The 71,336-nt window shown below is 40.4% G+C and overlaps 3 protein-coding genes across 3 annotated transcripts; 1 reads left to right on the forward strand and 2 right to left on the reverse strand.

Moving 5' to 3' along the window:
- Nucleotides 1-5,440: 5,440 nt before the first annotated feature.
- On the reverse strand, nt 5,441-21,425 carry drap1 (DR1-associated protein 1 (negative cofactor 2 alpha)). The gene is made up of 7 exons (XM_061961149.2): nt 21,192-21,425; nt 20,831-20,903; nt 18,227-18,320; nt 18,033-18,158; nt 17,876-17,966; nt 17,719-17,807; nt 5,441-6,163 (listed from the first exon to the last, which is right to left on the reverse strand). The coding sequence occupies exons 1-7, from the start codon at nt 21,231-21,233 to the stop codon at nt 5,998-6,000; spliced, it is 681 nt and encodes a 226-aa protein (XP_061817133.1). The 5' UTR covers nt 21,234-21,425; the 3' UTR covers nt 5,441-5,997.
- Nucleotides 21,426-30,094: 8,669 nt separating this feature from the next.
- Nucleotides 30,095-31,725, forward strand: lg05h11orf68 (linkage group 05 C11orf68 homolog). Its single transcript, XM_061961146.2, has 2 exons — nt 30,095-30,262; nt 30,722-31,725. Exon 2 carries the CDS (start codon nt 30,740-30,742, stop codon nt 31,487-31,489), a length of 750 nt encoding a protein of 249 aa, XP_061817130.1. The 5' UTR covers nt 30,095-30,262; nt 30,722-30,739; the 3' UTR covers nt 31,490-31,725.
- A 361-nt stretch (nt 31,726-32,086) lies between these two features.
- Nucleotides 32,087-60,565, reverse strand: rela (v-rel avian reticuloendotheliosis viral oncogene homolog A). Its single transcript, XM_061961139.2, is given in 12 exon segments — nt 32,087-33,230; nt 33,232-33,974; nt 37,469-37,549; nt 37,628-37,708; nt 37,801-38,016; nt 40,064-40,168; nt 40,264-40,398; nt 40,478-40,569; nt 46,080-46,225; nt 53,320-53,465; nt 57,377-57,424; nt 60,392-60,565. Coding segments are annotated over 12 exon segments (1,878 nt in total). The 5' UTR covers nt 60,399-60,565; the 3' UTR covers nt 32,087-33,152.
- Nucleotides 60,566-71,336: the final 10,771 nt, after the last annotated feature.

A 71,336-nucleotide genomic window follows, 5' to 3' on the forward strand; every position in this document is an offset into this window, starting at 1 on the left:
CACTTTTCGGGGCTACCGCGCATGCTCGTCACTCCCGTTGCATGCTGGGTAGTGTAGTTGTTATATTCCCTAGCCTAGCTCATAACATCACATCTTTCCCCCTATAAAGAAATAATGTTAACTCAATAAAGTGTATTTCTTTTTTTGGCTTTAACTTTTCATTTATTAGCATAATAACCACATTTGCAAACAACTTTTCTCTTCATAGAATTTTCTTTCAATAAAGAAATAAAGTGCAAAAATGTCAAAGCATCATAACAAACAGTTATGTCAAATAGCAGCAGAAGTGCACTTTTTTGAGAGCTGTATTATTTTCAGTTTTGTGCCCAAGGGACTGATTTTATTTAACACTATATTATTATTTATACACCTATAGTGATCACAGAGACAGGTTGTTTTTGTGTTACTGTATATATTTGTTTTTCTGAAAAATCCCACTTAATATACTTTGGGTAACAACAGTCAATATTTATTTATTTTAATTTTATTTTTTTAGGGGGGTAACAGTCAATATTTATTCATTTATTAGATTTTATTTTTTTCTTATATAATAAAAGTGAGTTTTTGTTAAACCAAATATTGTGTGTTTTTTTCCATATACAACAACCTATCTGGACTCGATAAGAGAATCGATAAGGAATCGGTTCGATAAGAGGATTCGATAATCGGCTCGAACTCAATAATTTCTTATCAAACATCATCCCTAGTCACCGGGGTATTGTTTTTAACTTTGTAAATCACTTTGTGTTGCATTTCTTTTATGTATGAAAATCGCTTTATAAATAAAGTTTGATTGATTGATTGAAAACAGATTTTTGTTTAATTTTGTTCTAATATTTGACGGGCCGGATTAAAATGACCAGTGGGCTAGATGTGGCCCCCGGGGCGTAGTTTGCACACCCCTGCTTATATGACTTGATAATCATATAATGATTGGCATGGACCATGTAGGAAAATCAGCAACAAATATAATTCGCGTGTGCGGCCGTAAACCTGAATATGAGTTCTGCAAATGGGGGTCCTAAATGGAAAATGTCACAAATTCAAGTAGTAGTGACATGTTTTGTTTGTAAAGAGGTGCTCCAAAAAGTAGGCAGCTTGGCACTTGGCAGGAAAGGAAAATAAGAGGAGCTCCTTTGGCTGCTTAGTGGAAACAGTGTGCTTCCTCCTGTTTGATGCCTCCCTTTCCCCTCGCTACATGGACGCCGTTTGTTTGGACGCTAAAGTCGCCCCCCCGCCAACCCTAACGTACGTACGCCAAACCCCTGCCCCGCACGCAGCAAGGTCCGCTGAGTCAACACTTGTGCAGGAAGGATACAGTTGTTTTTTCGGCCCCCGGCTCGGGGTGCTGGAGCTGGGCGGGTGTGCCGGAGCTCTAGAAAGGAGGGGGCCATCTAGCCGAGAGAATGGAATGTTTAGGAAAATGTTGAAAAAGAGCAAGAGGAAAGGGGCTGGACACAAAAGAGTGCTGGGCGGAGCGTGTCCATGGTAACAATCACCTTTTCGACCTGAGCCTTATCTTGGAATACCATGGAGGCTGCTGGCGGGGCCAGGATCAGGGAGAAGAAACTCGAAATGAGGTGCTTGTACTCCACAAGCACACAAATAAATACTGCAACTCAGTCACCTGTGATCTTCCTGGCTGATGAGGCACTGACCTCTTTTTTTCTTTTTTCTTTTTTAAACATGTACACTAATCAACTCAACTACAGGTTGGTAATTAAAGTGAATGTTTGCAACTTTTGGAGGGGGTTAATTTTCAAAATATGCATTATAGCTAGAGCTGTCCGATAATATTGGCACACCGATATTATCGGACATCTCTAGCTAAATGCTTTAAAATGTAATATCGGAAATTTTCGGTATCGGTTTCAAAAAGTAAAATTAATTACTTTTTAAAACGCCGCTGTACGGAGCGGTACATATCCAGTAAAACACGGACGTAGGCTAGTATACTCTGGACTAGAGATGTCCGATAATATCGGCCTGCCGGAACAGACGGGCTTCACAGTGTCTGTTGAATGATGAGCAAGTATCGGACACCTCAGTCTCCTTAGACCATGGGTGTCAAACTCTGGTCCGCGGGCGAGGCAATATCAAATTGAGGCAATATCAAATTAACATTAGACCCATATTATCGGCCGATAAATGCGTTAAAATGTAATATCGGAAATGATCGGTATCGGTTTTTTTATTATCGGTATTGGGTTTTTTGGGGGGGGTTTTATTAAATCAACATAAAAAACACAAGATACACTTACAATTAGTGCACCAACCCAAAAAACCTCCCTCCCCCAATTACACTAATTCACACAAAAGGGTTGTTTCTTTCTGTTATTAATATTTCTGGTTCCTACATTAATATATATCAATACAGTCTGCAAGGGATACAGTCCGTAAGCACACATGATTGTGCGTGCTGCTGGTCCACTAATAGTACTAACCTTTAACAGTTAATTTTACTCATTTTCATTAATTACTAGTTTCTATGTAACTGTTTTTATATTGTTTTACTTTCTTATTTATTCAAGAAAATGTTTTTAATGTAATTATCTTATTTTATTACTTTTTTTAAAAAGTACCTTATCTTCACCAGACCTGGTTGTCCAAATTAGGCATAATAATGTGTTAATTCCCCGACTGTATATATCGATTGATATCGGTATCGGTAATTAAAGAGTTGGACAATATCGGAATATCGGATATTGGCAAAAAGCCATTATCGGACATCCCTACAATTTAGCAAAGTGCATATTCTAATGTTAACTATCATTGAATGTATATTCCATCATAACAACAGCGTGACTGCAAATTGTCAGTTGCTTCTTTGGGACTGTTGTTGTGTACGTGCACCAGGGGTGTCCAAAAATTAGATTTTTTAATGAATCACGATTCTTATTTGTAACTACTATTAATCGATTAAAAAAAGATGCAAAATATAATAATTATTTTTTTAAATCTGTCCTCTCCAGGCACTTTAGTAAATGTTTTGGTAATTTTTTTTAAATAATATTATAACAATATAATATTAATAATATACAAATTCATCAGAGATGTTTATCTATATTTTATGGAGGAATGTAGTTAATCATAGAACTGGCACCCAATGTTATTAATATCTATCTATCTATATATATATATATATATATATATATATATATATATATATATATATATATATATATACATATATATATATATATATATATATATATATATATATATATTTACATATCCATACATACATGCACTATATTGCCAAAAGTATTTGGCCACCCATCCAAATGATCAGAATGAGGTGTCCTAATCACTTGGCCCGGCCACAGGTGTATAAAGTCAAGCACTTAGGCATGGAGACTGTTGCAACAAACATTTGTGAAAGAATGGGCCGCTCTCAGGAGCTCAGTGATTTCCAGCGTGGAAGTGTCATAGGATGCCACCCGTGCAACAAATCAAGTCGTAAAATTTCCTCGCTCCTAAATATTCCAAAGTCTACTGTCGGCTTTATTGTAAGAAAATGGAAAAGTTTGGGAACATAAGCAACTCAACCTCGAAGTGGTAAGCCACGTAAACTGACAGAGAGGGGTCAGCGGATGCTGAAGCGCATAGTGCAAAGAGGTCGCCGACTTGCTACAGCGTTCCAAACTTCATGTGACCTTCCAATTAGCCCACGTACAGTACGCAGAGAGCTTCATGCAATGGGTTTCCATGGCCAGCAGCTAAGCCATACATCACCAAGTCCAATGCAAAGCGTCGGATGCAGTGGTGTAAAGCACGTCACCACTGGACTCTAGAGCAGTGGAGATGACTTCTCTGGAGTGAAGAATCACGCTTTTCCGTCTGTTTTCCATTGTGTTCTGCACTCGGGCAGAACACAAGGCACGCGCTAGACAAGTCGCCACACACAAATGAAAAATATGGAATTTTGGGAAAACAAAAACAAATATTCGACTTAAAAAGAAAATGACCCGTGGAGCCCATCAACATCCAGGGCCAGGAGGTGGCAGTACAAGTACCTGGGAGTCCACTTGAACAGCCGACTGGACTGGAAGGACAACAGCAAAGCTGTATACAAAAAGGGCATGAGCAGACTCTTTTTCCTTAGCTTAGGTCTTTTAATGTGTGCAGCAAGCTGTTGGAGATCATTTTTCAGTATGTTGTGGCCAGTGCCCTGTACTTTGCAGTGGTTTCTTGGGGGAGCAGCACCAGCAAAAGGGACTTAAACCGGATGGACAAACTGATCCGTAAAGCCGGCCAAACTATTGGCACGCAGTTGGAGGCATTTGGGTCAGTGAGGGACAGGAGGACACTGGACAATCCTGCCCACCCAGGAGGTGCACCGGAGCTCATACTCCAACAGGCTCCTTCAGCTTCATTCCCACAGTGTTCGATTCAAGAAGTCCTTCATTTCGCACTACATCCAGCTGTATAATCACTCGCCATACAGTAATAGATGATATCTGTCTAATACCTGGCCGCTTCTATGTTAGCTACCTCTCTTTGTTCATAACGTACATTTTCTGCTGGATCTACTCTCCATTTTATGCTGCCCTTTTTTTGCTGCAGCTGTTACATATATGGTAATATTGTACATGGTAATTGGAATTTGTTATATATTGCATATATTATATAAAATTATATCAGTATAATATACTGTATATATAATATGTAAATATTACACGTTATATTTTATATTGCTATTATGGTACATTTTTTGTCTACTTTATACCTGCATTATCCTTTCCATCCTTACCTTTTACATCCTTTGTAACCGAGCTACTGTGTGGAACAATTTCCCTTGTGGATCAATAAAGTTTGTCTCAGTCGAAGCTCAACGAGAACTCATTATTATGGGAAATTTCGAAAATCAATAGCATTCATTTTTTAATGAGTTGTATGTTTTGTGTTGGAATGATTTGAGAAATGTGGACGAATTAAACATTCTCAACATTACTGGGAATTGTTGCTGTTTAGAATGTGAAATGACGGAAACAGTGGAAATTTTGGAGCTATGGAAAATAAGATACCCTGAAATGTTTGTAGATCCCCTGAAATTCGTGTTGTGGAAAACATAGAAGGGAAAATGCTTGCGTCTTTTAGAATGTGCATGTGTAAGTTAGACATCATGTCGTGAACGTGTTGATGTTGGAATAAATTGCGTAGGTTGAGAAATGTGGAACCTTTTTGTTTTCCAATGGGAGTGTTGGCGCGGAGAAGTGGAATTAAAGATAAAGTGATGATTGTTGCTCATGTAAGTAGCCTGCATGTCCTGAATGAGCTGAACATGTTGATGTTATAATGCTTTGAATAGGTTAAGAAATGAACAAAAAAGTAGTTTGGTGTTAAAAAAAGTAGTTTGGTGTTAAAAAAGAGGGTGTAATAAAAAGCAGTGGAGGAATTCTGTTTAATAACTAAGCACACCCCGATGGGCAAATAATAAACACATTGAAATAGGATTTTCTTTTATTTCACCCACACAAAATAAAAAGAACGATAAAAAGTTTACAATGCAGCTTCGACTGCATATTTGGAAACATACCATGTTCGCTTTCACATTAAAAATAATCTTAAAAAAGGGGAGCGAGGGCGGGGTCGGGGTCAAAACTACAACACAGAAGAAAAGGAGAAAGGAGGGTGGAAATAACGACTTTAAAAACAAACTTAGCACTGATGATGCGTTGGCTGAGCAGCATTTTATAATTTAAAAGCCTATTAAAATGAGAGCCAATGACAGTCGAGTATGTTATCATTACCTGCACCAAAGTGTCGAAAAGAAAATATAGAAAGCAACACAAACCACACCTATGCTGTCTGATAATTGGAACTAAACTTCTTAAAAATATTCTCCTCTAGAATTAAATAAAAGCTGTATTTAAAAAGAAAATACATGTAATGTACAACCAGTTTGTTTTTTTCCTGCAGTGGCCTCTTGATGAAGTCTTTTTCTCCAGTAAACTCAAATGGAGGAGCGGGGGGGCAGTTATGTGTCGAGGTTGGCTAAGAGTCATAGTCTTCATCGTCGTAGTCCTCACTTTTCGGCGGCGCAGAGGCGGGTGGGGGCGGAGCCGTGCTCACCATGGAGGGGTGTGGGGCGAAAGCCACTGGGCCGTGGGGCTGGGCAGGCGCCATGATGCCCATGTGCATGTGCTGGGGGTTGTTGGTGCTGTAGCGGGAGACATGTCGAGGTGGGATTGTTAAATAGCTGCAATGCCAGCGGTGTTCTCCAACTGAGTACAACTTGTGGTAAGCAAACTCCATTTTGCCCGAAAAACACCAAAATCTATTTTTTTCTGCATCTACAACAGGGGTGTCAAACATTTAATACCAAGAGCCGCATAAAGGAAAATCAAAGGATGAAAATGGGGTGGCATTTTTATATTTTACATTATGTAAACCAACCGGTATATATTAAAAGGGGAACTGCATTTTTTTTAATCTTATTTTGCCTATCATTTACAGTCCCTAAGAACCCATGTCTTTCCTTTTTTATGCATTCTAATTTGTAATATACAGCAAGTACGAGGTGGCTAACAATTAAGCTAATGGGAGTTGTCTATTTCTCCCAGAAAGCCGTTTAAAAATTGTCCAAAGATGGCCAACAACACTATTTATATCATACATTAGGGATATTGTTAATATATGTACTTTAGCGGTGCCGCGTTCCAAGAGAGGTAATTCACTAATGCAGCTATTGACGTACTGAGCTGCTGCATTGTCCCGGAGTTTACAAATCATGCCTCTCATTTGTATAGTGGAAGGTTGTGGCCTTAAGGAAGAAGTTGGTCAACTTTGACACTTAACTTAAGGGCAAGAAAGACACTCATTTGCACCCAACTTCTTTGTGTTTACCTGCTTGAGGATTATGATTCATTCTTCATCTAAACAGGAAGATATAAACATCCCATCACGTTTTCTTCTTTAGACATTGTACAGCAAGTAATTCTTTTATTACGTTGGTAGTTTGTATTTGTTTGTAAACACTTATTGCCTCTTGGGGCGGCGTGGCTCAATTGATAGAGCGGCCATGCCAGCAATTTGAGGGTACCAGGTTTGATTCCAGCTTCCACCATCCCAGTTACTGCCGTTGTGTCCTTGGGGAAGACACTTCACCCTCCTTGCTCCTAGTGCCACCCACACAGTTTAAATGTAGCTTAAAGATGTAAATAATGGGTTTCACTATGCAAAGCGCTTTTGAGTCTCTAGAGAAAAAACACTGTATAAATATAATTCCCTTAATTCTTAATACTTGCTTCACTAAAGATGGATCCAATTACTCATACTCCGTATAGTCAGGCTAAAAAATATAAGGTTCTGGATCATCATTTGTCCTAAACTAGTCTTTGTTGGCTCTCATGAAGTCTGCCATGATTAGTAGTGTTGTTGATGTTGAAGGAAATAGTGAACGCCGTGATGCGTCTGTGGAATTAGTTTAGTTTAGTTTTAGTTTATTATTTTTCTTCGGTCAGTGGTCAACAAAATACACAGTTTTACATAAACAAACAGTTGCACATACATAAATTGACAATGTTACAGACCGAAAGGGTTAAGGCTGAAGTTGATCACTTAATGGACCTAACCCTATAAACAATGTCAAATACAAGATGAGCTTCCTAAAAATATGAAATTTCCTTTACACAAGATAAACACTTTTCAATATGGATGTCCGATAATGGCTTTTTGCCGATATCCGATATTGTCCAACTCTTTAATTACCGATACCGATATCAACCGATACTGATATATACAGTCGTGGAATTAACACATTATTATGCCTAATTTGGACAACCAGGTATGGTGAAGATAAGGTCCTTTTTTTTTAAAATTAATCAAATAAAATAAGATAAATAAATGTAAAACATTTTATTGAATAAAAAAGAAAGTAAAACAATATAAAAACAGTTACATAGAAACTACCAATTAATGAAAATGGGTACAATTAACTGTTAAAGGTTAGTACTATTAGTGGACCAGCAGCACGCACAATCATGTGTGCTTACGGACTGTATCCCTTGCAGACTGTATTGATCTATATTGATATATAATGTAGGAACCAGAATATTAATAACAGAAAGAAACAACCCTTTTGTGTGAATGAGTGTAAATGGGGGAGGGAGGTTTTTTGGGTTGGTGCACTAATTGTAAGTGTATCTTGTGTTTTTTATGTTGATTTAATAAAATTTTTTAAAAAAACGATACCAATAATAAAAAAATTGATACCGATATTTTCCGATATTACATTTTAAAGCATTTATCGGCCGATAATATCGGCAGGCCGATTTTATCGGACATCTCTACTTTTCAATAATATACACAGTAAGGACATGTGAAATATCCCTGTACACGTGTTAGTTAAACCTTTGTACCAATAATATACTATATACAAACAATTATACTTCCATTATTATTTATATCCCACATTTAGTTTGTAATTAACATTGATGATAGTATTAACTACTGTGTTTATTCAAGAGTGATATATTTTCTAAGACATCGGTCTTAAAGTTTTTTTTAAATGTGTGAATGGAACATTTTAAGGAATCATCCAAGCTGTTCCACAGATGAACCCCACTGAGAGAAACATCTACTTTTTAAGTTTGTTCTTATGTTTGCTTTCTGAAAGACAGGTGAACTTCTGAGGTCATAGGTACTCTCCCCGGGTTTGAACCTCTCCTGTAGACACTGAGGCAGCATGTGGTTACGAGCTTTATAAGTCACAATATCAGTGTTGAGGTCAACAAGATCGTGCAGTTTTTTATTTATTTTTTTATTTAATAAACAGAGCATTGGTTTAGATCATAATAATCCACATAATTTACAATTCTAATGACTTTCTTTTGAAGTAAGAACATAGAGTTGATGTTTGATTTGTAATTGTTACCCCAGATTTCAACACAATTGAGATATGGGAGTATGAAAGAATTATATAACATGTTAAGAGCCTTTGATTTACAGAGTTTTTAATTTTATGTAACATAGCAATAATTTTTGCCATCTTTGCCATGAGTATATTTATGTGCAGTTTCCAATTAAATTTTTCATCTATATAGATTCCCCAAAATGTTGTTGAATACACCCTTTCTATCTCCATATGATCAATTAATGCGCCGGCTGTATGCTTAAAATGACCAAAATGCGTAAATACGTTACATAATACGCTATTATGAATGTGCCTGTTATTACATTACATATATACTCACAGCATGTATATAAAGCGTTGATGGAGGTTTGCGGATGTTTTAGAGCACTTTATAGGCAGAGAGAAAATGACGTCCATTGTTAGCAGACTCTTGCTAGCGTTTATTTATGAAATAGAATGCATAAAAAAGAAATATGTATGCTTGTCTTCAAAAAGTGCAGTTCCACTTTAAGAAATACTACAGTGCATCCGGAAAGTATTCATAGCGCTTCACTTTTCATTTTGTTATGTTCAAGCTTTTTCTCAAAATGGAATAAATTCATTTTTGTCCTTATAATTCTACACACCCATAATGACAATGTGAAAGTTGTTTTTAAAGATTTCGGCAAATTTATTACATATAAAAAAACTAATCACATGTACATAAGTACTCAGACTTTGCCATGAAGCACAAAAGTGAGCACAGGGGCATCCTGTTTAAACTGATCATCCTTGAGATGTTCCTAAAGCTTAATTGGAGTTCACCTGTGGTAAATTTTGTTGATTAGACATGATCAGTAGGACAACAACCCTTAGCACACAGCCAAGATATCAAAGGAATGGCTTCAGGACAACTCTGTAAATTAACTTAAGTGGCCAAGCCAGAGCCCAGATTTGAATCCGAAAATCTCTGGGTAGATCTGAAAATGGCTATTTACACTTCCCATCCAACCTGATGGAGCTTGAGAGGTGCTGCAAAGAGGAATGGGGGGGGAACTGCCCAAAGATACAGTAGGTGTGCCAAGCTTGTAGCATCTTATTCAAAAAGACTTGAGGCTGTAATTTCTGCCAAAGATGCATCAACAAAGTACTGGGTAAAGGCTGTAAATATTTATGTAATTATGATTTCTTCTTGTTTGTATTTTTTAATACATTCAAACAAAGCTCTAAAAAACGTGTTTACATTGTTATCATGGGATATTCTGTGTAGAATGTTGAGGGGAAAAATAATTTATTCCATTTTGGAATAAGGCCGTAACATAACACATGGAAAAACCTACACCATACAACACCAACATACACCCTTATGTTGTAGGTAAGTAAGAACTGTCTTCACATTACACGCTTTGCTTGTTTTTCCATTTTTCTAATTATAAAAAATACATGTGTTATTCTTCTTTTTAATACACTCTAACTAGTAAATAAATGTCAACAATAGAGTCAATGGGAGTCGCTCTATTCCACCTATAAAGCTCTCTTAAAAAACATAATCCAAACACCTCCATCATCATTTTATATACATGATGTCAGTATACAGGTAAAAGCCAGTAAATTAGAATATTTTGAAAAACTTGATTTATTTCAGTAATTGCATTCAAAAGGTGTAACTTGTACATTATATTTATTCATTGCACACAGACTGATGCATTCAAATGTTTATTTCATTTAATTTTGATGATTTGAAGTGGCAACAAATGAAAATCCAAAATTCCGTGTGTCACAAAATTAGAATATTACTTAAGGCTAATACAAAAAAGGGATTTTTAGAAATGTTGGCCAACTGAAAAGTATGAAAATGAAAAATATGAGCATGTACAATACTCAATACTTGGTTGGAGCTCCTTTTGCCTCAATTACTGCGTTAATGCGGCGTGGCATGGAGTCGATGAGTTTCTGGCACTGCTCAGGTGTTATGAGAGCCCAGGTTGCTCTGATAGTGGCCTTCAACTCTTCTGCGTTTTTGGGTCTGGCATTCTGCATCTTCCTTTTCACAATACCCCACAGATTTTCTATGGGGCTAAGGTCAGGGGAGTTGGCGGGCCAATTTAGAACAGAAATACCATGGTCCGTAAACCAGGCACGGGTAGATTCTGCGCTGTGTGCAGGCGCCAAGTCCTGTTGGAACTTGAAATCTCCATCTCCATAGAGCAGGTCAGCAGCAGGAAGCATTAAGTGCTCTAAAACTTGCTGGTAGACGGCTGCGTTGACCCTGGATCTCAGGAAACAGAGTGGACCGACACCAGCAGATGACATGGCACCCCAAACCATCACTGATGGTGGAAACTTTACACTAGACTTCAGGCAACGTGGATCCTGTGCCTCTCCTGTCTTCCTCCAGACTCTGGGACCTCGATTTCCAAAGGAAATGCAAAATTTGCATGGTTGGGTGATGGTTTGGGGTGCCATGTCATCTGCTGGTGTCGGTCCACTCTGTTTCCTGAGATCCAGGGTCAACGCAGCCGTCTACCAGCAAGTTTTAGAGCACTTCATGCTTCCTGCTGCTGACCTGCTCTATGGAGATGGAGATTTCAAGTTCCAACAGGACTTGGCGCCTGCACACAGCGCAAAATCTACCCGTGCCTGGTTTACGGACCATGGTATTTCTGTTCTAAATTGGCCCACCAACTCCCCTGACCTTAGCCCCATAGAAAATCTGTGGGGTATTGTGAAAAGGAAGATGCAGAATGCCAGACCCAAAAACGCAGAAGAGTTGAAGGCCACTATCAGAGCAACCTGGGCTCTCATAACACCTGAGCAGTGCCAGAAACTCATCGACTCCATGCCACGCCGCATTAACGCAGTAATTGAGGCAAAAGGAGCTCCAACCAAGTATTGAGTATTGTACATGCTCATATTTTTCATTTTCATACTTTTCAGTTGGCCAACATTTCTAAAAATCCCTTTTTTGTATTAGCCTTAAGTAATATTCTAATTTTGTGACACACGGAATTCTGGATTTTCATTTGTTGCCACTTCAAATCATCAAAATTAAATGAAATAAACATTTGAATGCATCAGTCTGTGTGCAATGAATAAATATAATGTACAAGTTACACCTTTTGAATGCAATTACTGAAATAAATCAAGTTTTTCAAAATATTCTAATTTACTGGCTTTTACCTGTATATGTAGTGTAGTAACAGGCACATTCATAATATTTACATATTTTGATCAATTTTAAGCATACAGCGGCATAATAATTTTACATATTGATTATAACATTCGCTTTTTCCTTCAACACTACTAATCATGACAGACTTTATGAGAGCCAGCGAAGACTACTTTGGGGCAAATGATGATCTAGATCCTTACATTTTTTAGCCTAAATATAAGGAGAATGAGCTACAAGTTTAGAAAAAGTGTGCTCAACGAATCTAGCTTCAGTGAAACAAGCATCATGGTGCTTGCATATTGCTTAAAAGGGGAACCGCACTTTTTTTGGATGTTTGCCTATTGTTCACAACCATTAAGAAAGACATGACAGATGTATTGTTTTTAATGCATTCTAATTCATAAATAAATGTAAATAAAATTCCCTTACAGTGAAGCCAATGGGAGCTCCTTTATTCCGCCCATAAAACCCAATTAAAAAAACATGCAAAAACCGCCAACAATACTCTATTTACATTTTGTGACTTGAATATTAACCAAGTATTAGTGATATTGTTATTATATAAGCGATAACACAGACAAAATATTTATAGCGGTGCCGTGATCACGAGCTTGTGTGCCAATGTTTACATGATTTGACTGATCAGCTGCTTGAACAAAATACGTAAATATTAAATTATTATAAATGTGCCAGTTAATATCAGGGCTGTAAAAAAAGATTAATTCATTTGTAACCATTCTTAATTGACTTAAAAAAAAATGTTTTTTTAAATTGAATTACAATTGTTTTTTTAAATAAAACTGTCCTGTCCAGCCACTCAGGCAAATCATATTGTTGATGTAGATGATCATATCTGCTGTACAGATATACAAACCATATGAGTTGGGAAATTGTGTTAGATGTAAATATAAACGGAATACAATGATTTGCAAATCATTTTCAACCCATATTCAGTTGAATATGCTACAAGGACAACATATTTGATGTTCAAACTGATAAAACTTTTTTTTTTTGCAAATAATCATTAACTTTAGAATTTGATGCCAGCAACACGTGACAAAGAAGTTGGGAAAGGTGGCAATAAATACTGATAAAGTTGAGGAATGCTCATCAAACACTTATTTGGAACATCTCACAGGTGAACAGGCAAATTGGGAACAGGTGGGTGCCATGATTGGGTATAAAAGTAGATTCCATGAAATGCTCAGTCATTCACAAACAAGGATGGGGCGAGGGTCACCACTTTGTCAACAAATGCGTGAGCAAATTGTTGAGCAGTTTAAGAAAAACCTTTGTCAACCAGCTATTGCAAGGAATTTAGGGATTTCACCATCTACGGTCCGTAATATCATCAAAGGGTTCAGAGAATCTGGAGAAATCACTGCACGTAAGCAGCTAAGCCCGTGACCTTCGATCCCTCAGGCTGTACTGCATCAACAAGCGACATCAGTGTGTAAAGGATATCACCACATGGGCTCAGGAACACTTCAGAAACCCACTGTCAGTAACTACAGTTGGTCGCTACATCTGTAAGTGCAAGTTAAAACTCTCCTATGCAAGGCGAAAACCGTTTATCAACAACACCCAAAAATGCCGTCGGCTTCGCTGGGCCTGAGCTCATCTAAGATGGACTGATACAAAGTGGAAAAGTGTTCTGTGGTCTGACGAGTCCACATTTCAAATTGTTTTTGGAAACTGTGGACGTCGTGTCCTCCGGACCAAAGAGGAAAAGAACCATCCGGATTGCTATAGGCGCAAAGTTGAAAAGCCAGCATCTGTGATGGTATGGGGGTGTATTAGTGCCCAAGACATGGGTAACTTACACATCTGTGAAGGCGCCATTAATGCTGAAAGGTACATACAGGTTTTGGAGCAACATATGTTCCCATCCAAGCAACGTTACCATAGACGCCCCTGCTTATTTCAGCAAGACAATGCCAAGCCATGTGTTACATCAACATGGCTTCATAGTAAAAGAGTGCGGGTACTAGAGTGGCATGCCTGTAGTCCAGACCTGTCTCCCATTGAAAATGTGTGCCGCATTATGAAGCCTAAAATACCACAACGGAGACCCCCGGACAGTTGAACAACTTAAGCTGTACATCAAGCAAGAATGGGAAAGAATTCCTCCTGAGAAGCTTAAAAAATGTGTCTCCTCAGTTCCCAAACGTTTACTGAGTGTTGTTAAAAGGAAAGGCCATGTAACACAGTGGTGAACATGCCCTTTCCCAACTACTTTGGCACGTGTTGCAGCCATGAAATTCTAAGTTAATTATTTGCAAAAAAAAAAATAAAGTTTATGAATTTGAACATCAAATATCTTGTCTTTGTAGTGCATTCAATTGAATATGGGTTGAAAAGGATTTGCAAATCATTGTATTCCGTTTATATTTACATCTAACACAATTTCCCAACTCATATGGAAACGGGGTTTGTACTTTAGAGAAGAGAAGTGTTGGATACTCTCTTGTTGTCCTTTTTGACTTTATTAAATGTTTGGAAATCACTTTATTAAACAAAACCAGTTTTATTTTAAGTAATATAGAAATTGATCAGAGATGTATATCTATTTTATCGAGGAATGTAGTTAATCATAGAACCGGCACACAATGTCATTAAAAAAGTATGGATTTTGAATTGAAAATGTTTGAATCAAGAATTGATTCTGAATCGAATCGTTACCACCTTGAATCGAATTGTGGCGTGGCCAAAGCTTCACAGCCCGAGTTACTGCATTACATATATATTTACATCATATAAATAAAACCCTAAAGGAGGTGTTTTGTTTTTAAGGGCGTTATAGGCAGAATGGAGCGACTTCCATAGGCTCCTTTGTAAGCGGATATTTGAAATGCATTGAAAAAAATACATCCATTGTCATGTCTTTCATAATGATTGTGAATGATAGGCAAAATTGCAAAAAAAAAGTGCAGTCCCCCTTTAACAGGAAATACAAAACCACCAACATAATAAAACTATCACTTACTGTACAATGTCTGCTCTTACTGGGATCCCGACTGATAGGATGTTTTAATATTCCTGTTTAGATGAAGAAGTATTCATATTTCAACTGAACGAAGGATTTAAAAAAAAAAGTTGCCACACACAAACTTCTTGTTGTGTCCTTCTCTCCATCTCAAGGTACAAAACGGATGTCACAGATGAGCAACTTCTCAGTTTACGGCTACAAACTTTTATTATCCAGGTGAGAGGCATGATTTATAACCTACAAATAATTTAGAAGCGATCATGATGCAGTAGCTCAATATGTCAATATGTCAGCAAGTGAAGCGAATTATATTTGTATAGCGCTTTTTCTCTAGTGACTCAAAACGCTTTACACAGTGAAACCCATCATCAACATTTTAAAGTTACATTTTAACCAGTGTGGGTGGAACTGGGAGTAGATAGGTAGAGTGTCTTGCCCAAGGACACAACGGCAGTGACTAGGATGGCGGAAGAAGAAATCAAACCTAGAACCCTCAAGCTCCTGGCATGGCCGCCTGACCAACCGAGACACACTGCTCAACACTGTAGCTGCACAAGCAAGCTTCCTCCCTGTGATCATAGGGTGGCTAAATATAGTTTGCCTGCGTTAACACTTATTATAACAATATTGCTAATACTTGGTTAATATTCAGGTCACAAGATGTAACTGGAGTATTGTTAGCGGTTTTTGGATGCATTTTTAGAGTGATTTAGCGGGAGAATGGATTACCCCCATTATCTGCATTGCTAGCAACCTAGAACGAGCAGATTATTACAAATGGCCACACTTCTAACGCCCCTCTTAATAGTGGCGTAGTCCATTGCTTCTTAAACTAGAGCACAAGCACCAGTGGTCAGAGCCGTGTATTGCTTGTACTCCAACACGTGACTTCTTCCCGGAAGTGAAAAAAGCTGTTGGTCAACCAAGCCAAGATGGCTGTTGAGCAGCAAGCAGCGCGCAAACTATATGAGTATGCAAGGGGCCTAGATCTTCCTGCAAAAAGCAGATACGAGCGAAAAACCCAATTTTGCAATGGAATAAATCCCTATACTTAATTAAAAAAAAGATTTGTCGAGTGATATTAAGGATTATCCGTTGGAGTTCCCAGACATATCAAACTATCTTGTGTTCCGACGTCATTCTACGCTACAAAACAGATGGAGGCCTAAAACTTTGTGTGTGGCTGGGTCAAGGAAAATGGTATCAAGACTCTCTCGTACAATTATGCATCATTTTTGCTCGGGCAAGGCTGCATTTTATGATTCAACTTTGTGTCTTGTGTCTATGTAAACAAACCTGCACCAGACAACTTGACATCCGTGACTGCATGTACATTTAACAAACTAACAATTATTGAATCATCACCATATTTGATTTGTCTTGTTATCATATGTACTCAAGACACATTTGTGTACAAAATAAACAAGAGGGGAGACGTAGAAGTACCTTTCCTGACAAAGTATTATTGACTCTTGACTTTCTGATTTCAGTTTGTTAAAAATTAAAATACAAATAATATCAAGATAATAATTTGATGGGAAATACTAAATGAGTAAAGTATATTAAAAATAGATCAAACAAACCTTTAATACAGCGATCACTGCAAACTTGTGCATTCTTCGACACTGCTCCTTTGTCCAGTGGCAAACACTCCACTGAGTGTTTGCCACTTTGTCGTCATCTTTCGTAAAATCCTGCAGTCTTCCGCCCTTCTTGATTACCTCTCGAGGAACTCTGAAGAAATGTATCTTTTTTGCGAGTTGAACGATTCATACAGCCGAAAACAACGCAAGCTTAGAGCTTTTTTTTCGAGAAAGGCTAAATGCCACCTAGTATCCATTGAGAACAGACGCTGCTTGACCACCACGTATACTTAACGATCCGGCCGTGACGTCATTAAAATCCAAGCAATAACGAGAGTATGGCCAGCTCGGTTTCAAAGTTGGTACCAAACATGGCACCCTGGAGTCACGCGATATGCTTTTTACCAATCATGTAGGAGATTGTCTGGCCATACTCTCTCTGATTGATCATAAGCCCCTCATGTGCCTACAGGGCGCCATGTTTGGTACCAACTTTGAGATGGGTTGGCCATACTCTCTCTATCCACGGCTCTGCCACTGGTGGTGCGCGGGCTCCATCTAGTGGTACTTTTATAAACTTACAAAATTAGATGAATTCAAATACACATTTCTTCAAACTTTCTTGATCCACAAGGGAAATTGTTTGATCGCAATCACTTTATTAGAAGAAAATATTAAAAAGAACAAATGCTTTTGTTGACATTGCATTTAAAGCAAATTGCATGCAGGGGTACCCAAAAAAGGTGGCACTTGCAAATGAGAAATATTTTTAGGTGGTACTTGGTAGTACTAGTATTGCTGTAGTCCAGGGGTGTCAAAACTTTTTCCACTGAGGGCCTACCTACAGAAAAATTTTATGTTTCGGGGGCTACTTCGATACAATTTGTACATTTATAATGCTAAAAACAAATCCAATGTAGGTCAGCATAATAGAGCTGAACAAAAAAGCTGAGCTATGTGTAACTGTGTCATCACTGGTAATATAACTAAAAAATAGCCAATTAATTTTATATTTAAAGATATGCCAACGGTCGATTAAAAAAAACAAGCTAAGGGCCAAAAATTGTTCCAATGTCACACTTTGGACACCACTGCTCCTGAACACTAGTTGAACTAGGAATGTGTTAGGAGTTCATACCTGTGGAACTTGGATGCAGCTTGCAGATTTGTGCTCGACTGAGAGCCGTCCTCTTCATCACCGTCTGTCTCGCTGTCCTCAGAGTCCTCCTTAAGGTTGAAAAATGTTTAGAAATTTGAAGAGATGGAGTGCCTATGGTGCAGAAAACGCTTCCCACCTCCTGCTCCGACTCGGTGCCGGACAGCTTCTTGTCCTTGCCCTTGGATCCCGATCCACCGTTTTTGTGACCAGACCCAGGCTTTCGACCACTGAGGGCAAAAAATGTGTGAAGTTGGAAACACGGATGGATGCCTTCAGACTGCTGGCATCAATACCGGCGTGAGACTTTGTCGCCCGCTGCCTCGGCGTGGTTTTCGTCCCCCTCTCCCTGCATGTCGGGCACAGTTGCCACCAGGTCTTTCAAGAAATCAAACTGCTGCTCCAGTTCGATGCACTGCTTCCTACCGACACACAGGGCATTGTGTTCTTGGTTAACTTAAAAGTGATTTCAAGAGTTGAAGGGGCTTACAAGTGAGACGTCGTCATCGTCTTTGCGTTCTTGGACTGGGTGACATGACAGGCCTTTGTCAGCAGTGACTCTAGGAAAAGCTCCAGGGCTCTCGCTGATGTCACATTAAAGGAAATCAAGTTTATGATCCAACACAGCTTTTAAGAGCCAAACATGACTGTATCACCACAATTTCCAATACTACAGAGCTGCTACTAAAGTCAAAATCAATTTGTTGTGAACGTTTTAAGTGTTTGTTTTAAAACTGGGAGTTAGCTTTCAATCTACAGGTTATAAGCACAGGGGCCCCAAGGCTGTGTAAGTTCCTCCTTCCTGTTTATTGCATATACCAACATTCTACGGAATCAGCAACCAAACAACTATATAATCAAATTTTCAGATGACACAGTCATCCTTAGTTTACTGACGAAGCCCAAACTATTGACAAAACTCAAACGATTAAAAAAGCCTAAACTATCCTCCAACATCGACTCATACAAACAAGAGGTAGAAGGGGTTGTGACGTGGTGTGAGGAGAAAAATCTGATTTTAAAATGTTAAAAAAACAAAGGAGATGGTTTTTGATCCCAAATCTGTGGGGGATCACAGCCTGATCATTATCCATGGGGAGAGAGTGGAGCAGGTGTCGTCCTATAAGTACTTGGGTATTTGTTTTGATTCCCAGTTAACTTGAGCCAACCAAGTTGACTCTGTTTGCTCCCGTATTAACCAGCGCCTTCACTTTCTCAGGAGGCTCAGGGTCTATGGTGTGGCAAGCAATTCCATGATGTTTTATAAGGCAAACATTGAATCTGTCATTCGCTATGGCATCTCCACATGGTTTGGAAATCTGTCTGTCGAACTCAAAACCCAACATTAAAACCTTATCAAAGAGGGCTGGTAAAATAATTGGCATGCAGCCCCCTGGTTCCCTTCAATAAATATTCGACAAGACTGTGAGGAAGCAGGGTTTTAAAATCCCCCGTGACCCACACCACATACTTCATAGTGAAATTGTGTTGATAGACAAATGGTAAACGGTACATAATTGCAACATACAAACTCAACAGGTATAGATTTCCCTTTGTCCCACCAGCATTCAAAGCACTTAACAGTAAAGTACTCTAATAACCGGGTGCAATATTAGGGAGTGCAATATTGGGATGGTGCAATACGGGAGGTGTGCAATACGCACTGTTGTCACTGTATTGAGGGTAGGGTTGTCCGGATCCGATATTTGGATCGGCCGCCGATATTTGCCAAAAAATGCGTATAGGCAAGGCATGCCGATCCAGATTTTTTTTAAATTCCGGTCCGTGTTTTCCAACGCACCGATTTAAATAATACATTCCACTTTTCTGCTGCTCCCTAATTTCCCTTCCGCATTTTCCAGCACACCTTCAACACATTTACTGGTCTGTGTCCTAACCGTCCTAATCGGAAGCGGATGCCGGTTCATGGTTCCGAAAGGCGAGCGGAAGTTACCTGTAAAAATGTCAGCTGTGTGGGATTATTTTACCCTACAAAACGAAAAAGATGAAGAGGTGGAGTGCAAAACATGCCACAATAAAGTCAAGCATGGTGGTAAAGTTGTAAGAAATGTTAATACAACAAATCTGATCAAGCATTAGCGAAATACCACCGTAAAGAATATGAAGAATTTCTAAAGAAAACGGACGAAAAGAAAAAGAAAGATCCTACCCAACTAACTCTGACAGAAACGTTCGCGAAGCGTGACATACTGCCACTGAACAGTGCTAAAGCCCAGGGGATAACTAGAGTCATTGCCGAGGAAATAATTCTGGATGATGAGCTGTTATCTCTCGTGAGTAAAGTGGGCTTTCGACGCACCATCCATCACATCTCCCCATTATGCTCGGACTGCAGTCGGGGGGGGGCAAACATTTGAAGGGAGTGTGTAGATAGTTTTTTTTTTTAAGTTTACACTTGTTCAAGAGCAAGTATTGATGCTGATGCTATAGACATGTTATCCCACTCAGTTTGTTTGTGTGTTTTGCTTTTTTTAATGTTTACAGCATTATTTGCACTTCATACTGTTCACTTTTTTACTGTTCACTGATGCCATTTCTGTTTGTCATGTATAATTTTGTCTATTTTGTGTTTATCCTTGAATAAACAGGTCAGTTTCTTGTTACCAACCATTGTGTATTATTCAGACTCACCTAATTCAGCTGGCTAGTTGTTATCAAGAGTACTAAAATCCTTTTCAACATGAATCTGACAACTAAGTAGGCTAAAAAACTTTAAACTTTAATACATGCTCGGATAGGCCAGTATCGGATCGGAAGTGCAAAAACAACATCGGTATCGAATCGGAAGTGCAAAAACCTGGATCGGGACATCCCTAATTGAGGGATTAACTGTATGTATGTATTAAACGTTGTGTCATGATGTCCTAGACAAATTTATCATCGGAGACAATAAAGCTAGTTATTTTTACATTATTATTAATCACCCCGAAAGGGACAAGCGGTAGAAAATGGATGGATGGACGGCACTCTATGGGTTTTTTGCATTACACAAGCATGCAAAGTTTCTTTGAAACTGAAGACAACACTGGAGAAAGCAAAAAAAAAAAGTGAAGCTCTTTGACAAAAAGGATACAAATAATAACAGGTACTGCTGCAGCCACTTTGCCAATTTCTTCGTCTGTTTGCATAATCTTCTTAATTCTTGCCTGTAAAGAAAAAACATGAGCGTGAAGGTAACGTTCGCGTTAGCGAGTCGTGCTAAAAACAAAGCTAACCGCCTGTATAGCATCGTTATCGATTCCAAGCCCCTTTTAGCATGTTTTTGCAAGGCGCGAGTGTAACTAAATCCAGTGCTAAATGATACAATAACGCCTGCAGTTACGCCCGACTAAAGAATAATATCGTAAACAACGGACGTAAACTCCTAAAGTTAGCATAAACACAGTTTAGCCGCTGTTAGCTGGGACGCCGGCTCGGCAAAGTTCATCACTTACCGGAGGGAACCTGGCGTTATATTTCTTCTTTTTACTCGGCATAGTTAAACAGCCCGGGTGGTGAACAGAAAATAAAAGTAAACACCAACGCCGGGTTATTAATACTTAGGCATATGGGGGGAATCCTCCTGCCGAGTTGGGCAAGCGACCGGCTAGCTAGCTAGCTAGTTAGCACGTCGTCACTCGGCTGTGTAGCTAGGCTGCGTTGATGGTTTCCCGCAGAGTCCTAACGCCCGTCCGATTAGCGCACACGCGCTGCTTTAATGTGTATTTCATGTATGGGGTTTGCTTTAAAAAACTGACGTCTTAAATGCTATATTTGCTCTTTCCCTACAAAGCGACATATTGTTCGAGAAATTACCACCATTTAGATTGCGTGCATTTTTTATTAGAGTGCGCCACTGTAGATATGTTTAAAGTAATGAGTTAAAAAAATGCACAATGCATTTAAAGTACACAATCTAGAAAAAGGAGCAAGAGGCAAACAAAAGTTAAAACTCAAACGTCAGATCAAAAGTTAAAGACGATCACCTTAAAATCTCCCTTGTGGAGGGTGAGGGGGGGCACAGGTCCGGTGGCCATGGATAAAGTGCTGGCTGTCCAGAGTCGGGACCCAGGGTGGACTGCTCGCCTGTGCATCGGTTGGGGACATCTCTGCGCTGCTGACCTGTCTCCGCTCGGGATGGTCTCCTGCTGGCCCCACTATGGACTGGACTCTCACTATTATGTTGGATCCACTATGGACTGGACTTTCACAATATTATGCTTGACCCACTCCACGTCCATTGCACCGGTCTCCCTAGAAGGGGGGGGGGGGGGGGTTTACCCACATCTGCGGTCCTCTCCAAGGTTTCTCATTGTCATCCCACTGGGTTGAGTTTTTCCTTGCCCTGATGTGTGATCTGAACCGAGGATGTCGTTGTGGCTTGTGCAGCTCTTTGAGACACTTGTGATTTAGGGCTATACAAATAAACATTGATTGATTGATTGATTGATTGATTGATTAAAAGGTTTGAAATATGGTTTTGTGTATTTTACTGCCAGAGAATATCTGACAGATAGAATAAATCTAGCTAGAATAGTTTTTTTTCAAGTGACCAGTGTGTTGAACAGATTCAAATGTACATTTCAATTTTTGAATTGTTGCATTTGAAGTGTTTTAGTTGACCACTTGCATGCAGTGAATGTACAAAACCCAAAACCAGTGAAGTTGGCACATTGTGTGAACTGTAAATAAAAACAGAATACAACGATGAGGTGGCGACTTGTCCAGGGTGTATCCCGCCTTCCGCCCAAATGCAGCTGAGATAGGCTCCAGCACCCCCCGCCACCCCAAAAGGGACAAGCGGTAGAAATGGATGGATGGGACAATGATTTGCAAATCCTTTTCAACCTATATTCAATTGAATAGACTACAAAGACAAGATACTTAATGTTCCCACAGGAAAACTTTGGGTTTTTTGGCAAATATTAGCTCATTTGGAATTTGATGCCTGCAACATATTTCAAAAAAGCTGCCACAGGTGTATAAAATCAAGCACTTAGGCATGGAGACTGTTTCTACAAACATTTGTGAAAGAATGGACCACTCTCAGGAGCTCAGTGATTTCCAGCGTGGAACTGTCATAGGATGCCACCTGTGCAACAACAGTACGCAGAGAGCTTCATGGAATAGGTTTCCGTGGCCGAGCAGCGGCATCCAAGCCATACATCACCAAGTCCAATGCAAAGCGTCGGATGCAGTGGTGTAAAGCACGTCGCCACTGGACTCTAGAGCAGTAGAGAATTCTACGCCGGCTACTCTGAATTCTACACCGGCTACATCCAGCGGCCTGTGAAGTAGCGGAGCCTAGCACCAGCGAGGACCGTCGACGGAGGAGACGTAAGCGGTGTGATCGGAAGCAGAAGCGGGGATGCCGAGCGGGGCTAACAACAAAGCTAAAAGCTAATCCTCACAGAACACCACTTCAAATCTCCGCTCCCTGGAGAACAAACTGGACTACCTTAAGCTGGATTTATATGCAAGACACGAGATGAGAGACGGCTGCGCCATATTTATCACAGAAACGTGGCTGAAACCATCCATTCCGGACGAGGCAGTTAGCATCGAGGGGCTAACTATGTTTCGGTCGGACAGGAGCAGAACTCTCACTGGTAAATTCCGAGGCGGTGGTGTTTGTATATATATCAACAACAACTGGTGCAATAATGGGAAGATAGTCTCATGTCACTGCTCTCCCGATGTAGAACTATTAACTATAAAATGTAGGCCATTTTATTTACCCCGGGAATTCAGTGCTATGATCGTTACAGCAGTGTACATTCCTCCCAGTGCTAACAGCAAAGAAGCTTTGAATGCTTTGTACTGCTCCATCAATGAACTGAAATCTACACATCCAGAGGGAGTTTTCATCGTGGCAGGGGATTTTAATCAAGCTAACATGAAAACTGTGTTCCTCCATTTCCATCAATATGTGAATTTTGCCACCAAGGGTGGAAGCAAGCTGGACTTGGTGTTCAGCAATATTAAACATGCGTATAAAGCTGCACCACGCCCCCACCTCGGCTCCCCAGACCATCTATCTGTGATGCTAATTCCTGCATACAAGCCCCTGCTGATCAGGAAGCAATCTACAGTGAAGCAGGTGAGGACCTGGCCAGAGGGAGCAATGGAAGCATTACAAGACTGCTTCGAAACCACAGACTGGGACATGTTCAAGACAGCCGCCACCAAAAATCATTACACATGTGTGGAGGAGTATGCAGAGTCTGTGTCCGCACACATTAAGAAGTGCATGGAGGATGTCAGTGTGATCAAGAACATCCCCACACGGGCCAACGAGAAACCCTGGATGAACAGTGAGGTACGTGCAATGCTGAAGGCTCAGAACAAGGCTTTTAAGTCTGGCGACATGGTAGCATTAAAAACAGCCAGAGCTAACCTGAACCGTGCCATTAAGGTTGCAAAGCGTGCTCACAGTCAGAAAGTGCAGGACTTCTTCGAGAACCCCACAAACACTAGACGAATGTGGCAGGGCATACAGGTCATCACGGACTATAAAGCTGCCCCCCGTCCCTGCGACAACAGTATCAGCTTCCTAAATGACCTTAACAACTACTTTGCAAGGTTTGAGGCACTTAACACCACTCTGGCGAGAAAATCCATCCCTCGCCCTGATGAGCAGCTGCTCAACCTGGACGTAGCGGATGTCCGGAAAACCCTGAGGAGAGTGAAACCCCCGAAAAGCACCGGGACCTGATGACATTCCGGGAAAGGTGCTTAAGGGATGTGCAGACCAGCTGGCTGGGGTTCTCACAGACATCTTCAACATCTCACTGACCCAGGCTGTGGTACCAGCATGTTTTAAGATGGCCACAATCATTCCAGTGACTAAAAAACCCACAATCTCCTCCCTCAATGATTACCGCCCCGTTGCACTCACCGCCATCATAATGAAGTGCTTCGAGAGGCTGGTAAAGGAATATATTGTCTCCAGACTTCCCCCCACATTTGACCCATACCAGTTTGTTTATCGCCCTAACCGCTCCACAGAGGACGCCATCTCCTCTGCACTCCACCTGAGCTTAGAACATCTGGAAGGAAAGGACACACACGTGCGGATGTTGTTTCTGGACTTCAGCTCAGCATTCAACACCATCATCCCGCAGCACTTTGTGAGCAAACTGGCCCCCCTTGGATTCAGTACCCCCCTATGCAACTGGCTGCTTGACTTCCTCACAGACAGACCCCAATCTGTGAGAGTGGGCGACAACACCTCCAGTGCCATCTCCCTGAGCACCGGCTCCTCTTCCTCCTATCCAAGAGATCGCAAAAAGCCGCTGCCTGACCAGGACTCAGAAAATCTGCAAAGACTCCTCCTACCCCCACCAAGGACTGTTTTCACTGCTGGACTCTAGAAAGAGGTTCCGCATCCTCCGAAGCAGAACCTTCAAGTTCTGTAACAGCTTATTCCCTCAGGCCGTAAGACTCTTGAACGCATCATAATTATCCCCTCAACTCCCCCCCAAAATGGATTAACTTGCTGGAATAAAAAAGACAATATAACATTCATCCATAAACATGGATGCATATGAAAAAGTGCAATATATTTATCTGTACAGTAACCTATTTATTTATTTATATATGCACCTTGTTGCTTTTTTATCCTGCACTACCATGAGCTAATGAAACAAAATTTTGTTCTTATCTGTACTGTAAAGTTCAAATTTGAATGACAATAAAAAAATAAAATAATAAATTAATAAAAAGGAAGTCTAAGTCTAAGTATATACATATACTGCACATCAGAACCAGAATCAGAATCAGAATCAGAATCAGAATCAGAACAGTTTTCATTGCCATTGTTTGAGAACGGGTTCACAAACTAGGAATTTTTCTTAAAACACATATAACACAGATTTGGTAATAACAAGAGCTCTAACTGAGCAATCAGATCTTGTTATAGACTTAGAAAGGAATTCAAAGGAGCTACTATTAGGAGTTATTGTTCATGTGCCTGATGGCCGAGGGGAAAAAACTGTTCAGGTGGCGGGAGGTGTGGGTCTGGATGGACCGTAGTCTCCTGCCTGAGGGGAGAGGGGAGAATAGTTTGTGTCCAGGGTGAGAAGAGTCAGCTGTGATCCGACCCACACGCCTCCTGGTCCTGGAGGAGAACAGGTCCTGGAGGGGTGGGAGCTTTCAGCCAATCACCTTCTCAGCAGCACGTACGATGCGCTGCAGTCGATGCTTATCCTAGACTGTGGCGCCGGGGAACCACACGGTGGTGGAGGAGGTGAGGATGGACTCGATGATGGCTGAGTAAAACTGCACCAGCATCTCGGTCGGCACCTTAAGTTTCCTCAGCTGCCGCAGGAAGTACATCCTCTGCTGGGCCTTCTTGATAAGGGAGCTGATGGTCGGCTCCCACTTGAGGTCCTGGGTGATGGTGGTGCCCAAGAAACGGAAGGAGTCCACAATGGAGACGGGGGTGGGAGAGTCATTCAGGGTGAGGGGGGATGGTGGGGCTGTGACTTTCCTGAAGTCCATGATCATCTCCACTATTTTCTGGGCGTTCAGCTCTAGGTTGTTGAGGCTGCACCAGGACGCCAGCCGGTCCACCTCTCTCCTGTAGGCGGTCTTATCGTCATTTGAGAAGAGCCCGATGAGGGTAGGTCATCCGCAAACTTGAGCAGCTTTACGGACTGGTGACTGGAGGTGCAGCAGTTTGTATACAGGGAGAAGAGCCAGGGGGAAAGTACACAGCCCTGAGGAGTACCAGTGTTCGTGGTTCGACTGTCCGAGACAATCTTCCCCAGCCGCACGTGCTGTCTTCGGTCTGTCAGGAAGTCATTGATCCAACTGCAGAGGGAGTCGGGCACGCTGAACTGGTAGAGCTTGTCTCGTAGCAGTCCAGGGAGGATGGTGTAGTGTATCAGTGATCCAAAGTGTTCTCCTCTCTGGTCGGACATTTAATAAACTGCCTATACTTAGGTAATTCCTGGCTCAAATTTCCCTTGTTAAAGTCACCAAGCACGATAACAAGAGAGTTCGGAAAAGACCGTTCCACATGTAAGATCTGGCCTGCAAGCGTACGCTGAGCGTCACGCACATCCGCGCCGGGTGGTATGTAGACAGCCACCAGTAAGAATGAAACAATCTCATGCGGTGAGTAAAAGTGCTTACAGTGAATGAAAATATATTCCAGAGAAGGAGAGCAGTGTTCAGATATCACCGTCACGTCTGTGCACCAGTTGCTGTTGATGAAGAAGCAGACTTCTCCGCCTCTATTTTTGCCGGAGAGCCCCGCGTCTCGGTCCGCGCGGAGAAGATGAAAGCCCTCTAGTTTGAACCGCGCTGTCCGGGACACTTGCACTCAGCCACGTCTCCGTGAAGCACAAAACACAAGATGAGGAAAAGTCCTTGTTTCTTCTCATCAGCAACGCTAGCTGGTCCATCTTGTTGGCAAGTGAGCGGACGTTGGAGAGAAAGATGCCAGGTAAAGGCGTGCGTAATCCCCGTCCGCGGAGACGGACAAGGGCACCCGCTCGCTTTCCTCTTCGGTGCGGTTTCCTTCTTTTCATCAAAGAATGGACCAAATCCGCAGCTGACGCTAAGATGACCGGTAACAAGTCCGTAGGGATGATGGATCTGATGTTCAGTAGCTCTTGGCGAGTGTAAGTGCACGCGGACACACAATTTACGCACAGAAACAAACAAAACAGAGCGCACATGAGCACCGAGGCAGCCGTGATCAGTGCCATGATGATGATACATATACATACATATATATATGTACATATGTATATGTATGTATATATATATATATATATATATATATATATATATATATATATATATATATATATATATATATATATATATATATATATATATATATATATGTATATATATGTATATATACATACATATATACACATACATATACATATATACATATATATGTATGTATATATGTATATGATTGTACATGATTGTGATACATATACATATACATACATATACATATATACTTACATATATATGTATATGTATGTGTATATATGTATATATATATATATATATATATGTATGTATGTATGTATATATATATATATATGTATGTATATATATGTATATATACATACATATATACACATACATATATACATATATATGTATGTATATATGTATATGTATGTATATATGTATATGTATGTATATGTATCACAATCATGTATCATCATCAACATATATATATATATATATACACACATATATACAGTATATAAATATATATATGTAGCCGAGCTAAATGTTATTTTATTTGAATTTTTGGTCATTTATTCACATCATTTTCTGTTGTGAACTTCCCCAAAAGTGTCTCTTGTTGTAAATAGGTTCCACTCTATTATTTTCCGTTACATACCTTTTTGTTTCCCTGGGGGGTGATTTGGCGTCGCACCTGTGTGACCAGCTTCAGTGAGCACTGACGCTTGGAGCTGGTAGGTCATGTTTATGTCTCTCTCCCTTTATTTTTTTATAAACTGTTTGGCTGTCACTTTTAAAGTATTTTATAAGAATGCACACTGTCTTGTGACGTGCTGTTAAGCATTCGGGTTGAATTCCCGAACTTTCTGTTGTAATTGTTGTAAAAAATCGTCAGGTTTGATTTTCAGCCAGTACAACGAGTGCTGGCCCAGTCACATAACATGTGCAGCTTCTGCACGCACACACGATTGAATGCCATGCATACTTCATCAACAGCGATACAGATTACACTGAGGGTAGCCGAATAAAAAACTTTAACACTGTTAGAAATATACGCCACACTGTGAATCCACACCAAACAAGAATGACAAACACATTTCGGGAGAACATCCGCACTGTAACACAACATAAACACAACAACAGAACAAATACCCAGAACCCTTTGCAGCACTAACTCTTCCGGGACGCTACAAGGTGTGTGTGTGTGTGTGTGTGTGTGTGTGGGGGGGGGGGGAGGTTTGGTGGTAGCGGGGGTGTATTTTGTAGCGTCCTGGAAGAGTTAGTGCTGCAAAGGATTCTGGGTATTTGTTGTGTTGTGTTTATGTTGTGTTACGGTGCGGATGTTCTCCCGAAATGTGTTTGTCATTCTTTTTGGTGTACAATTGAACGTGTTACTTTTGTATATATCTAAATTATCTTATTGTTGCACTTAATTGTTTTCTTGCACTATAAATTATTTTTGCACATCGCTGTTGCAGGTTTTTGTTACCAAAATCAATAAACTAAATCAGAATCAGAGTCAGCTTTATTGGCCAGGTATGTTTAACACACACAGAATGTAACTTCTGTCTGTAGAATGTAAACATTAAATGATAACAATCAGCTAAAAATTAAAACAGGCAATTTAAGACTAATATGTACAAGATTGATGAGACAATATGACACTTTTACTGTAAATACAAAGCTTTATCACTTAGATTGTTCAACCTCAGGCCACTCTTGTAGTTGAATGTTCTAAATTTTGAATTGAGGAACCATATGTGGCACCCTGGACATCATTGGTATTATTTATGTTCTTTACTGGGCCACCAGCATGTACTTATAAATAACATGTCATATGTCAAAACATGCCAGACTAACAATAGGATCATGCAAACAACACTGCCAGAGACTATATAGTAGGTATCAATGATCAACAATCAATATTATTGGCAGAAATAGAGGGCCCCAAAATCAATGAAGGGCCCTAAAATCAACATTTTCAGGCCCCTTGGAGGCTCAGGCCTGGTGCACAGGGATTATTTAAATGTTACAAACTACCACCCTCCGCAGTCACCAGCTTGACTATTTAGTGGAAAGAGATGGAGAGAAGTAGCTGTCATTCTAATGTCTTTTTCCAGTACCGTATTTTTCGGGGTTTAAGTCACACCGGAGTATAAGTCGCACCTGCCGAAAATGCATAATAAAGAAGGAAAAAAACATATATAAGTCGCACTGGAGCCCGGCCAAACTATGAAAAAAACTGCGACTTATAGTCCGAAAAATACGGTAAGTGGATTTGGGTCAGCAAAAGTAAGCATGCAGTGTACGTAGACAGTATACATGTTTTGAAGTGTACTTAAATGCAGTGTTACATTTGAAGACACCGCCTTCCATCCATCCAATTCCTACCGCTTGTCCCTTTCGGGGTCGCAGGGAGGTGCTGGAGCCTATCTCAGCTGCATTCGGGTGGAAGTCGGAGCACACCCTGGAAAAGTCGCCTCCTCATCGCAGGGCCAACACAGATAGACAGACAACATTCACACACTAGGGCCATTTTAGTGTTGCCAATCAACCTATCCCCAGGTGCACTTTGGATATAAATGTTTTTTTTCCGACTCGCTTTTACTTTGAAAATACTTTTTTTTGGCGCCCTCTTATCGTAATGTCCATTGTGCAAGGCTCCCTTAAAATATCTGCGAGTTCACTTTACCGTAAACCCCGGCATAGACGGGCACGCCTATTTAGAAAGGGCTAAGGTTGCTAGCCTCCGGTGTGTTATGCCGCCGAGTTGTTTGGTTCCTCGCCGCTTCCGACAGCACAGGTAACGGTGTAAGATGTACGATACGTGCGGCTCGGTTTGTGAGACGTGACGGTTAAGAAAAGGTGTACCGCTTAACGGCCATGTTTGCGCGACAAACAGGAGAATGGTCGGTGGCTAGCATGGCTACACTAGCATGCTAGTGACTTGACGTTCACATAAACGCGATGTAAACAAACACGTTACATAATTGAGCTTGAGTTTATTTGGAACAGGATACATCACAATTCCAGTTCCTCTATTCAACATGTTCGAAAGGGAGTAGGAAGAAGCAGAGCCTATTTAATCCTACTCCCTTTTCCTTTACATAGCATTGCCAAAACTTTTCTTCACTTCCTGTTCTCAATTTATTCACAACATACTCCATGGTACTTGAGTGCAAAATGCGCTACTTTCAGTAACACGGTAGCAGTAAATGTTAATGGAGTTGTGAAAATGTTTTGTTAATTTATTCCACAACAGGACGTCAAATTATTAGGCATGATGGAGGAGGAAGCTGTGACCCAGAATGAGGGGGAAACGGAGCCCTCCTTCACTGCGGACACCTACGCCGCTGAGGCCATGGCCGCAGACATGGACCCCTGGATCGTGTTCGACTCCAGAAGAACCCCCAAGTGCGAGTTCGACGCCTGGCTGGAGAGCAACAGGCCCTCCCAAGTGTGCCGATACGGAGACAAGGAGAGCGGCGTGGGCCCCGTGGGCTGGATCGCCGTGCTGGGTCCCGACCACTGCCCTGGCAGCGTGGACGTGAAGGGTCTCCAGGAGGACTGGGACCAGCTAGTGTCCAGCGGACGGCCGATCAACTTCCAAACCGTCAAGGAGCTGGCTCTCAACCACGGGGTCCTGTCGGGCAAGTGGCTCATGCACATGGACTGTGGCTTCAAAGTGGACCACGCCTGGGAGTGCGTGGCCCGCGCCACCCTAGACGGAAAGATCTACCATGTCAAGGTCAGCCCGCACGACCCTGTAAAAGGCCGCAAGCAGGTCATCTGCGCCTACAACAACAACTTCACCGACGAGAACGATGTGGTGCGGTTGGATATGCACATCCGAGCCTCAGGGGTCAAGTGTCCTCTGGTCTACAAGCCGGACGTGTACACCTATCTGGGGATCTATCGGAACAACCGCTGGAATATCTGTCCTACCATCTACGAGAGCAAATTCAACCTGGAGTGCGTGCCCAGGCGCTCTCGCATCATCAACAAAGTCACCAATATGGAGGTCACTTAGGCTGCTTTGCATTCTGGGTCACCTTTTGCTTGAATGTTGGATCCAGTTCTTCCTGCAGACTTGTTCTTAATTCGCTTACCTTGTGGACAGAGTGGCCTTTGCACATTTTATGAAGGGGATCAACACCCCGCTTTGCATTTACATTTGTCTTTTTATTTTTTGGTAGGTAATACTTGGTCTTTGCCAAATAAAAGTTCACCTCAGAAGACCATCTTCTGACTTGCTAAAACAACCAATCACAAGACTGCTCCAAGCCTTTTATTCCATATTATATATAATATACAGCATGACAGCTTACAGCAGGGGTGTTCACAATTTACACTGAAGGCCACAGGTCATCAAGACATTTCTTCAATTTGGAAACAGGCTAAAACCAATCCAGTGTTGTATTGATTAACGTCCTGTTACAATTCAACGCTAATAAGGGCAAAATGTATTTTTAACAAAATGGGCCCCAGGCCACACTTTAGGCCTACAGATATGGGTTTGTGGCATTGCTGCCATTTCTGCTGTAAAAATTAAGAAACAATTCTGTGTGACATTTACAAAGACCTTCATTTTTTGTTCAAGAATAGCAATTTGAGGAGTATTATAGCAATTTGAGGAGTATTTGATGTAGACTATTGCATAGATTCCCTACATTATGCTTCTGCGTCATCAAGCACTCTTGATCATTTTGTGTGGGCGGAGAACAGCGCAGCATGAACCCCGACGCACGGAAGCATAAACCTGACATCTTTTTGGCTTGTCCCTCAATTTTGCGCACTTCCACTTGAGTGCAAAATGCAGCGTACTTTCAGCACTCAACAAAGCCAAGATGGTGAATTCACTGGTGGGACACATCAGAGGTCCCCAAACTACGGCCCACGGGCCGGATAAAGCCCATCCACGTCCAAAATCCGGCCCGCAGGAAGTCCCAAGTTAAATTTTTTTAAATTATTTAAAAAAAAATCTGTCCTAGGAGACCCCGCTTGTTACACTCGGAGTCTCCTAGCCGCTCAGGCAAATCATATCTAAAAATGCATTTTCCCCATTAATAACGTGACATCGCACATGTTTTTTAACCCAATGTGGCCCCCTCACCCCCAGTCAAAAATAGTGGAGAGGGAGGCACTGACCAATGGTTGCATTTCACAACTGTGGGTAATTATTGCAATTGTTATTTCTGGTAAGTGCGCATCCTCAGTAAAGACATTTGCTTAGTCAGGAAGTATAAAAACACCGTGTACACATAACACAAGACTAGCCTACTGATGGAGGTATTCAATTTTGCACACTTCCACCCAGCATTTTCAATACAAAGGCGTATTTAAACAGAAGTACGAAAAAAATGCAGTGTGTTGTCAGTACCTGGATGTTGCACTCCAAATAGTGGATATAGTGAGTGTGCACTGATAGACACTGACTCCCCTGTTAGGCAGGGACTAACTTGAGTTGTTGCTCTTAACCATTAAAAAGGGTAAATACTGCAATCGTCATGAGTGTGTAGCAACAGTAATTGATTTGGGACAGCATGACAAGCGGTAGGAAATGGATGGATGGACATTGTAAAAACTTGGCACACTCAGGAAGTAAGTACACAGTGCACCCAGTATACTTATTGAAGTGTACTCAAGGAAGTAATGCATTTAACAAGGCTTCTTCTCTATGTCTGCATTGCTTCCTATAAGGCAAAACCCCGAGTGGTGTGTTTGGCTGTTTTAAGTGCGGTGTCCTGACACAAACCCAGCTTGGTTTCCACTGGCTAAAATAGAAATGAGATGATCCTCATCCACCGAAATCAGCTCGTCAAAGTCATCCAGCACAGCGGGCCGCTGCTGGCCACCGCTGTTGTTGGATAAGACGTCCATCATGCTCTCGTTCTGCAGTAGGGTGACGATGCTGTTGGGATAATTCATCCAGGTGCTTCCTGGGTTGCCGGATGGGTCTGAAGTGTTCTGGGATGTTGCTGCCGTTTGCTGACAGGCGACACCATTGCTGCTCTCATGCGCCGGGTTCAGAAGGTCCACAAAGTCATCCATGTTGAGGCTGTCCAGGGTTCCTGGAGCCTGGCCCTCTGAAAAGCTGTGGAACTGCGGGATGTCGTCCTCGGCAATGGATGCGTCCGCTGGGAACTGAGAGCCCGCAAAGGTGAAGGAGCTGGTCGACTGCGAGGAAGCCGTGCTTGACTGAGAGGGCGCCGGCTCCTGGGTGATGACCGAGGAAATGTTGGGAAAGAACTCCTGAAGGTCTGACAGGTTGACGGTGGAGTAGTCCTGGTTTGAGGAGGAGGGCGGGGCGGTTGCTTGGCTCATGCTGAACGTTGCCACTGGAGTGACTTTGGGCTGCGGGCCAAGGTTCAAGCTCTCCATTATCTTCCATGTTTGATTGGTGGTTGAGATGAAGGAAGAGGAGGCCTCGATTTTGGGCTGACCTGGGAACAACTGGTTCGACTGCATGTATGAGAAGGATGGCTGCTGCTTGGCTACATTGGCACAAGGGGGCACTGTGGCAGACAGAATGCAACAATAATCAAAAACTACAGAACACAAATTCAGCATCATTTTCACAAATATGTTTTAGTGTCATTTGGTTTGCATTTCTGCAGCCGAAAAGAACCAACAATTCAAATGTGCTCTTTACAGCTTTAAAGGAGAACTGCACTTTTATTTTTATTTTGGCTATTGTTCACAATCATTATGAAAGACATGACGGTGGATGAATTATTTAAAAAAAAATATACCAATAATTCTAACTTGTAAAACATACAGTACAGGCCAAAAGTTTGGACACACCTTCTCATTTCAATGCGTTTTCTTTATTTTCATGACTATTTACATTCTAGATTGTCACTGAAGGCATCAAAAGTATGAATGAACATATGTGGAGTTATGTATTTAACAAAAAAAAGGTGAAATAACTGAAAACATGTTTTATATTCTAGTCTCTTCAAAATAGCCACCCTTTGCTCTGATTACTGCTTTGCACACTCTTGGCATTCTCTCGATGAGCTTCAAGAGGTAGTCACCTGAAATGGTTTTCACTTCATAGTTTTGATGTCTTCAGTGACAATATACAAGGTAAATAGCCTTGAAAATAAAGAAAACGCATTGAAATGAGAAGGTGTGTCCATACTTTTGGCCTGTACTGTAAATAAAGGTCTGCTTACAGCAGAGCCAATGTGAGGTCCTCTATTCCACCAATGAAACACAATAAAAAAAAAAAACATCCAAAAACCGCCAATAATACTCCATTTACATTTTGTGACTTGAACATTAACCAAGTATTAGTGATACTGTTTTTATAAGCGCAACCACACACAATTTATAGCGGTGCCGTGATCACGAGCTTGTGTGTCAATGTTGACATGATCGACTGATCAGCTGCTTTCTCGCCTTCTTGTTCGTCAAACTTTATTGTAGATCATAAATGATGCCTCTAACCTGGATAGTAGAAAGATGAAGACGTATTTCGACAAGTTGGTACATTTTGACAGCCAATTTAGACCAAGAAAGGACGAGAAGGACACAAAAAGACGCCTGGTCCACAACCCCATTTTCTTCGCGAGGATTATGCGTCATTCTTCATCTAAATGGAAATATATGAACATCCGAGCAGTCGGCATCCTAATGACAGCATATATTGTACAGTAAGTGATGTTTTATTATCTTTTTTGGCTCTCGTAAAGTCTGCAGTAAGTAATAATCAGTGATGATGTTGAAAAAAGCGAACGATGCGTTTTTTAAATTAATGCAAAACATGTAGATATTAATGTTATTATAAATGTGCCTGTTACTATATTACATATATACTTACATCATGATATACAATTACAAAGTCTGTGTTCCAAAGTCTCCATTATTTGTTTTCACAGTCTTTTCTATATTCGGGGGTTTGTTCACGCTTGGGGAACTAGAGTGCGAAGAACGGTTGTGTGTTGTGCAGTGTTGATATTATTATAACACACCACACACACAACCATCAGAACTGCTCAATGCCTGATTTTTTTCCATCTTCATGTGTGGGGGTTGTAACAGATAGAAAATTCTCTTCAGTTTTAGAGCATCTTTACGTGTGTACACCGCTTTAATGTGAGCGTTTGCAACTTGTTCAAAATGACATTTTTCAAAAAAAACAACAAAGGATATACTCACATTATTTTGTTGGTGTTGTGACATTGTGCTATTTGTATTAAACATTGCTAAAGTTAGTTGATAAGTCCAAAAATATTGAGTTTACCTAAAATTATTTGTAAATAATTGTTTTTAATTTGGCAACTAGAAAGTGGTTTGATGGCACTATCTGAAGGGGAAAAGGAGTTCTGCAGTTTTGAATGCAGCAGAGGGAGCTGTCTAACAAGTCAATTCACTCACCTTTATGGATGTATAATGTTAGAAATATATCACGACCAATACAGTGGTACAGTACCTCAACTTATGAGTATTTTCGTATATCAGCTGTTTCTCGGCTTTTTTTTACGCTTTAAGTTGCAAGCATGAAATTGAGTTACGAGCATCCCTGCTGCTGGTAGCACTTGTCCACAGCCAGGGACTGACACAATACTGCCAATTCCACTGATTTAGAAAAACAAACCATCAAAAACATGTCCTACTGCATGTACAATGCAGCCCCACTGCAGCTCTGTCAGTCTGCACCACTCTCCGAAGCCTCCGTGCCACAACAACAAGTTGTAGTCCGTAAGTTCTGTCCTGATGTTGCGGGGAAGACTGGCTCGTACATGCACATGCATGCTTATATCCTCCGCTGTTGCCATTTCTATTAAAAATTAGAGTATAGTTCTAACTTATAACGGTTAGTAGAGTCGATATGATATGGAAGCACTAAAAACTATAACATGGCTGATGGGGTGGAGACGCAGTCGAAGCGGCCATAGCCTGGAGGAGGGCATTGGCAAGTAAATAAGACGGCAAAATGTTGACCTAAAGAACCATCATTACAGGAAGTTTTATAAATGCAGAAACATATTTTTTAATTTCTAAATGAACTTGCTCCTCCACCCTTGATGAAAAAACTACAACAATGGAGTCAGAAACAGCACTAACTCAGGGAGAGTGTAGTATTCAAAGGCGCAGCACTAAATTCAGCCAAAGGGTACAGTCTATTAGTGGCGTGGAATACTTTAACGGCGCACATTAACTGAAGGACCTACCTGATATTTAAAAAGGTGTCCTTAAAATTTGGTTGATGTGAAACCAGTCATGCTCCCAAAGATGAACCTCTCCTTGGACGCTCTCTTTTTTCTCTACCTGTGTTATTGTTTGTCTACTGTGTCCATGTTGTCTGTGTGTTTGTCTTTTTCTACCAGCCTTAAGATCATGGCAATTTAACTTTGGTGCTAATACCAGCATATTCATGTTGAAGCTGTTTTTGCTGACACATTGATTAATATGTACTGTCCTAATCCAAATAAATAAATAAATCATAATCATAAACCCTTTAAGCAAATCAACCAGTTTTGCAGTGCGAGGTAACAAGGTAAACAAACTAGCAGCAACATCGTGCATACAGTGATGCTGATAAAGTGCCTTGAAATTAACATAAAATAAACTCACAATATATACAAGTACTTCTCAGAAGTTAAAACAAACAGATAAAATAACAACAGACAGATGCATATTATTTGCACTTGTTCAGTGACGGTAAATGGAGATTGCTGCATTAGCAGACCTGTCACGTTGTTAACAATGAGACATAACAGTAACTTATAATAGCGGAGTTTATTACCAGAACTACAAAATTAACTAATCTACTCCACATGACTTACCGTTGACAAAGCATTGTTCCAAATTAGGTTGGGAGGTTGCACTGAGCAGTTTAACATGCTGCTGTTCTTCAGCTTTATTTCATGAGTCCATACTACAAGTGTTTCCCTCTTGAACTTTGGGACAAATATTGCAATGACGGACATGTGCAAAAATTGCTAATTAATCTTAATTGGTCAGTGATTAAAAAAAAGTGTACTTAGTAGAGGACACTCACAAGTTTGCACCATGGATGAAGGTTTGGTTGTCACGGTCCTCATGGCTGGACTAATGTGTCGTCGCTCTGGTGGAATGGACACTGAAACCCCAGTAGATGTTCATACTATTATTATTACTACTACTATGATATTAAAGAGCCGTGTGAAAAGTGTCTTGCCTGTAGACAGCATAGGTCCTAGCTTGAGACACTGGAATGCATCCCCAGTGCGTTTTCTTTTCTCACTCAGCCTGTATTCGTCTGCAGGAGAAAAATACAGTACACGTTAAAATAGAACGTTGTGATTCTCCAGACAACAAATTTGCAGGGCGATGCAGGCGTAGGACTTATACCTCTTTCAGCGGGCAGGTACTGGAAATCTATGGGCTCGCTGACCTCGCGGTCCGAGGGCCGACGGAGCTGCATTTTGACCCGCACTGACTCAGTGAGGTTGGCGTCACGGTACGGTGGCGTGCGGAACACGATGGCCACCTGCCTGTGGACGTCCGCTTGGGAAAAAGTGCCCTTCCCCTCCCACGTGTCCTGAAAGAAGCGCACCTCAATGTCCTCTGTGAGGGCAGTAGGACAACACAAATACGTGTCAACATAAAACACAATAAAGAATAGAAGCAGTACTTTAAGTAAATAAACTGAACATTAACATGTTTTTGTCTGCAGCCTACACATCAATTCATTTCCTGAAACATGCCAAATAAGCAGGAAATTGCTCCTGGAATATCAAGGAGTCCCTAAAGATGCCCAACAAAGACTTAATGTTAGATTTCAACATTATAAACATAGTAAAACAGTACTTTGTACTGTAACAATAACATGATTTTTGTCATTTAGCGTATACCCAGAAAGCTGAATAACATTTATGTCAATAGTCAACATATGAGGAAATAAACTCCCTAAAACATGCTATATAAACAAGAAACTGCTGCAGATTGTCAACAAAACTGAAATAGGCGCACCTATGCACGCCAGATAAGATATAACAAAAAACACAAAGAATATATAAATTCAGTACTATTTGTATTAGGTAAGTAAGGTAATAATACAGTGGTACGTCGGCAAACGAGCTGACTCTGAGCTAATTGTTATGCTTTAGGGTGCAAGAATTTGAGTTACAAGCCTCCCAACTGCTAGCTAACATAGCAAATGTCACAATGAACCCCAAAATATTCGATCACAACATCCTGTGTCTCATTCGACAGCATTAGCTAAAGGCTAGCAAGACATAACTTTATTTTTCTACCATGGTAACAAAAAAAAAAGTGAGTGTGAATGACAGTGCTGAGAAGACTAACATATTTACTGAATTAAACAAAACACGACAAAGGGTGCTGTCAACTTGGCGAGGCAGTTTGAGCATAGCAATGCTACAATAATTTAATCCATTCTGAATGGGTCAATAACATCAGCAAAGGATCCTAAAATAAATTCAAAACAGAGGACATTAATCCATAAAAATATAGAGAAGCTGCTGACGGTGCGTTTGACAGAGAAGCAGCTTGCAGAAGATACCATAGAAGTCCTCCCTCCACAATAAATGCTGTACATTATTATTACTACATTACTTCATGAAACTATTGTAGTTGTTTGTAGTAAATTCTACTGTACTGTTTTTATACAATATTGGATTATAACGGAACATTGAAATTTCGATTAATTTTAATGGAGAACACTGATTTGACATACAAGCCAACAATTACACTCGGATGTTGAGGTACCACATTGTGTGCTTGTTTTTGACTGGACTATGTTTCTGTCAACTCTTACTGGTACTCCTTTACTTATTTATTTTACTGTAAAAGCTATCTGCAAACTTTACTATTACGCATGTTTATAATTATATTTAAAATTATTTTAAAAACAGGAAACTGGTATAAATTGAACACGGAAAGTGAAAAAATTATCAGTCCAAACTGTGACATGAAGACGTACAATTACTGTTTTTTACGAACTTTAAACCGCTTCTTTTTTCAATCCTGCGGTTTATACAAAAGGTACGGCTAATCTATGAATTTGTTTTGGTTACGACTAAATGATGTAAGAGATTAAAGCAAGGAATTTAAACAATATACTGGGGATAAGTTGATTGGCAACACTAAATTGGCCCTAGTGTGTGAATGTGAGTGTGAATGTTGTCTGTCTATCTGTGTTGGCCCTGCGATGAGGTGGCGACTTGTCCAGGGTGTACCCCGCCTTCCGCCCGATTGTAGCTGAGATAGGCTCCAGCGCCCCCCCGCGACCCCAAAGGGAATAAGCGGTAGAAAATTGAATGGATGGATGGATACTAAAATGATTCACTTGAAAAAACTGTTCAAACTCCAAGTGTTTACAAAGTACAGGGAAGAAGAATCCTGATAAACACCTTGAACCTTATTAAAAAAGTAGAAATCTGTTTCGTTTGATCAGCTGTTTTACTGCCGTGTTACAGGTACCGTTTGGAAACAATTATGGTATGTAAATGAACAAATGTCAAAAACGATGTATGCAATTGGTCAGTGAATTTCTTGATCAATCAACCAGTATCGTAAAGCCTATAATAGCTGCAGACAGTTTGTGAACCCTGCTATAGAATATTACAGTAGAATATAATGTATATTGCACCTTTTTGGACTTTGTCACAAAGCAGAAATATCTCATCACCGCCTTTGCAACTCCCAGAGTTGCAGTTAACTCTGCAGATCTTCAGCTCGGCTGTGTTTGGGGCCCCTGCTTAACAAATATGACATTAGAGCCAGGCGACTTCCAAGACCCAAAAGGCGTACGAATGCCTATCAGTAGCATGTAAAGTTGTGTACGCTCACGGTTGTCAAAGATGGGCTGCGACACCACAGGATCAAGGGGGAAGAGGTCTCCCGTGGGCAGCGTGATGGATGCTTGGAAGCAGAGCCGCACCGAATTCAGGTCAAATTCCTCCTCCAGCACCTTATCCTTGGGAACTGCAGCCAAGACACAAGGCAATGTAATGCAGAGTCTGGCATCACCACTCACAGTTACGTTTCCCCTCACTCTACTTACTGTTGAAGGGGTTGTTGTTGGTCTGCAGTCGACAGGTGATGGCTTCAAAGACATCTTTCTTCTTCACACACTGGATGCCCAAGTTCTGAAAACTACAATCACATTGTTTCCTTACCATGGCATTCTTTGCACTAACTCTCAAGAATATTTAAAAATATATAGAGTAAGAATGCAGGCATCGTATGAAAGGTGGCACAACGTGATGACGCAACCACAAAGACGCTCAATTTCAAACCCGGGCAACCGTGCAGATTTTAAGCTGCCTGCAAGTCTTTAAAAGATGAAAATTGGTCGAATAAAACCCAATATATGTTTAACAATGTTCAACATTGCCCAATTTTATTAGTTAAATATACCAAAATATGATACTCATATTGTTTGTGTACTAATATATGACAAGCGGTACAAGATGGATGGATGGACACTACAGCATTAACTCTGCTGAGGAACAGACTCAATATGTAGATCTAAGTGAGTGTTTGTTATTTGTAACAGACTTTAGTAACAATAATTTTTCAATTAAAAGTATAAGACATACATGTTCAACAGTATCCATCCATTTTCTACCGCTTGTCCCTTAAGGGGTCGCGGGGGTGCTGGAGCCTATCCCAGCTGCATACAGTAATACATTTAAATCAATATCAGACTAATTTTTGCCACAATCCTTTTTAAATACTCACAAGTCTATCCTGGCCTATTCATCTGAAATACAGTAGTTGTCTTACTTTGCTGCATTAAAATGAGTGCTTAAATGTATTTTATTTCTAATAACTTCATGCTGCAAGAGAAAATATGGATATTAATAACGGAAATGAGCTTGCGTGCTCATATTAATGTTGCTTTCAGTGCTGTTATACGGACTTTTTAGCAATAGGTAAGTATAATTACTATAACTATTACTGGAAAAGGAAGTAATACGTTATACTGTTCATGTATAATGGGAGTACATCTCTCTCATGTTTCACTCTCGTCTGGGGCGTCAAATGGTCCGGCTCTGTTGTTAGCCCTCACCCTCTCTCATATTTGACGCTATTAAAGAACTGTGATTGGATATATTACGAACTTATCCCACCCATTTACAAGATGAAATTAAATATGATTGGATGTCGTTTCTGTCAACATTTTCGTCACATTTTTATTTGTCCACACTGGTTTACTGAGGGGTGGGTGTTTGTGTCCGTGTGTGCATGGACTCGCAGAGCCTGACAGCCGAGGGAAGATGATAATAATAATAACGGATTAGATTTATATAGTGCTTTTATATCGACTAAATACTCAAAGCACTCACAGAGAAGTGAGAACCCATTATCCATTCACTCCACATTCACACTTCTGTGATAAGCTACATTTGTAGCCACAGCTGCCCTGGGGTAGACTGACGGAAGCGTGGCTGCCAATTTGCGCCTACGGCCCCTCCGACCACCACCAGTATGAGCGGCACTGGGAGCAAGGGTGAAGTGTCTTGCCCAAGAACAAAACGAGAGTGACTTGGATGGCCAGAGATGGGGATCGAACCTGGAACCCTCAAGTTTCTGGCACGGCCGTTCTAGTCGCCGTATTGTGTCCCTTTTTCAGCGGATTTCTCCGCGACTGCCAATAATGTTGTCAACTTGAGTATATCAAGATGTAGAATTAAATAGAGTTTTATTGTCATTATTACAGTGAACAGGTTCAACCTAAATTGGAGCAGATCCCCTAAGGTGCATACACAATTTAGTACGGTAATATAAATAGTAAAAAAAAAAGATAAAAAAGAAGAAAAGTATCTATATATATATGTGTATATATCCACACACATGCACATATCCATACATATGCATATATATACATATACACATAACACTATTGCACATTATAGTCCAAAAAAATAAAAAGACTTCACACATGAGGACATGACGGACACATTGTGCTCACTCAGGCCGGTTTAATGCTACTATGGCTCTTGGGTAAAAACTGTTTTTTAGTCTATTTGTGCCCGCTTTTAGCACCCTATAGCATCTGCCCGAGGTTAGCAGTTCTAGGTGGCAGTGCCTGGGGTGGGATGGGTCTTTCAGGATGCTCTGTGCTTTCCTGAGACAGCAGGAGCTGTACAGGTCAGCCAGGGGGGAGGGGGCATCCGATGATCTTCTGGGCGGACTTTACGACCCTCTGGAGTACTTTCTCAAATTCCAAAATTTTGATTTGAGAGGGCAAGAAATGTATCTTGCCCCTACGTAAAGCTGGCCTCAGTGCGCCCTCACATAGATTGCGCCCTGAGCGGTCGCCCACATTGCCCATAGCAAAAAACCGGCCCGGAACTCGTAAATAAAAGTCCACTTACAATGGAGCCATGAAGTCATTGATCACCACTCAGTTACATACAAGATCATAAAACCAACTTAAAAAAAACATCCAAAAAGCGCCAACAGTACTCATTTACGCTTTGTGACCTGAATATTAAGAAAGTATTAGCAATATTATTATAACTGTTAATCTTATGTACCGGTACCTATTTTTAGCGGTATTATTGTAGCAAAATTATTAGCAAAGGTGTATCTCAATCTGTGTGCGTGTAATCCAATTTGTGTGTGTACTAATTTGTGTGTCTGTATATCAGAGTGTTTTCAGATCAGCGTACGTGTGTTTTAAGTTAACTGTGTCTCTAATCAGAAAGAACCCTCGATAGGCTGTCTCCTTACAGTGTAAAATTTGAGCGCGCACATTCAGAAGTGCGTAAGTGTATTACAATATGCATGTGTGTATCTGAGGTGTGCCGACACACAATTTAAACCAATCAGAAGCAATATACAGCTGAGGTGCATGAAAGAGAGATGCCAAGACCCGCCTTACGTTGTTTCTGATTGGTTTGAATTGCATAGTGTCTTCTATGGTGGATTGATGGCTTGGTCTGGGATTGATTATTTTGATTAATCAATCAGAGTTACTGGAACTGCGGCAAGCTGTGAAAACCAAAGTTTATTATAATGAAAAAAATTGAAGGAGTGAATGAGGAATATAAGCATGAGAAATGTCAAGTGTGGTGTGTCACATGAGAAAGGGGTAAATTGCGTGACTGTCACGCTAAAAAGCATGAAGTTTGGCAGGTCTGAGCAAGTGTTCAAGAGTGGTCCATCGTTGTTGACTTCAACTCAGAATAACATGATCAATGGCTGGAAGGCGCCGACTAGTGGTGAGTATTGGGAAAGGGAAGGGGGAGTTACAGACAGACAGCTCTTTTTACATGTTCTAATCGCTGTACAGACAAACAAAATAACCAATCCCAGACTATACTATCAATCCAGCGTGACTACGTTCAACCAACCACAGAAGACACTATGCAATTTAAACCAATCAGAAACAACGTGAGGCGGGTCTTGGCGTCTCTCTTTCACACACCTCAGCTGTACGTTGTTTCTGATTGGTTTGAATTGCATGGTGTCTGTCATGGTTGGTTAAATGTAGGCACACCTCAGGTACACACATGCAGATTGTATAAACACACACGCACTTCTGAATGCGCGCACATAAGTTGTACTACACCAGTCCTTCTCAACTGGGGGGACATGGTGCGTTGCCAGAGGGGGCCTGTGTGACCTCAGGGAACATGCTTTTTTCGCCGTACCAGAATACGATGAAGTGTATGTAGCACTTGCCTTAACTGTAATCACGATGGGAGGTGAGGAAAGACCGGTGTGTTGTTTCCTTTAATGTAAATACACTTACAATGTTATGCATAGGTATAGTTAACTTTAATTTTATAGACAAATTATACTACTTATGGTCACAATGGAGAGTGTGGGGGGGAGGCGCGCAAAATATTTTCTTCTACCTAGGGGGCACGTATCAGAAAATATATGAGAAGCACTGTATTACACACTCAACAATTTAGATGCGCATGCTCAAATCGTACACGGCAGAAGTGTCGCTAAAGTCACATGTTATAAAGACAGCCATTAGAGGGTTCTTGAGCTCGTAAAAGTTAATTGTAGATTATAAATCAATCCTCTCACCTCGACAGCAGAAAGTTGTGGACATAAACCGACAAGTTAGTACACTTTGACACCCAAATTAGACCCGGATATTGTAAAAAATATTTTTGAAAAAAAAGATCCAAAAAGACGCTTGGTTCCACCACTTTTTTTCTTTGCGAGGATTACAAATCAATCTTCATCTAAATGGGACAATATGCACATCCTATCAGTCGGCATCCCAGTGAGAGCAGACGTTGTACAGTAAGTGATGTTTATTTATGTTTGTTGCTCTAATTAAGTCTTTCATAATTAGTAGTAGGTACTGAAGGGAAAAGCAAACGTTGTCATGCATTTGTGAAATCCATGCGCTGCCTTATGCTTAAAATTAGAAAAATACGTAAATATTACATGTTATAAATGTGCCTGTTACTAAGTTACATATATACTTACGTGTATATAAAACATTGATGGAAGAGTTTGGATGTTTTTTTTAATGCTCTATAGGCAGAATAGGCACACTCACTGGCTCTCATCGAAGGCAACACTTTCCTTTCCCCTCTCCCTTATCTCGCCTGCTCGCTTTTTTTTGTCTTGTCTTAACTTTTTTGCAGCCTCTTTTTGCACTGCTCTTTATTTAATATTCAATTAAATAATCAAATAATTTCATATAATTGGCTCTGTTTTAATTATTTTGGATTGTATCCGTAAAGCTTTCCTGTGTCCTGGGATTTATTTAATGAGTTTCTAAATAACACAATATTTTTTTGATAATAAATAATATCGATCTAATTTATTTAGTATTGACCATATATTGATACTATACTTGGTATCGTTACTGCTGATATTTGTATCGATCCGCCCACATCGGTTTACATTCAAGAGCCTTCAGCGATTGGCATATCCTCCTACAGTGTGTAGTGTAGCATGTTAAGCTTTTCTCTATCCAATAATGATACCTGTAAGAAACTATTTATTTGCCACCATGGAGGCAAGGATTGCTGACTTAGAAGTGGCTTTGCACTGTGAAGGGGCATTAGCTGGTATCGAGAATGCTACAATGCGTTCATTCGCTTATTACTGTCGAATTTCCAAAACACAGCTAGAATTTGACATCAACATGCATTATCATGACATTAGTATTAAAATATCTATCTTTAGCCAAATGTATTTAATTTACACCATATATCATCTATATTGCACACCCCTACCTGGATGCACGTGCACACTTATTTTAAACAGGAAGTTGCACACTTGGCTAAATGATCATTTACAGTATACCATACATATGGCGCATTTAACACCTTTAAAAACAGTCAAGGTTAAATTGCAGCTACTTATTTCTGTGCATGTTTGTTTACAATAACTAGAAAATAAAATTAAATCCAAACCATAAACGTTGCTACCTTTGATCCCTAAGCCGCCTGCCATTTTCCTGTTACATTGAAAGGCAGAAAAAAGGCAAACAATTTGCCAACATCCAGCATGTGTTGTGAATGATCCACCAAACTCCACACCAGAGAAACGTTGGTAAAAACAACAACAAAAACTATGCGTCCTACATTTTTTGTGTCACAGCAGATTCCTGGCAGTTCATCGTGAACTTTGTCGTGTCAGCTTCTTGTGAGAACAGACGGGAGAGAAAAAAAGTGCACCTGTGTATTCGCCTCTCCTGCAAGTCTGCCTCGTAATAGCCGTGCTTGCAGTCTTTTCCCACAAGCTCGTGCGGGTGAGGCTTGTACGGGGTGTTTTTCGTCACCAACGAGATGCGGACACGCAGGGGGCCGCTGTAGTTGTGCACCTGTACAATTAAACCACACTTTATTAATTGCAAACCTGCACCATCCAATGAGCTTTAGCTGTAATGGACATTGTGATGTTGTGGTAAGGAGTACTATGGAACCACACACTGCATGGGAAGACATTAAAAAAAGCCAACCACATTAATAAACATTGTTACCGCGACGCCTTGCTGATGGTGTCAATCAATCAAAATTAGGCAGCTTAAAAAAAAAAAAAAAAAAAAGGCATTTACTTATGTACAAACCCCGTTTCCATAAGAGTTGGGAAATTGTGTTAGATGTAAATATAAACGGAATACAATGATTTGCAAATCATTTTCAACCCATATTCAGTTGAATATGCTACAAAGACAACATATTTGATGTTCAAACTGATAAACATTTTTTTTGTTGAAAATAATCATTAACTTTAGAATTTGATGCCAGCAACACGTGACAAAGAAGTTGGGAAAGGTGGCAATGAATACTGATAAAGTTGAGGAATGCTCATCAAACACTTATTTGGAACATCCCACAGGTGAACAGGCAAATTGGGAACAGGTGGGTGCCATGATTGGGTATAAAAGTAGATTCCATGAAATGCTCAGTCATTCACAAACAAGGATGGGGCGAGGGTCACCACTTTGTCAACAAATGCGTGAGCAAATTGTTGAACAGTTTAAGAAAAACCTTTCTCAACCAGATATTGCAAGGAATTTAGGGATTTCACCATTTACGGTCAGTAATAGCATCAAAGGGTTCAGAGAATCTGGAGAAATCACTGTACGTAAGCAGCTAAGCCTGTGACCTTCGATCCCACAGGCTGTACTGCATCAACAAGCGACATCAGTGTGTAAAGGATATCACCACATGGGCTCAGGAACACTTCAGAAACCCACTGTCAGTAACTACAGTTGGTCGCTACATCTGTAAGTGCAAGTTAAAACTCTCCTATGCAAGGCGAAAACCGTTTATCAACAACACCCAGAAACGCCGTCGGCTTCGCTGGGCCTGAGCTCATCTAAGATGGACTGATACAAAGTGGAAAAGTGTTCTGTTGTCTGACGAGTCCACATTTCAAATTGTTTTTGGAAACCGTAGACGTCGTGTCCTCCGGACCAAAGAGGAAAAGAACCATCCGGATTGTTATAGGCGCAAAGTTGAAAAGCCAGCATCTGTGATGGTATGGGGGTGTATTAGTGCCCAAGACATGGGTAACTTATAGGGATGTCCCGATCCGATATTTGGATCGGATCGGCTGCCGATATTTGCTAAAAATTGCGTATCGGCAAGGCATGGGAAAATGCCGATCCAGATTAAAAAAAAAAACCCGGTCCGTGTTTTCCAACGCACCTATTTAAATAATACATTCCACTTTTCTGCTGCTCCGCAATTTCCGTTCCGCATTTTCCAGCACACCTTCAACACATCCACAATTCTCACGCAGTTGCTTTTAGCTGCTGGCATTACACGACAGGCTCTTCTCACTCTTTCCTGTGTCTCCCTCTCACAGACAGCGAGCGCACCTTCTTACACACGTCACATACTGTCACGTCCTACGTCACATACTGTCACGTCACACGTCACATACGTATACGTCCTCTCCCAGCAGAGAGCGAGGTAGTAGCATGGCTAACGTTAGCTGTGATGCTAGCGCAGCTGCTAAGGTGCGCGCCTACTCAAGCGTCCTCTGCGCACGGCAAATCTATGCCACGCACAAAATCAAATAAAAAAATAAGCGCATAACAATTTTCGACACACGGACACGACAGAGACAACAGTTTTCGTCATCATTGTTCAAATATTGTGACGTCTGTCGAGACGCTTATCTCCATTCGGTGCCACACGTCCAGACTCCACACCATCAAAATAGTATATATCTGTATCATGAATCAATTTAAGTGGACCCCGTCTTAAACAAGTTGAAAAACTTATTCGGGTGTTACCATTTTGTGGTCAATTGTACGGAATATGCACTTCACTGTGCAACCTACTAATAAAAGTCTCAATCAATTAATCAAAGCACATAGAATCATCATACTGCTGTGATTATATGCATCAAGTGTTCATTCAAGGCTAAGGCAAAATATCGAGATATATAGTGTATCGCAATATGGCCTTAAAATATAGCAATATTAAAAAAAGGCCATATCGCCCAGCCCTAGTCCAATGATGACATTTCTGTTTGTCATGTATAATTTTGTCTATTTTGTGTTTATCCTTGAATAAACAGGTCAGTTTCTTGTTACCAACCATTGTGTATTATTCAAACTCCCCTAATTCAGCTGGCTAGTTGTTATCAAGAGTACTAAAACCCTTTTCAACATGATTCTGACAACTAAGTAGGCTAAATAACTTTAAACTTTAATACATGCTCGGATAGGCCAGTATCGGTCAGTATCGGTATCGGTCAGTATCGGTATCGGATCGGAAATGCAAAAACAATATCGGTATCGGATCGGAAGTGCAAAAACCTGGATCGGGACATCCCTAGTAACTTACACATCTGCGAAGGCGCCATTAATGCTGAAAGGTACATACAGGTTTTGGAGCAACATATGTTGCCATCCAAGCAACGTTAACATGGACGCCCCTGCTTATTTCAGCAAGACAATGCCAAGCCACGTGTTACATCAACGTGGCTTCATAGTAAAAGGAGTGCGGGTACTAGACTGGCCTGCCTGTAGTCCAGACCTGTCTCCCATTGAAAATGTTTGGCGCATTATGAAGCCTAAGATACCACAACGGAAACCCCCGGACTGTTGGAACAACTTAAGCTGTACATCAAGCAAGAATGGGAAAGAATTCCACCTGAGAAGCTTAAAAAATGTGTCTCCTCAGTTCCCAAACGTTTACTGAGTGTTGTTAAAAGGAAAGGCCATGTAACACAGTGGTGAACATGCCCTTTCCCAACTACTTTGGCACGTGTTGCAACCATGAAATTCTAAGTTAATTATTATTTGCAAAAAAAAAAAAAAGTTTATGAGTTTGAACATCAAATATCTTGTCTTTGTAGTACATTCAATTGAATATGGGTTGAAAAGGATTTGCAAATAATTGTATTCCGTTTATATTTACATCTAACACAATTTCCCAACTCATATGGAAACGGGTTTGTCAGAAAAGATTCACTGGACCAGTGTTCCCATAGATTAATTTTTGTCAGTCCGCCTGAACAGATTTGGTGCTGCCTCTTTTCACTGATAAACACGTTACAATGTCTGTTAATGTAGCTCATTGTTCCAACTACCGACAGGAGATGGCGTCTTAACTCTGCCCTATAACACACCTCCTACCCACATTGGGCCTCATTTATAAAACTGTGCATGGATTCTATCCCAAACATTTCGTCCTCACAAACCTCAGAATCTAAGCATGCAAGAAAATATTAAGATCAATTCCTAAATTCATAACATCATTTTATTCAACCAAAAATTATGCTGCAATCCATACTTTTTATTTTAGCCTAAAAAATGTGTACTGTGTCACTGGTTTCTATCTCCTGTTGGGCACACAAAAATGAAAATACATAGCTTCTGATCTATTTATACAGGGCGTCGATATTCAATTAACAATGTAGAAAAATAAACAATACCTAAGTAATCAACCCACATGCAAACAAAATAACTAAATGAAACACATGCCTATATATAGACAATTAGGTGCCAACAAATAAATATACGATATAAACAAAATCAGAGGAAGTCTTAAGTGTGGAGCACTGGAGCTATGTATTTTGTACTTAATTTGTGTTTTTTCATATGACTACAAGCCTTATTATTTGGAGTCACCATTGGGCATCGCGGATTCCTGAACTTAAAAAAATGACCTGAGCTCTACGCCTGGGTTAAAGACTGTGTCGGCACCCTTCCACGTAGAATTTTTCGATAAATACCAATGTTTGCGGTGAAAGTTGCATACGCACATTTCACCCCTGCTGACAACTACCGTATTTTCCGCACTATAAGCCGCCCCGGGTTATTAGCCGCACCTTCAATGAATGGCATATTTCAAAACTTTGTCCACCTATAAGCCGCCCCGGACTATAAGCCGCGCCTACGCTGCGCTAAAGGGAATGTCAAAAAAACAGTCAGATAGGTCAGTCAAACTTTAATAATATATTAAAAACCAGCGTTCTAACAACTCTGTCCCAAAATGTACGCAAATGTGCAATCACAAACATAGTAAAATTCAAAATAGTGCAGAGCAATAGCAACATAATGTTGCTCGAACGTTAATGTCACAACACACAAAATAAACATAGCGCTCACTTTCTGAAGTTATTCTTCATTCGTAAATCCTTCGAATTCTTCGTCTTCGGTGTCCGAATTGAAAAGTTGGGCAAATGTGGGATCCAAAATGGCCGGTTCCGTCTCGTCGAAGTCATCGGAGTCAGTGTCACTGTTGTCCAGCAGTTCTGTGAATCCTGCCTTCCGGAAAGCTCGGACCACAGTTGTGACCGAAATATCTGCCCAGGTATTTACGATCCACTGGCAGATGTTGGCGTATGTCGTCCGGCGCTGTCTGCCTGTCTTAGTGAAAGTGTGTTCGCCTTCGGTCATCCATTGTTCCCACGCCGTTCGCAGTCGTGATTTGAATGCCCTGTTGACACCAATATCCAGCGGCTGGAGGTCTTTTGTCAATCCACCCGGAATGACGGCGAGTATTGAATTAAGCGCGTAAGCGTGTCTCTTAATGTGATGTTATGAGCTAGCAAATATAACTACACTACCCAGCATGCAACGATAGTGACGAGCATGCGCGGTAGCCCTGAGAAGCGTTGTTGTATGTGCTGGCAGTTAGAATGTGGTTATGAGCACGCTGTGAGTAAACGTTGAGAACTCAGTTAACACGCCTCGTCTGCATTATTTATAATTAGACAGACAACACACTTAATAGGAGCCATTTTGGGGTCTTTACATAAACACACAAATGGAAATGAAACGTCACATATCCCAGCATGCACCGCGCGCTTCTTCGTCATCCACTGTTCCCACGCAGTTAGCAGTCTAGCTTCGAATGCCCTGTTGACACCAATATCTAGCGGCTGGAGGTCTTTTGTCAATCCACCCGGAATGACGGCGAGTATTGAATTAAGCGCGTAAGCGTGTCTCTTAATGTGATGTTATGAGCTAGCAAATATAACAACTACACTACCCAGCATGCAACGATAGTGACGAGCATGCGCGGTAGCCCTGAGAAGCGTTGTTGTATGTGCTGGCAGTTAGAATGTGGTTATGAGCACGCTGTGAGTAAACGTTGAGAACTCAGTTAACACGCCTCGTCTGCATTATTTATAATTAGACAGACAACACACTTAATAGGAGCCATTTTGGGGTCTTTACATAAACACACAAATGGAAATGAAACGTCACATATCCCAGCATGCACCGCGCGCTTCTTCTACGGGGAAAAAAGATGGCGGCTGTTTACCGTAGTTGCGAGACCTAAACTTTATGAAAATTAATATTAATATTAACCCATATATAAGGCGCACCGGATTATAAGGCGCACTGTCAGCTTTTGAGAAAATGTGTGGTTTTTAGGTGCGCCTTATAGTGCGGAAAATACGGTAGTTTGCACGCACCAACTTTTATGAATAATGCCCTTGGTCTGCCAGAGAATAGCAGGAAAGAATATGAGGGATTGGTGCTGCAAATTTAGCAACTTTGTAGCGATATTTAGCGAGTAAACCTAAATAGAGACCCTTTTCGTCTTTTTGAATAAAGCGACTAGTGAAAAATCTAGCAAATTGTTCTGGTGTTATTGGAGACTTTTGAAGACTAACATGGAAGCACGTATTGTTGTTCTCAAGAGCAGCTGGTCCTGCTGTGGCCCTTAACCACAATAGTAGTGAAAAAAGAAACCTAATTGGTAGAGGTGTGCATCTGTTTACTATGAGAAGTTTGATACATATCTAGATACAAAGCAGTATGATTCACAAACGTTAAGTTTTAACATGTTGGATTAAATTCCGTAAAATATGATCTGATTTAATGCAATATGTATGCAATCTGGTATAGTTCCTTGTTTAAACTAGAAATTACAATAACACTTGGTCAGTAATACGGCACTGTTTATCTTAAAATATTCTTTCCAAAAGACCAGCAAACTTTGACATGACATACCGAACCATGTTATTGTGTTTATTACTGTAACACATTACCGGTACACTTAAACTTTGAAAGACCTTCTCACAGTAAAAACAGACTTACTATTCAATAATCACTATTGGCACAAATTGACTTCATCCTTTATATTATCATACAGCGCTAGCACACATTTGTTGGTAAAATGCTATCTTGCTATTTTGTACCAATGCATTTATTGTCCCAAAAGCCATCATTCTCCACAACACTCAAACCTTTAACATTGAAATGGGCTATTGAAGACATTATGCTTTGGCTACAGCTGAGTTATAATAGAAGTTGATGTATTGAATGTCAATGTTTTTGTCCTGTTGTGTCTTTTAACTGCCTGTGCTAGTCTTCTCATTGTCATGTTTTCTCACCAGGTGTGTTGAGATTGGTCGTGCTACTCCTGTACTGTACTTCAGTGCTGGAGTATTGCAACAATTCTATCAAATTTACTATTCCTCTTTAAAAAATCCAAATATCTTCCAAACTTTGGAATTAATTGTGTCCTTGCTGCACATTTAGTCTTTCTCTTATTTGGTTACATTACTGTGACAAGTCTGTTGACAGTTTCATGGGAAGCAAGAGAGGGACGTATGCACACGGCGAGAAAGAGAGATCGAGAGCACAGTAGACACTGAGCTTCCAGCAGTGTAGCAGATCAAATAAACCGATCCATAACTTTGTGATCAGGCCATCGGGCATTTTAAAGAACAACTTTTAAATTAAAAATGATTTGCGACTCATATCGGTTATTTGTTACATCTCTATCCATTTGTGTTACTAGACATATTTGTTCTGCTTTTCATAGGTTTAGCTCAATCTTTGTTTCTCCCACAGTGTCCATAAAAAACGCATGCACATGCATCATGGACAATTATGCAATTACCCCCCCCCCCGCCCCCCCACCCGTCTTCAGCCCTTGCAACCTACCACCTCATATAGATTGCAGTCTTGTGGGGAAACACTGCTGGACTGACCTTAATGGCTGGGTGTGTTTTGGTGGTGTCGTTGCTCTTCTCTCCTGGTATGCTGCCCGCCGAGCGACCCTCGCATTTGTACCGAAACCTCATTCCGCGCTGCTTGGGCTGCTCGATGATCTCGATGAAGGGCTTTGCTGTTTGGACTTAACAGAGGAAGAAAGAAACTATGTGACTGACTCACAGTATCACTACCAGATTTCGTTTCACGCAGTAGGAATGCAACGATTACCGTCATAATGATAAACCGTGATGAAATTCTCGACAGTTAGCATTTACCATTTTAAATTTAATTTAATGAGGTGCGACTTGTCCAGGATGTACTCTGCCTTTCGTCCAAATGCAGCTGGGATAAGCTTTACTTTGAAAAACTCAAAAGTGATACTGCTCATTTCCTGGAGAAGCAGCTAGCATGCCAAACGCTAGCTAGCTTGAATGCGAACATAAATACAAGACACTGACAGCTTTTTCAATTACAAACACCAGTTTTACCTTTAATATTAAAGACTCTATATCCTTTACAAATGAAAACAGAAGAATATAAACATATTAAAACACTCAAAAAATAATCGAAAAATAGTAAACTTTTATCCCCCTAGGAAAGTACCGTATATTGTGTATTTTACTTATTTATTTTAATTAAACTTGGTTAAAAGAGATATATATATATATATATATATATATATATATATATATATATATATATATATATATATATATATATATATATATATATATATATATAAATAAATAAGGACTGGGCGATACGGCAGAAAAATTATCAAGATTATTTTTTTTATATCATCCGATCTCGGTTAATATCACAATTTAAAAAAAAAATTAAAGTCAGATTGTCCCGTGCAGGATTATAGCAAGTACCATTGCATCCCTACTGTTTACTATTGCAGCATCTTGTAACAAGATATTTCCACCATGTTTGATGGAAGTAATAGAAGTTAACCGCTGACAACTAGAGGTGCAACAGTACATGTAACCCAAGCTCCGGTCCATACCTTGGTTGTAGGGCTACGGATTTTGCTTCTTTTTCGGTACATTTTGTGGGAGTAAAGACAACTTTTTTTCCTCTCAAAGCTCTTCTGTCTCTATTTTACCTGTCATCAAAAAGTACATTCTGCAGTAAACAAAGTATTAGTGGTGTACTGAATACTACAGGACTTTTACTTCAAGTTACTAAACAACACTTTCACACGGTAAATTATTATTTGTATTCTTTAATTACTTGTATACGTCAGTGCTTCTCACCAGTGCTTTGGCAAATGGCTAGCGGTTTCCCAGATTGTGGAGTTTTTTTTTAACTCAAATACTGTAGCATATATTGAATACAATTACATTAAAGTGCAGTTTGAATTTGATGTACTGTAAAATAATGTGTACCAACACATAAAACAAGTTTAATGACTATTTAAGGAACAAAATGTTTTTTTATCCACAAACTTAACAATTTCAACAAAAAGTGTCTGTCTGCAGAGTTTTTAAATATATCAGTGTTTCCCACACATTCATTTATTTGTGGCGGCCCGCCACGAAAGAATTACGTCCGCCACAAATGGATTTTTCGCTTTTGACTCGCTCGACCGCTCATAAAAGCAATGGGACTCTGTCTGTGAATGTACCTTGTAGTTACAACTCCGGTGCAGTAGGTGGCGGTAGCCTACTATGCATTGTAACTCCGCCAATAGCACTTAATTAACCTGGTGGGCCAGAAGAAGAAGACGAAGACGACGAAGACGGACGGACGGGATCAAAATACGAGGGTAATATAGCTTATAGCTGCATCGCTCGCGGCTCGTCATATATTTAACGTTAATCCGCGATTTCACCGAGCGTTTCACTGACTGTGAGCAGCCTGACGCTGCTTCATTAACACCGCCGCTGTTTGACTCGGGCCGGGCAGACGCACGTAATAACAGTCTCGTGTTTTCATACCGACGAGCTAACGTGTCCAGGTTATAACCCTGTTGTCAATAAACACACGTGGAGACGGTGCTTCAGATACTACATTAATACTCAAGCTAAAATGTCCACTGCAGCATGTGAATGCAATGAAAATAATAAAATCTGAGCCAACCAGCTGTTAAAATGTTGTCCAGGTTAATGTTTTGGCCGTTAAAGGCCCTTCATTTCAAGATTTCAACTGTGATCGGGCTTTAAACAGGTGGCTGACCTGTTCAGATGAGTGTAACTGCTACTGGTCAAATAATGTGAAATAGCATTTAATTTTACATGTATGCAATGCCATTTAAATGTAATTATAGATAATAATAATAATAATAATAAATACTGTGTAGTGTTGTAAATAGTCAACGGGAAGGATTTTAGTAAGATATAAGCCATGAGCACTACACAGCCAGAAAAAAACCTAGGCAGGACAAGTAAAAATATTGGGGCAAGTAGATTTGAGAAGTCGGGCAAGTAGAAAAATTAGGGCGGAGGGAACAGGTGAGACTCAGCAAACACTGAAAAATAAAGCAGGGTCAGATCAGAAATGCACTTTTCTCATGAAAAGGGTCCTAATTTATATTCCACACCACGGCAAAACATACACCTCTGCCTCTGTTTCACTTTATGTTGCTGGTAAATAATATGGTTGTAGTAGTAGGCTAAAGTTAAATTATTTAGTATGCACTAATTAAAGGGGCAGAGCTTTAAGAGACATTTTAGCTTTTATATTTTATAAGATATATTTTTTTGTAAGAACCACAATTAATAAATATATTTCAGTGAATAACTAATTGTTCAAATCTGTATATAAATATGTACATAAGGTGTTGTAATCATATTCCAACTCCACGTTCTTCTTGGTCATCGCCGCTGATCTAATGTATAGCACCTTGAGACAAGAATATGTTGATTGACAGTCTAAAAATAATGTCTTCCTTCACTCGTTATTTTCTCAGTTTTAAGCATTTTTATGTGTGAAATACAGAAAAACGCAAATCACAATCACAATTTTAGAGAGAAAAATCGCAGTTTTGGTTGCAATTTCTGTGATGTTAACAACTACTTATGTTGACATTAGTCAGCCAGTCGTAGAGGCGTTGGCATAAGCAGGTTGGTGTTCCTGGTCGAAGCCGGGTGGTCAAATGGACAACATAACGCTTTGTACAGCTTTCTTGCGTGTGGCGAGTACGTTTTTAATGTGTTTAAAAAAAAAAAGAAGAAAGCTAATTGGTAGAGGTGTGCATCTGTTCAATATGAGACGTTTGATACGTATCTAGATACAAAGCAGTATCATTCACAAACGTTAAGTTTTAAGGTGTAACAATTAGATTAAATTCCATAAAATATGATCTGATTGAATGCAATATGATGCAATCTGGTACAGTTCCTTGTTTAAACTAGAAATAACACTTGGTCAGTAATGTGGCACCGTTTATCTTAAAATATTTTTTTCAAAAGACCAGCAAACTTTGACATTACATACTAAACCATATTATAGTGTTTATTACTGTAACACATTACGCTTAAACTTTGAATGACCTTCTCACATTAAAAACAGACTTAATATTCAATGATCACTATTGGCACAAATTGACTTCATACTTTATTTTATCATACAGCGCTAGCACACATTTGTTGGTAAAATGCTGTCAACTTGAACACCTGTTCTAATGTGTGGCACCTTGAGACAAGAATATGTTGATTGACAGTCTAAAAATAAAATGTCTTCCTTCGCTCATTATTTTCTTAGTTTTAAGCATTTTTATATGTAAAATACAGAAAACGCGAATCGCAATTTTGGAGAGAAAAATCGCAGTTTTGGTTGCAATTTCTGTGATGTTAACAACCACTTATGTTGACATTAGTCAGCCAGTCGTAGAGACGTTGGTCCTGCTAGAAGCTGGGTGGTCAAATGGACAACATAATGCTTTGTACAGCTTTCTTGCGTGTGGTGACTAAGATTGTAATGTGTTTAAATGACATCGGCTTTGGCGCTCCTCAAAAGATATACTTTTGATAATACTTTGAGCTACAATGTAAAAGTTGTCAAAGTAAACGTCATGCATGTAATTGAAGAATGTGATAATCCTCTTACCTGCGTTGACTGGGTTCAAACCCCATCCGTACACACCTGGAATCACCCCTGGAACACACACAAGGGCAACATGTAACACACGTGATGACAACAATTACACAACTCAGCACATTTTTGTGGTAGGCTTCTACTTCTCGCTGTGGTCACAGCGGAAGCGCTCCAAAGTGGTGAAAGGTCGGCAAGATAAGGGGCGGGGGCTTCCAGATGCATTTCCTTGTGTGTGTGTGTGTGTGTGTGAGAGAGAGACTACAAAGAGTGCAGGGAAGAAATGGTGTTAAATGGCATGCTGCCTCCATTGTGGTCGACAATGCTCTGCTCCAGGTTCAGGTGCTGCAAGGAAATGTGTTTCTGTTTACATCTCTAAGGACGACATCCTGTCATTGATCGGCAGGGAGTGTAAAAGAGAAAGTTAAAGCGCATGTGTGACGCGCATCAAAAGTGTTATCTAATATGTTGGAGACTAAAAGGCAAATATCTACAATTCCCTCGTTAGTCAATGCTTTTTAAAGTGTGAGCAGCCAGAAGATATCAGATGAGGCCCAGCGGCAGCTTGAGAAATATAAAGAAGACTAGTTTTGTTCAAGCTAACTTCAGTTAAATGCTTTTTAGTTCCTACTAGGGTTGTACGGTATACCGGTATTAGTATGGTACCACGATACTAATGAATCACATTCGGTACTATACCGCGTCTGAAAAGTACCGGTTCATTCCCTCCCGTCGTCGTGTCAATGCTGGTTTACGAGCAGACGAGCATGTTCGGTAACGCACAATCACGAAGTACTTACAAGCAGACAATGTGTGTAGACAGAAAATGGAACACGGACGCATTTTGGCTTAAAAACTAACGATAAAGGTGAAGTTATAACACTGAAACGCTTTCAGAAAGAGGAGCTTTAAGACATGGCTAGCGAGCTAGCGGCTAAAGTCCAGCCGCTGTCGGCAGTGTTTTAGCTACTTCTAAATCACTAATCCTCGTCTCCATGGTGACAAATAAAGTAAGTTTCTTACAAGTATCATCCCTGCAGGACAAGGAAAAGCTAAACATGCTTCACTACACACCGTAGCTCACCGGCGTCACAATGTAAACAAACGCCGTTGGTGGATCTACACCTGACATCCACTGTAATGATACCAAGTACAAGAGCGTATCTATTCGATACTACCATGATTAAGTCAATATTTTTTGCCATCACAACATCTTCTTTTGTTTTTTTTAAATGTATATTATGTTTATAAACTCAGGAAATATGTCCCTGGACACATGAGGACTTTGAATATGACCAATGTATGATCCTGTAACGACTTGGTATCGGATTGATACCCAAATTTGTGGTATCATCCAAAACGAATGTAAAGTATCAAGCAACGAAAGAATAAGTGATTATTACATATTAACAGAAGTGTAGATAGAACATGTTAAAAGAGAAAGTAAGCAGATATTAACAGTAGACGGATAATTCATTTTTTACCACTTTTTGTCCTTAATAATTTTGACAAAATAATAGAATGGAAAATGACACAATATGTTACTGCATACGTCAGCAGACTAATTAGAAGCCTTTGTTTGTTGACTTACTACTAAAAGACAAGTTGTCTCTAGTATACCGTGAGATATTGTCTGGTGTGCCGTGGAAGATTATGTAATGTTACTTTATTGGGTTAAAAAAAGTTGTTATGCAAATCAGTAATTATAATCCGCAAATGTGCCGTTGTTGAGTGTCTGTGCTGGCTAGAGCTCGGCAGAGTAACCGTGTAATACTCTTTCATATCAGTACGTGGCAGCAGGTAGCTAATTGCTTTGTAGATGTTGGGAACATGGTTTGTCGTTATCCCAATATGCAAACGACAGCGGGAGGCAGCGTGCAGGTAAAATGGTATCCAATGCTTAAACCAAAAATAAACAAAAAGGCATTGAAGCTTAGGGATGGCTATGCAAAACGAAGCTATAACTGAACTGGCTGCAAAGTAAACAAAAACAGAATGCTGGACGACAGCAAAGACTTACAGCATGTGGAGCAGCAGACGGCGTCCACAAAGTACATCCGTACATGACATGACAATCAACAACAAAATAGGAGCACAAGACAAGAACTAAAACACTACACACAGGAAAACACCAAAAAACTCCAAATAAGTCACGGCGTGATGTGACAGGTCGTGCCAGTACACCTACTTTGAGACAAGAGCTATAGTGATGCGTGGTTGGTTATGGTTTGAATTCATATCGAACAATTCCGAGAACGACTATTTACTGTCAATATCGGCTGCTGGGTTTCATTTTTTTATGTTTTCCGCAAGTGGTGTGCCTCCGCATTTTTTCAATGAAAAAACGTGCCTTGGCTCAAAAAAGGTTGAACATCACTGGTCCAGTATGTTCACTATTTTATTTAAGGACAAACTTGCAATAAGAAACATAGGTTTAATGGAGCCTAAGATGTTGTGTTAAAATAAAGCCAATAATGCATTTTTTGTGGTCCCCTTTATTTAGTACCGAAAAGTATCGAAATAATTTTAGTACCGGTACCAAAATATTGGTATCGGAACAACACTCATTCCTACTGGGAGAGAGTAAACACAGCCTGAAATGACGTCTATGCTGTGGGTCCATTCCAACCACCTGTAACGCATGGTGGCTTTTCGCCACTTCCACAATTATCTGACAGTTCCACTCTGGAGCCCAACTTCGGCTACGTTGTTCATTTTGTAGACAAAATCGAGACATTAAGCGGGCAACAAAACGTCAAACCGTATGATTGTCAAAAGTTGTACGGCCTCGACGCTCGTAGTAGTAGGAAATGCATGATCCAACAGGCCTCGAACAGCTCGCATTCGTACCAGGAAGGTTACCCGCGCCAAGAAAAGTCCGTGTTATCTCGTTTTAGGAACCTTTTTAAAGCCATAAGCAACGTTGACGTTTCCACTGGTGGGCAATGGGGGGTTTCCCCTGGGCGCACAAACAACACCCCGTCCACTTTCACCTCCAGTCTCCACTAAAGTACGCAAAGATACGCTTACCGTCCATGGCGCCACAAATCCCTCTTCTTCGGTTTGCTAAAAGATGTAAACAATAAAAGGTGCGTAGTCTTGGTAAAAACAAACAAAAAAATACTTGGCTAAACTGTTCGCTGGTGTGGCCTCCTCATTTCTCTCCACCCACTTCAGCTGTGTTCACGTAATGCACGCTGGGACACAGCGTCAAGCTGCGTCACTTCAACACACGCAATTTCCGGTAAGACAACCGCCGCAATCTAAGTTGTTTGCGCAATAAACCAACATACTTCGTGAGTAAACATACAATAGAGAACATTCAGGATTAATTATTTTTTACACAATGCACACTATTACAGTAATTCGACTGATAATAATTACCATGCAGACCTGCATAGAAGGCAACATGTTTTTCAAGACTGTCAACGTTCTAACCACGTTTGACCAAAAGTGTAAATATTCCCTCGTCTTTTGTGAAGCAGTCGAATGTCCATGATTGCATTTGTTGAAGCAGAAAGAAATGCAATTTAACGGAAGTCGATGCTTTTATTTTATAACCCCTAAGTACGTCGACTACCAGTTGTTTCTTGTCTACCTTGATTTAAAAAGGATTACGCCCACTCAAAACAGCGCGGAAAACCCCAGAAAAAGATGCGAGTGGGAGAGGCAACAACCAAAACTCCCGATTGAAGTCATCTCGTCTGGTTTCTTATTTTGCTCGGTTTCCTACTTCCTGTTTATTCCCCCTGCTGTAACAAAATAGAAGCGAGGTAGACCACAAGTAGAGGATACATAACTAGCCAGTCATACCTTTGGCATGTTAGTGTGTGGAGTAAAACTATTACGTGGATTGAGCAATAAGTTCACCAATATGAGCCAAAGTGCCAATATACTGTACAGCATATGTTTTAAATTAAAACATTTATATATTCCCACGCAAAAAACGTAGCTTACCACAACCAATGTGTGAAGGTAGAGTGAATGAATAATCGCTGGGTTCTCAGTTCTCCATGAAGCGCTTTGAACGTCTAGAAAAGCGATATACAAAACCCAAAACCAGTGGAGTTGGCATGTTGTGTAAATAAAAACAGAATGCAATGATTTGCAAATCCTTTTCAACCTATTCAATTGAATAGACTGCAAAGACAAGATACTTAACGTTCGAACTGTAAAACGTTGTTATTTTGTGCAAATATTCATTGGAATTTGATGCCTGCAACATGTTTCAAAAACGCTGGTACACGTGGCAAAAAAGACTGAGAAAGTTGAGGAATGCTCATCAAACACTTATTTATCCCACAGGTTAATTGGGTGGGTGCCATGATTGGGTATAAAAGCAGCTTCCATGAAATGCTCAGTCATTCACAAACAAGGATGGGGCGAGGGTCACCACTCTGTGAACAAATGCGTGAGCAAATTGTCGAACAGTTTAAGAACAATATTTCTCAACGAGCTATTGCAAGGAATTTAGGGATTTCACCATCTATGGTCTGTAATATCATCAAAAGCTTCAGAGAATCTGGAGAAATCCCTGCACGTAACATTGAATGCCCGTGGCCTTGGATCCCTCAGGCGGTACTGCATCAAAAAGTGACATCAGTGTGTAAAGGATATCACCACATGGGCTCAGGAACACTTCAGAAAACCACTGTCAGTATCTACAGTTCGTCGCTACATATGTAAGTGCAAGGTAAAACTATATTATGCAAAGCGAAAGCCATTTATCAACAACACCCAGAAACGCCGCCGGCTTCGCTGGGCCAAAGCTCATCGAAGATGATTGAGGCAAAGTAGAAAAGTGTTCTGTGGTCTGACGAGTCCACATTTCAAATTGTTTTTGGAAATTGTGGACGCCGGATCAAAGAGGAAAATACCCATCCGGACTGTTATAGGCGCAAAGTTCAAAAGCCAGCATCTGTGATGGTATGGGGGTGTATTAGTGCCCAAGGCATGGGTAACTTACACATCTGCGAAGGCACCATTAATGCTGAAAGGTACATACAGGTTTTGGAGCAAAATATGTTGCCATCCAAGCAACGCTATCATGGATGCTTATTTCAGCAAGAAAATGCCAAGCCACGTGTTATAACAGCGTGGCTTCATAGTGAAAGAGTACGGGTACTAAACTGGCCTGCTTGTAGTCCAGGCCTGTCTCCCATTGAAAATGTGTGGCGCATTATGAAGCATTAAATACGACAACGGAGACCCCACTTAAAGGGGAACATTATCACCAGACCTATGTAAGCGTCAATATATACCTTGATGTTGCAGAAAAAAGACCATATATTTTTTTAACCGATTTCCGAACTCTAAATGGGTGAATTTTGGTGAATTAAACACCTTACTAATATTCGCTCTCGGAGCGATGACATCACAACGTGGCGTCACATCGGGAAGCAATCCGCCATTTTCTCAAACACCGAGTCAAATCAGCTGTTATTTTCCGTTTTTTCGACTGTTTTCCGTACCTTGGAGACATCATGCCTCGTCGGTGTGTTGTCGGAGAGTGTAACAACACGAACAGGGACAGATTCAAGTTGCACCAGTGGCCCAAAGATGCGAAAGTGGCAAGAAATTGGACGTTTGTTCCGCACTTTACCGACGAAAGCTATGCTACGACAGAGATGGCAAGAATGTGTGGATATCCTGCGACACTCAAAGCAGATGCATTTCCAACGATAAAGTCAAAGAAATCTGCCGCCAGACCCCCATTGAATCTGCCGGAGTGTGTGAGCAATTCAGGGACAAAGGACCTCGGTAGCATGGCAAGCAATGGCGGCAGTTTGTTCCCGCAGATGAGCGAGCTAAACCCCCTATCGAACCTAGCTTCCCTGGCCTGCTGACATCAACTCCAAAACTGGACAGATCAGCTTTCAGGAAAAGAGCGTGGATGAGGGTATGTCTCTAGAATATATTAATTGATGAAAATTGGGCTGTCTGCACTCTCAAAGTGCATGTTGTTGACAAATGTATTTTATATGCTGTAAACCTAGTTCATAGTTGTTAGTTTCCTTTAATGCCAAACAAACACATAACAATCGTTGGTTAGAAGGCGATCGCCGAATTCGTCCTCGCTTTCTCCCGTGTCGCTGGCTGTCGTGTCGTTTTCGTCGGTTTCGCTTGCATATGGTTCAAACCGATATGGCTCAATAGCTTCAGTTTCTTCTTCAATTTCGTTTTTGCTACCTGCCTCCACACTACAACCATCCGTTTCAATACTTTCGTAATCTGTTGAATCGCTTAAGCCGCTGAAATCGGAGTCTGAATCCGAGCTGTCGCTTGCTGTTCTTTCCGCCATGTTTGTTTGTGTTGGCTTCACTATGTGACGTCACAGGAAAATGTACGGGTGTTTATAACGATGGTTAAAATCAGGCACTTTGAAGCTTTTTTTTAGGGATATTGCGTGATGGGTAAAAAAACTTCGAAAAATATAATAAGCCACTGGGAACTGATTTTTAATGGTTTTAACCATTCTGAAATTGTGATAATGTTCCCCTTTAAGCTGTACATCAAGCAAGAATGGCAAATACTTCCACCTGAAAAGCTTCAAACAATGGTCTCCTCAGTTCCCAAACGTTTACTGAGTGTTGTTAAAAGGAAAGGCGATGTAACACAGTGGTAAAAATGCCCGTGTGCCAACTTTTTTGCAATGTGTTGCTGCCATTAAATTCTAAGTTACTGATTATATGCAAAAAAAAATTAAGTTTCTCAGTTCGAACATTAAATATCTTGTCTTTGCAGTCTATTCAATTGAATATAAGTTGAAAATGATTTGCAAATTATTGTATTCTGTTTTTATTTACAAATTACACAATGTGCAAACTTCACTGGTTTTGAGTTTTGTATAAATCTGAACCGTTATAATTATTATTATTGTTATCCACATTTGGCATATCAATATGTGGAGTAAAACTGTGAAATTGATTAAGCAAAGATTTACCAATATGAGCCAATACTGTAAAATACAGTGGTCTCTCGCACCGTTGTGCTTATGGAATATTTACATATTCTTGCCCTATATTAACCATTTTTAAGCAGGAAAATGGCTAAATTAACTAAAAATGGCTACTTGTTGAGACCAAACCAGTCAGAGCATGCTGTTCATTATCATGGCCACTGATGAACTCAGCCTCAGGTAGCATTACTATATTGGATTAAAAGAGTGTAAAGGTGACTAGGTAGGTGTTGTTTCACATATAGATGGCTGTAATAATGTTGGAAATGTTATCAAGAAGGGAGCAACAGTTTTTATGCTTAAGTTATGAGAATATTAGCTTTTTAACAAAACTATCCCATACTTTGCTGAAATTCATTTATAAGTTATGTCTGTCCTTTCTGTTACGCCTGGGACACAAACCTAGGTTGTCCACATGAGAGGCGAGCGTGCTAGCTACCGAGCTAAAATCCCGGGCCATCAACCTCGATAGCAAGCACTGCTTTTGAGGTCATCGGAGAGTGAGGTTTACCATTGTACACATTTGCTACGCCCGGAACCAATTAACAGCAATAAACGAGGGATTACCCGCAGAACACATTGACAATTTAAGCATATTAATATGTGGAGTAAAACTATAAAATTAATTGAGTAATATTTTACGGATATGAGGCAATGTGCCAATATACTGTAGGATAGACAAGCCTGCGAGCAGTGTGAGAGTCATGTTTTGTGACTTCTCCTGTGCTTTCGATACCATGCGGCCTTGGCTACTGGGTGTGAAGTTAGAGACGATGCAGGTGGAAGCCCCCTTGGTGTTCTGGGTTGTTGATTACCTGACTGACAGACCACAGTACGTGCGACTGCAGGACTGTGTGTCTGACAGACTGGTCAGAAACACTGGGGCAGGGGACAGTCCAGACCCCTTCCTCTTCACCATCTACACCTCCGATTTCCACTATCAGTCAGAGAGAGTCCTGCCACTTTCAGAAGTTTTCTGATAAATCTGCGATAATGGGGTGTATTAAAGATGGTGATGAGGAGGAATACAGGGCACTGGTGGAGGACTTTGTCACATGGTGTGGAAAGAACCACCTCTAGGTCAATGTGACGAAGACCAAGGAGCTGGTTGTGGACCTTGGAAGGAGGAGGAGTACTTAGGCGACCCCTGTTTCCATCAGGGGTGTCAATGTGGACATGGTTGAGGATTATAAATACCTCGGAGTACACATCGACAACAAGCTGAATGGGTCAAAACACGCTGAGGAACTCTACAAGAAGGGTCAGAGCCGCCTCTACTTCCACAGGAGGATAGGATCCTTCAACGTCTGTATAAAGATGTTGAAAATGTTCTCCGAGTCGGTGGTGGCGGGCGCCTTCTTGTACGCTGTTGCCTGCAGGGGCAGCGAACTGAGAGCAGGGGACGCAAACAGGCTGGACAAGCTGGTAAGGAAGGCCAGTAACGTGGTGAGAGTGGAGCTAGACTCTCTGGCGGTGGTGTCAAAGAGGAGAAGTCTAGCAAAGCTCCTAGCCATTATGAACAACACTTCCCACCCACTACACTCGGACCTGGTGGAGAGAATGAGAACGTTCAGTGGAAGGCTCAGACTCCCAAAATGCAACACGGAATGACACAGGAAGTCCTTCATACCGACAGCCATCAGACTGTATAATGCATATGTTCCTTTTTGACTGTACTTGAATGTATAATATACTGTATTTATAATATTCACATGTGAATAAGGCTGTATAATAGACTGTATTTATATTATTCACATGTGAATAATGCTGTATAATAGACTGTATTTATATTATTCACATGTAAAAAATACCTAAGTGTTTATTGTGAGCAAACTGTGGTGCTGAATTTCCCCCAGGGATCAATAAAGTACTTTATATTCTATTCTAGATGTGTAAAATAAAATGGAAAACATCTGTATGCCTGTACACCATTTACCACTTTCACCATATCAATGTGTGGAGTAAAACTATGGAGCAATAAACCAGTATAATAGGTATGGTTAAAACACATGCATGCGAAACACTTAACTTTTAGCATGCCAATATTTGGTGTAAAACTATGGAACAGATTGAGCAAGAAACTTAAACAACGTATCAATAAACTGTAAGTCCATATATATGTACGGTAGTTAAAATACATTTAAAGCATGCTTGCATAACACTTAAAACTAATTTTAGCATGGCGCTATGCAGAGTTTTTAAAACTATGGAATGAAGTGACAAAGAACTCAAACAATATTCCATTATGAGACAGTTTTGTGCTTCTTAAACTGGTTCATAATATTATATTAAATAGTAATATGTGAACATGTTAATAAACACAGGACAGGCTACCAGCAATTGCTGAGACAAGTAGAAAAGGTATTAGGTATATATCATCTCTGCTTCTTCCTACTCATTTTCAGACATGTTGCATTGTGTTGAAATGTGATGTTCCTTCATGTAGTTTTATCAATAAGCACGTTTTGAAATAAACTACTGTATACTGTGTACTACATATGTCAAACTCAAGGTGCCCGCCACATCATTTTATGTGGCACGCAAAAGAATATATATATATATCCATCTATCCATTTTCTACCGCTTATTCCCTTCGGGGTCGCGGGGGCGCTGGAGCCTATCTCAGCTACAATTGGGCGGAAGGCGGGGTACACCCTGGACAAGTCGCCACCTCATATATATATATATATATATATATATATATATATATATATATATATATACACACACACACAGAACTTTCCAGAAGGTCTTATCTTTGTCCATGTGATGTCAGATGAAACAAAAATTGAGCTGTTTGGCCACAATACCCAGCAGCATCAAGGGTTGAAATTGGGGGTTAAATCACCAAATGATTCCCGAGAGCGGCGCACGCTGCTGCTCACTGCTCCCTTCAGCTCCCAGGGGGTGAACATGGGGATGGGTCAAATGCAGAGGACAAATTTCACCACACTCAGTGTGTGTGTGACAATCATTGGAAATGTAACTTTAACTTTTATATGTTTGGAGGAGAAAAGGTGAGGTCTTTAATCCCAGGAACACCATTCCTACCGTCAAGCATGGTGGTGGTAGTATTATGCTCTGGGCCTGTTTTGCTGCCAATAGAACTGGTGCTTTACAGAGAGTAAATGGGAAAATGAAAAAGAGGATTACCTCCAAATTCTTCAGGACAACCTAAAATCATCAGCTCGGAGGTTGGGTCTTGGGCGCAGTTGGGTGTTCCAACAAGACAATGACCCCAAACTAGGGCTGGGCGATATATAGAATATACTCGATATATCGTGGGTTTGTCTCTGTGCCATGTAGAAAATGAATATTTCATGAGTATTCGAGTACACGTTCTCATGCAGTTGCTTTAACTGCGGGCATTACACTACAGGCCTTTCTCACTCTTTCTTGTCTCTCCTTCTCACAGAGACATAAAACAAGCGCACCTTCTTACATACGTCACATACAGTCGCGCGTGCAACGTCATACGCCCTTGCCGAGCAGAGAGGTAGCGGCATAGGTAAAGTTAGCAGTGGCGAGTGGTAATAAAAGAGAGAGAAGGTGCAAATCTGGTCACAAATGGAGGAAGAATTAATTCCCAAGAAAAACAGCGCGGAGTCCATCGTCTGGCGGTGGTTTGGCTTCAAGCGGGAAGATGTTGAACAGACAACCGTAATATGTCAAGTATGCGGCAAAAGCGTTGCTACAAAAAGTAGCGGCACTACTAATTTGTAGCATCATTTGAAAAGTCACCCGCTAGAGAATGAAGAGTGCTTGAAACTCCGCATGTCAACATCTCCGCCCTGTGCGACACCAACAAAATGCCGAAGCAACCAGCACTGACCCAATTGAGCCTGGCGTCTTCCATTTCCAGATCAATACCGTATGAAAAAAATAGTCAAAAACAAAAGGAGATAACGTCCGCAGGAACCTACCACATAGCGAAGGACATACACAGTTTGATTTCCTATTATGCAGCTAATTTTATTTTACAGTTTTTTTAAATATCTTGTCGTATGACATCATGCACAAAAGTGCACTTTAATCGTTTTAAAATATTGTAGTGGCGTTCTGTACCAAAAATGCACTTTATTTTAGTGTTGTTTTGATATGTCATCTTAGTGACATCATGGACAAAAGTGCACTAAGAGCTTGTTTTAAAATGTTTCTGACAATCTTGCACTTTCTGTTTTGAAATTACATAAATGTTTGTGCCACTGCTTAATAACTGTTTAATAAATACACTTTTGGTAAATTGACTTAGTTGTGATTTCCTTCTCTGTATGAACGTTTAAAATTAGCATATATTAATGCAGTATGAACAAGAATGTCTTAATGTAGACACATAGAATCATCATACATTCTGGTGTGATTATATGCATCAAGTGTTAATTCAAGGCTAAGGCAAAAGATATATATTGTGTATCGTGACCTGGCCTAAAAATATTGAGATATTAATAAAAGGCCATATCGCCCAGCCCTAGCCCAAACACACGCAAAAAGTGGTAAAGGAATGGCTAAATCGGGCTAGAATTAAGGTTTTAGAATGGCCTTCCCGAAGTCTATATACATATATATATATATATATATTAGGGCTGTGAATCTTTGGGTGTCCCACAATTCGATTCAAAATCGATTCTTGGGTCACGATTCGATTCAAAATCGATTTTTTTTTTAATGAAAACAATACACAACAATACCATAATAATGCAATACAATTTCAAAACCAAACCCGACCCAGCAACATTCAGAATAGCAATAAACAGAGCAATTGAGAGCAATTGAGGACACACAAACATGACACGGAACAATCCAAAAGTAGCGAGACAAAAATGAATATTATCAACAACAGTATCAATATTAGTAACAATTTCAACATAGCAGTGATTAAAAATCCCTCATTGATATTATCATTACAAACATTAATAAAAAAATAAATAAAAAAAGAACAATAGTGTCACAGTGGCTTACACTTGCATCGCATCTCATAAACTTGACAACACATTGTGTCCAATGTTTTCCACAATGATGTAATAAGTCATATTTTGGTTCATTTAATAGTTAAAACAAATGTAAATAATGGATCCCATATTCCAATATATGACTCATTATTATCTAAACTAAATGCAGTTTTTTCTACTGATATCTCCATAGCTTGTGTGTACCAGTCAGTATGAGTTTGGACTATCAACATCCATCCATTTTTTTTAATATTACCCCTTTTGTTATTATGCATATTGAAAGAAATGCATTTTTACTCTTTGATGACACGTTACCAAATTGATGGAGATCCCCAAGAATACAAGTTTGCAGTGTCATTGGGATATTTATATTAAGGACTGTGATTGCTTCTTTTGTTGTTTTCAACAATAACTCTTTTATTCTCTGACATTCCCACAATAAATGAACAAGAGTTGCCTCGGCTGCCCGACACTTCATACATAACTTGCTATCTACTACACCAATTTTAAACAGCTGAGAAGATGTAAAATACAATCTATTCAATATCTTAAATTGAGTCAGCTTATATTTAATGCTTCTAAAGGGCTTATTGGCATTTTTCCAAATATCATTCCATGACCCCAAAGGGAATAAGCGGTAGTAAATGGATGGATGGATGGATGTCTCTTTCATCTAAAATGTTTAAGTCCATCATCCATTTCCGAACACATGCATCATTTGCATTTCTAGTGTGGTGTTCATTTATTATTCCATAAAATAGTTTAATTAATTTCTTAATTGTATCTTGATTAAAAAGTGCATCTTCCAGTTCATGGCTATTTAAAGACATACTTTCAGAGGATATGCATTTATTTACAGTGCGTTTTAAAGAGATACATTTAAAAAAATGATTTCTGGGTACATTATATTGATCAACTAAACCATTGAACGGTTTAAAAGAGTTTTTATTAATATGATGAGGTTTAGTAATACCTCTGTCTTTCCATGTTGTCCATTTAACCACATTTTTATTAATTATGATTGTACCAAAGCTGTTGATTTACAGATGTCATTGACTTGATTCCTAGTATTTTCTGACAGTTTTAGAATGTTAAAGGTGGCTTCTATTGGGCTCTGCCACAATTCATTAGGTATTTTTTTAATATAATATAAACTCCCCACATCAATGTCCAAATTCATTAACATATTTTTTTCTATGTTGATCCAGTCCTTATCTGCAGAAGAATGAAATAAGTGGCTTGCTTGTTTACAACCGAAGGAGATATAATAATGTAAGAAGTTTGGTAATTGTAGTCCTCCTTTATCTTGTGTACAAGACTGTCAGAGTTTGTAGGTGACGAACCCCAAGATGCAGAGAAGGCGGAAGGCATTGTGCGAGAAAACATGATTTAATTAAAACACTAAGGCAAAACTACAAACGAAAGGGTAACAAAAGGCGCGCACAAGGCGGAGAACAAACTTGGCTATGAACTAAAATAGCACAGAGGCTAACTGTGGACAAGAAACCAAAAACACTTACTGTGACACGAAGGAACTAGGACATGAGCAAGTGAAACAAAAGTAGACAGAGCTACAACGACAAGTATTAAGAACAACGACACGACAGGTAGGAACGACAATGATCCAGCAATGACTGGAGGAGAAGGCAGGTTTAAATAGTAGCTGGCTGATTGACACCAGGTGTGGCCAGGTGCCAATCAGCCACAGCTGAGGGGAAGCAGCACTCAGGGAGACACTCAGGAAACTAAGACAAACACAGAGAAAAAACTAAAACAGTCAAACTGTCAGGGACAAGCCTGACAGTAGCCCCCCTTCCTATAACGGATACCAGACGTTCTAGAACCCCCCCCCAAAAAAGTCCAAAGTCACGGGAGGGTGGAGGGAGGACAAGGAGGTGGGCCACCAGGCCAAGTGTCCCCGCAACCAGCGGGGAAGAGTTAGGTGGCGACGGCGAGTTGAACGCCGCCGCAATTGGCGAGGCGGCTCGACCGCCGGCATGGGAGGACCCACCGGAGACGATGGTGGCGCCCTCTGCTGGCCCACCGGAGAAGATGGTGGCGCCCTCTG

This window comes from Nerophis lumbriciformis, linkage group LG05, assembly GCF_033978685.3.
Source record: "Nerophis lumbriciformis linkage group LG05, RoL_Nlum_v2.1, whole genome shotgun sequence".
NCBI lineage: Eukaryota > Metazoa > Chordata > Actinopteri > Syngnathiformes > Syngnathidae > Nerophis > Nerophis lumbriciformis.

Coding starts and splice junctions, on each gene's coding strand:
- drap1 (XM_061961149.2), bottom strand. CDS start 21,233: ATGCCGAGTAAAAAGAAGAAATATAACGCCAGGTTCCCTCCG. Junction 17,967..18,032: donor GGCGACAAAGTCTCACGCCG/GTATTGATGCCA, acceptor TTTTGCCCTCAG/TGGTCGAAAGCCTGGGTCTG. Junction 6,164..17,718: donor GCTGCATCCAAGTTCCACAG/GTATGAACTCCT, acceptor CTCCCGCTACAG/CACCAACAACCCCCAGCACA.
- lg05h11orf68 (XM_061961146.2), top strand. CDS start 30,740: ATGATGGAGGAGGAAGCTGTGACCCAGAATGAGGGGGAAACGGAGCCC.